Source organism: Bombina bombina, chromosome 5 (assembly GCF_027579735.1).
Source record: "Bombina bombina isolate aBomBom1 chromosome 5, aBomBom1.pri, whole genome shotgun sequence".
NCBI lineage: Eukaryota > Metazoa > Chordata > Amphibia > Anura > Bombinatoridae > Bombina > Bombina bombina.
In genome coordinates this window covers 1,122,971,314-1,123,043,402 of record NC_069503.1, presented here as the reverse complement: position 1 = coordinate 1,123,043,402, position 72,089 = coordinate 1,122,971,314, and positions in this window count along the sequence as shown.

The following is a 72,089-nucleotide window of genomic DNA, read 5'->3' as shown; positions in this document are numbered from 1 at the left end:
GATGTTTTATTTTACCACCAGTTAATACAAGTTACAAAAGTAATGGAAACCTGACCAAAGTATACTTTATGACCTAATAATGTATCCATTACTGTATCTAAAATAGAAAAATACACTGAGAGATAGATAGGTAGATAGATAAGTAGACAGGTAGATAGAAAAATAAACTAAAATGTATGTTGGAGCTGTTTAAAGTTATGGTAAATCCAAGCTTTTTTAAAAACACTAAAAATAAACAAGACTTTCAGTCATCACTTTGTAAAAAGGGTGCTAAACTAACCCTTTCTGTGCCACAGTATCCATGCTAAACTCCCCACATTTTATTTAATGAGGTGACGCTTCCACCTCTAAACCAGTAGCCATATGACTATACAGAACAGTTTCATATGACTAGCACAGCTATTGGTTTAGAGATGGAAACAACACCTCACTGAAAAAAAAAGGGTAAGTTATATGAGTGCAGTCTTTCATATCTTGTATTTTTATAAACAAGTTGTACATCTATCTTTTTCTGATATCTATTCATATATAATATAACATTTATATTAAAAATATTTGACATATTTCTCTTACTTCTTTTTTTTGTGTTACTACACAACTTAAAAATAGAAAAAGAATTGGATTTGTACCTGAAATAACTTGAGGATAGTGTTGAGCTATAGTAATGACAGTTATTTAAGCACAGTGCAAGGAAAGCAAACTGCTCCTATAATGTTCAGTGCGGTAGAGCTTGCAATTACACATTCTCATCCCTGAGCAATGGGTTGCATTAAGCCTGTAGACATTTTTAGTATTGCATCATTTATAAACTGGACAACATCACTGTTGTGGGTAATAGAGATTATCAATTTTGCCTTTGGCCTTATCTGACTTTGTCTTTTACTTAGTTTGTGCAGTTTGCTACTGCATTACAATTGCATGAATCTTTTCATCACATTGTCCCTCAAGTGGTGAACCCACTGATCTGAAAGGATATTCTCACTGATGTTGCTTTCATGAAAATGCAACAGTTTATTCTTTATGATTCAAACATAACAGATGTTGTCAACTGTAGCCTTCAGGTATTCACTATCTCTAAGAGAACTAGTATATGTGTAAAGTCAAAAAGCATAATTGTATTTTATTTAGAAATCTAAAGCTATTATTTACGACACCATTGTCTTTTTTTTAACACAATGGTTCTAAAGTCTATTTCATTGATAGGGAACTATAATTTAGTTATATTTTATAGGGCCAAAATAGTCATAAAAATAAGTTTAAGACAATCAACCCTGCACTACTTTGTCTTTAACCCCAGCAAGATGAGGTCTCCTAAGGCTGTTGATCCTTTTAAGAAGAAATTCTCAGATATTACAGAATCCACTAAAATAATTTATCTAATGAGAAGTGGTCTGCATGCAGGACAGGTTGGGGCCATCTTATATCTCAAAGTTCATATATCATGAGAAAAGGACGAGGGAGAACTTGAGCTAAAAAGTATTCCAAGGCCTAACCCATGTGACTGAAATAAATTACAAAACTTTAATCAATTGACCCCCTAAGTTTTAGACACTATAATTCAAACATTGTTTAAGTTTAAATGTAAATGAAGGACCATATTTATTAGACACGTGCAAGGGGAAACATTTTGGTTTGGCTAAATGTTTTGGACCGAATATTCAGTTAATGTATTTTTCAGAATGCTCGGATGTCGTGTTATTTAGTATTGGTTTGGTTTAAACAAAATGAATACTAAATGGAACATTTACATTTGTTTTCATTAAATACATGTAAAGGTTCCTTTGCTACAGGTGAAGAAGTTTACCTGTAGCATTATATTCTTACCTCTAGTGTGCTGGAGAGCCACGCTTATCCTAAGCCTCCTTCACAGAGCCACAGGCACGCTGATAGCTAATAGGAGGCTGAGCTCAGTAGATCCCAGGGCCTGCGCCTTGACAACCATTTGTCTTATGACTGCAGAAGTTGTGTGTAAATAATTTCAGTGAGAAACCCAAAATGTGCAGAAAAAGTTAAGGAATTTTTTGATATGATCGTATTTGGCAGCCAAATATTGGTATCAAATATACAATGATGACCCAAGACCAATACCTTGGGTTGTTCACTTTAAAAATATATAAAGTTTTCATAGGTAAATAAAAAAGTTTATATTTCTGTTTAAACTAAGTGATAGCAAAAATGCTAAAAATTCTCCGGTACTTTGGGCAAGTTTTTCTCTGAAATTCCAGGTAGTGAAGAGGTTAACCGGCATGATACAAATGTACAATATTTCAATAAAAGGATATATTATGATTCATGCAAGATTTCTTCAATCCTCAGATATGTAAAATACAAACAAAAAAAAAAACAACATATAATCATGCAATATTGCTACTACAAAGTGAGTGTATTCACATTCTCTGGAGCGCTATCTTCTTCAGAAGATAAATATCCTTATATGGGGAAATATCTTTTTTCAAAAAACAGACATTACAAAGAGCTGTGCGTTAGTTGTGCTATAAAAGCATTACGGAACTTTAATAAGTTCCGGTGATACTGAGACCTGTCAGTTTATTCTGATAACAAAAAGTCACATCTTATATATTTTAATTGACTTCTTACATTTAGTGACTTTACCCACAATTTTTTTTTTTTTTTATATATGACAATTTTGCAGACATTGGGTACAAAACTATTTTATTTAATTCTAAATCCTGTTTTTCAATTTTTTTTTATTTTCAAGATCTGAATTATTTCTTAATTGCTCCAATAACTTTAAATTATATTTGGACAATGTTGCCTTGCCCCTTCACTAGTCTGAATAGCATGTGTTTGTAAGGCTAGACATGTGCATGAAATATTAATTTTTCTGCACTCAATCCAAAATGGTGACCTTATTGAAATAGCTTTATAATATGGCATAAGTCATCAGTCATTTTTTTACTATGTACAATGGTGACTATACTGGTTCAGCTCTGTTTTTAATACCATTAATCAATGATTGAGTGGATTCATTTTTTATGAGATGTCAAAAGAGAGAACTTATTGCTATAGCTCTATTTCATTTTGTATTAAAGGATTACTTATTTTTAATAAACTTCTCAGTACCTTCTCCTGTCTATTTAATTGTTTTTGGTTTACTTAGCATGTGTGTTTCACTAGCTGTGATATCTTAACTAAATTCTATACGGCTACATTTGGAGTTTTGTCGGTAACGACCCGAAAAACTAACGCCGGCTTTTTTCTGGCCGCACCATAAAAATAACTCTGGTATTGAGAGTCCACAGAATGGCTGCGTTAGGCTCCAAAAAAGGAGCGTAGAGCATTTTTAACGCAGCTTCAACTCTCGATACCAGAGTTGCTTACGCAAGCGGCCAGCCTCAAAAACTTGCTCGTGCACGATTCCCCCATAGGAAACAATGGAGCTGTTTGAGCTGAAAAAAAACCAAACACCTGCAAAAAAGCCGCGTTCAGCTTCTAACGCAGCCCCATTGTTTGCTATGCGGTAACCTTTCCTACGTCTGCACTTAAAGTGAATGTAAAGTCAGCCTTCGGTCTAAACAGCTCTGTAACAGTTATCACAAAAAAACTAGAGTTTCATTCATCAAATTTAAAGATTTCAAATGGATACCTTTATTTTCATTATTTTCTATCAATTTGCGGCTAAATCATCCTCCTCCCGGCATTCACGCTCCGTTGCTGTCCTTTTTGATGGACGTCTTAATAGCCAATAACGGCTCTAACCACGGGGGGACCCACCCTCTTATCATGATGTAATACGTCCTTATTGCGCATGCGTTCATCCTCGGTGCAGAGCTAATCTATTGTAAGCTCGTGCACATATCGCGCATGCGCAATAGTAGTAAACACGGCGTAGCAACAGATTATTATACGGAGTCCTGTCATTTCCTCTGTATTGTCAAGCTTGGATTAGGGGATCTGAAAGGGCTCCGTATATAGGTTAGATTTTTTTATTTGTCTTATCTATGTGACAACTATGTTTAGCGCAAACAGGAGTAACGCATGCGCAATGTAAAATAGACACAGGAGCGCGCAGTGCCTATACGTAAACAGCGGGTGGGACCGCTGTTTACGTAATATGGAGGAAAATAAGGAAACAGTGAGTGGGAGGAGCGGGTAAGTGAATGAGCGATATTCATTATATAACCTAAAAAAGAAAATAAACATTTTATTAAAAAGTTCTTGTAGCGGTATGCTTAATCGGATGATTCTAGACCAAACTATATTAGACAAACATAAAAAATTTACATTCACTTTAACACTCTAACATGTACCCGGAGTCTAAACACCCCTAACCTTACACTTATTAACCCCTAATCTGCCGCCCCCGCTATCGCTGACCCCTGCATATTATTATTACCCCCTAATCTGCCGCTCCGTAAACCGCCGCTACTTACATTATCCCTATGTACCCCTAATCTGCTGCCCCTAACACCGCCGACCCCTATATTATATTTATTAACCCCTAATCTGCCCCCCACAACGTCAACTCCACTTGCCTACACTTATTAACCCCTAATCTGCCGACCGGACCTGAGCGCTACTATAATAAAGTTATTAACCCCTAATCCGCCTCACTAACCCTATAATAAATAGTATTAACCCCTAATCTGCCCTCCCTAACATCGCCGACACCTAACTTCAAACATTAACCCCTAATCTGCCGACTGGAGCTCACCGCTATTCTAATAAATGTATTAACCCCTAAAGCTAAGTCTAACCCTAACACTAACACCCCCCTAAGTTAAATATAATTTACATCTAACGAAATTAATTAACTCTTATTAAATAAATTATTCCTATTTAAAGATAAATACTTACCTGTAAAATAAATCCTAATATAGCTACAATATAAATTATAATTATATTAAAGCTATTTTAGGATTTATATTTATTTTACAGGTAACTTTGTATTTATTTTAACCAGGTACAATAGCTATTAAATAGTTAAGAACTATTTAATAGCTAAAATAGTTAAAATAATTACAAAATTACCTGTAAAATAAATCCTAACCTAAGTTACAATTAAACCTAACACTAGACTATCAATAAATTAATTAAATAAACTACCTACAATTACCTACAATTAACCTAACACTACACTATCAATAAATTAATTATATACAATTCCTACAAATAAATACAATTAAATAAACTAGCTAAAGTACAAAAAATAAAAAAGAACTAAGTTACAAAAAATAAAAAAATATTTACAAACATAAGAAAAATATTACAACAATTTTAAACTAATTACACGTACTCTAAGCCCCCTAATAAAATAACAAAGCCCCCCAAAATAAAAAATGCCCTACCCTATTCTAAATTACTAAAGTTCAAAGCTCTTTTACCTTACCAGCCCTGAACAGGGCCCTTTGCGGGGCATGCCCCAAGAAGTTCAGCTCTTTTGCCTGTAAAAAAAAACATACAATACCCAAGCCCCCCAACATTACAACCCACCACCCACATACCCCTAATCTAACCCAAACCCCCCTTAAATAAACCTAACACTAAGCCCCTGAAGATCATCCTACCTTGTCTTCACCTCACCGGGTATCACACCGATCCGTCCTGGCTCCGATATCTTCATCCAACCCAAGTGGGGGCTAGACATCCACTGAAGAAGTCCAGAAGAGGGTCCAAAGTCTTCATCCTATCCGGGAAGAAGAGTAGATCCGGACCGGCAACCATCTTCTTCCAAGCGGCATCTTCTATCTTCATCCGATGAGGACCGGCTCCATCCTGAAGACCTCCACCGCGGACCCATCTTCATCCGTCGACGTCCAACTGAAGAATGACGGTTCCTTTAAGGGACGTCATCCAAGATGGCGTCCCTCGAATTCCGATTGGCTGATAGGATTCTATCAGCCAATCGGAATTAAGGTAGGAATATTCTGATTGGCTGATGGAATCAGCCAATCAGTATCAAGTTCAATCCGATTGGCTGATCCAATCAGCCAATTAGATTGAGCTCACATTCTATTGGCTGTTCCGATCAGCCAATAGAATGCGAGCTCAATCTGATTGGCTGATTGGATCAGCCAATCGGATTGAACTTGATTCTGATTGGCTGATTCCATCAGCCAATCAGAATATTCCTACCTTAATTCCGATTGGCTGATAGAATCCTATCAGCCAATCGGAATTCGAGGGACGCCATCTTGGATGACGTCCCTTAAAGGAACCGTCATTCGGCTAGTAGGCGTCGGGAGAAGAGGATGTTCCGCGTCAGAGGTCTGCAAGATGGATCCGGAAGAAAGAAGATTGAAGATGCAGTTGATAGAAGACTTCATCCGGATCATGGACCTCTTCAGCTCCCGCTTGGATGAAGACTTCATCCGGATCATGGACCTCTTCAGCTCCCGCTTGGATGAAGACTTCAGCCGGATCATGGACCTCTTCAGCCTCCCGCTTGGGCTTGGATCAGGACATCGGAGGAGCTCTTCAGGACGGATCGGTGAACCTGGCAGGGTGAAGATAAGGTAGGAAGATCTTCAGGGGCTTAGTGTTAGGTTTATTTAAGGGGGGTTTGGGTTAGATTAGGGGTATGTGGGTGGTGGGTTGTAATGTTGGGGGGCTTGGGTATTGTATGTTTTTTTTTACAGGCAAAAGAGCTGAATTCTTTGGGGCATGCCCCACAAAGGGCCCTGTTCAGGGCTGGTAAGGTTAAAGAGCTTTGAACTTTAGTAATTTAGAATAGGGTAGGGCATTTTTTTATTTTGGGGGGCTTTGTTATTTTATTAGGGGGCTTAGAGTAGGTGTAATTAGTTTAAAATTGTTGTAATATTTTTCTTATGTTTGTAAATATTTTTTTATTTTTTGTAACTTAGTTCTTTTTTATTTTTTGTACTTTAGCAAGTTTATTTAATTGTATTTATTTGTAGGAATTGTATTTAATTAATTTATTGATAGTGTAGTGTTAGGTTAATTGTAGGTAATTGTAGGTAGTTTATTTAATTAATTTATTGATAGTGTAGTGTTAGGTTTAATTGTAACTTAGGTTAGTATTTATTTTACAGGTAATTTTGTAATTATTTTAACTATTTTAGCTATTAAATAGTTCTTAACTATTTAATAGCTATTGTACCTGGTTAAAATAAATACAAAGTTACCTGTAAAATAAATATAAATCCTAAAATAGCTATAATATAATTATAATTTATATTGTAGCTATATTAGGATTTATTTTACAGGTAAGTATTTATCTTTAAATAGGAATAATTTATTTAATAAGAGTTAATTAATTTCGTTAGATGTAAATTATATTTAACTTAGGGGGGTGTTAGTGTTAGACTTAGCTTTAGGGGTTAATACATTTATTAGAGTAGCGGTGAGCTCCAGTCGGCAGATTAGGGGTTAATAATTGAAGTTAGGTGTCGGCGATGTTAGGGAGGGCAGATTAGGGGTTAATACTATTTATTATAGGGTTAGTGAGGCGGATTAGGGGTTAATAACTTTATTATAGTAGCGCTCAGGTCCGGTCGGCAGATTAGGGGTTAATAAGTGTAGGCAGGTGGAGGCGACGTTGAGGGGGGCAGATTAGGGGTTAATAAATATAATGGAAAAAAACAGTATTATATAGCGCTAAGGTCTAAAACCTTATCCAAGCCTCTCCCTAACCACCTCTCCAAATGGCTATATAGAAAACAGGGTATCAAAATATAAAATGAGAGGGCGCTAAAAGCAAGAATAAATACCACACTTAATCTCTAAAAAATTATAGGTTTAATAAAAAATATATATATAACAAGTAAAAATTACTAACATCAAAATTTGAAGGGACGTCTCCCTATAAAAAATTAATCTTAAAAATACCACCAATATGTTCCAAAAAAAAATTAATTGTTAAAATTGCATTTAGCATCCGTTTGTATAAAGACCATAAAGTATAGTCAAATCGATGTAGGCCACTGGTTATTGCAATATAATTAATCCGCAAATGTTCAGGGACCAGCAGTTGGTAGTGATCCAAAAATGATTAACAATGTTGCATAACAATTATAGTCACTTTGTGGCAGTTCTTAAATAGATAAGTGCCTGAAGTTTAAAGACAGTGTTCCACCTTTTATATGAAATTATCGAAGATACTTGTGTATAAATTAAGAAGGGCGCTCCAGGGAGTCTTACCGTTTTCTTCTGTCGGCTAAAAGCAGGCCGCTCAGCTTTCGTGGTAAAGGTTCACCCGTGGTGATTAAGTGAAGTTCAAGCTTCCAGGTAAACTCCCACTCAGGTTTAGCCGTCTCACAGCAAGCCGCTCTGACCACACTGGTGGCGGTTTCCTCTCGATGGTTGAGCACGGTTTGTAGCCGTAGTGGTCCGTGTCACTGGCTGAATCTGTACTGACTGAGGTTAACACCTCACTTTGTAACTGTTAGTAACAGCGGCTCCAGGACCAAATTGAAATTCTGGCAGCATAAGATATCGAAGAGTGTCAGTGTGTTCCGCACTTAGCGTGTATCACGCGCGGGGTAAAAAGACTAGGTACCTAGTGTCAGTTAATTGCTCTTAGCAGGATAAGCAACTCTCCTTCTACGCGTTTCACCCAGCTGTCTTGAAAAAGATCTTGAAAAAGCCCACAGCTGGGTGAAACGCGTAGAAGGAGAGTTGCTTATCCTGCTAAGAGCAATTAACTGACACTAGGTACCTAGTCTTTTTACCCCGCGCGTGATACACGCTAAGTGCGGAACACACTGACACTCTTGCAATAACCAGTGGCCTACATCGATTTGACTATACTTTATGGTCTTTATACAAACGGATGCTAAATGCAATTTTAACAATTAATTTTTTTTTGGAACATATTGGTGGTATTTTTAAGATTAATTTTTTATAGGGAGACGTCCCTTCAAATTTTGATGTTAGTAATTTTTACTTGTTATATATATATTTTTTATTAAACCTATTATTTTTTAGAGATTAAGTGTGGTATTTATTCTTGCTTTTAGCGCCCTCTCATTTTATATTTTGATACCCTGTTAATAAATATAATACAGGGGTCGGCGGTGTTAGGTGGAGCAGATTAGGGGTACATAAGGATAACGTAGGTGGCGATCGGCAGATTAGGGGTTAAAAAAATGTATTCGAGTGTCGGCGATGTGGGGGGACCTCGGTTTAGGGGTACATAGGTAGTTTATGGGTGTTAGTGTACTTTAGAGTACAGTAGTTAAGAGTATTAGAAACGGGCGTTAGCCCAGAAAGCTCTTAACTACTGACTTTTTTCCTGCGGCTGGAGTTTTGTCGTTAGATGTCTAACGCTCACTTCAGAAACGACTCTAAATACCGGAGTTATAAAAATCCCATTGAAAAGATAGGATACGCAATTGACGTAAGGGGATCTGCGGTATGGAAAAGTTGCGGCTGAAAAGTGATCGTTAGACCCTATTTTGAGTGACTCCAAATACCGGCGGTAGCCTAAAACCAGCGTTAGGAGCCTCTAACGCTGGTTTTCACGGCTAACGCCAAACTCCAAATCTAGGTCATAGTATTTTACTGGCATGTTTTTTTTATAGATCACTTTCATTTTGCTATGGACGTTGCAAACACTGACAAATTGTTTATTTTTTTTTTGTAATGAAAATAATGTTTTAAATAAATTATTTTTCTTGCCTGCATTTTTCTTGTGCTTATGTCCTATGATTGTTGAGATATAGGGGACAATTTGTCAAAGGCTGAATGGCCCCTGATGCTCCTGTTTTAAAGCGAGCCTTCAGGCTCGCCGGAAACAGCAGATATGCTTCTTAATACCATCGCTCCTTAACTGGTCCGCTGCCTCTGAGGCTGCGGACATTAATCCGCCCAATCCTATACAATTGGGTTAATTGACACTCCCTGCTAGTGGCAGAATTGCTTGTGCAATGTTAAATGCCGACAGCGCATGCTGTCTGCCAGATATTGGTAAATCGGCCCCATACACTCTTCCTGTGCCCTGCTAAACAAATAGATATTGATTGTCTATTTCTACTAGCCCAACTCTCTGAGACATGAGAATAAATACACCTGAGAATTCTGAAGGTTGAGGAGGAGGTAAAAAGAATTCTAAATTAAACTGATTTTTTTTCTTATCCTACATTTTATACAATTATTTCACCCTTCAGATCATATATTTGTTTTATACAAGCCTATAACTCATTTCCATTTTTCTTTTACCTTTTCTTATCTCTTCCGTTTAGATTTTTTATTTGTTTATGTGAGCTTACATTGTTTTGTTATATTTTGTTTTTCACTTCAAGGAGATAAAGTGCTACTTGGTAACATAGCCATCATACATGCAAACAAAACATTTTAAAAACAATCCTTCCTGGAGGAGTAAAAGCTAAAAAGAAAAAAAAAATAGATCATATTCCCTGGTTCATTATTAAAGTAAAAAAATGTATTGTTCAAAAATATAGATAATCCCTTTATTACCCATTCTCCAGTTTTGCATAACCAACAGGGTTATATTAATACATGTTTTACCTCGGTGGTTGTCTTGTATCTAAGCCTCTGCAGACTGCCGCCTTATTTTAATTCATTTGACAGACTTGTATTTTAGCCAATCAGTAATTGACTGAAAAATAACTCCACAGGCGTAAGCACAATTTTATCTATATAGCACACATGAACAAACACCTTCTAGCTGTAAATACTATCAAATGCATTCAGATAAGAAGCGGCCTTCAAGGGCTTAGACATTAGCATATGAGCCTACATAGGTTTAGCATTCAACTAAGAATATCAAGGGCGCGATCCGATATACAGCGCAGGTTTTGGCTCAAACGTGGAAACCTGCGCCACCCGTAGTTTCACCTCACACAGCGAGCTATCACATATACGGCGCCGGCAGTTGCTAAAGTGCCATAAGTCAGACAAACTAGCGATGTCCAGAAATCAGCGTAAGTACAAATTTCTGGAGTCGCCAGTGACTTACGGCACTTTAGAAACTGCCGCCGCATAAAAAAACTGACTAAAGTATAAAATCTCCCGTTACTGTCTAACACGCCTCCCAAACATCATCCCGACACGTATACCCCTCTATCCGCAATCCCCCCTTTCACTCCTAATAATAAATATATTAACCCCTAAACCACCACTCCCAGACCCCTCCGCCAGCTACATTAAATGTATTACCCCCTAATCTGATCCCCCTACACCGCCGCCAGCTATATTAAATGTATTACCCCCTAATCTGATCCCCCTACACTGCCGCCAGCTATATTAAATATATTACCCCCTAATCTGATCCCCCTACACCGCCGCCAGCTACATTAAATATAGTAATCCCTAATATGATCTCCCTACACCGCCGCCACCTATATTAAATATAGTAACCCCTAATATGATCCCACTACACCGCCACCAGCTATATTAAATGTATTACCCCATAATCTGAACCCCCTACACCGCCGCCAGCTACATTAAATATAGCAATCCCTAATATGATGTCCCTACACCGCTGCCACTTATATTAAATATAGTAACCCCTAATATGATCCCCCTAGCCCGCCGCCACCTACATTAACTATATTAACCCCTAATCTGAGCCCCCTACCCCGCCACCACCTATTTTAACTATATTAACCCTTAATCTGAGCCCCCTAAACCGCTGCCACCTATTTTAAATATATTAACCACTAAACCTAAGTCTAACCCTAACACAGCCTAACTTAATTATTATTGAAATAAATCTAAATAATATTAATATTATTAACTAAATTATTCCTATTTAAAACTAAATACCTACCTATAAAATAAACCTTAAGATAGCTAAAATATAAATAATAATTACATTGTAGCTATTTTAGGGTTTATATTTATTTTACAGGTAACTTTGTATTTATTTTAACTAGGTACAATAGCTATTAAATAGTTAATAACTATTTAATAGCTACCTAGTTAAAATAATTACAAAATTACCTGTAAAAAAAATCCTAACCTAAATTACAAATACACCTAACACTACACTATCAATCAATTAATTAAATAAATGAACTACAACTATCTAATATAAAATTCAATTAAATAAACTAAACTAAATTACAAAAAATAAAAAAAGATTACAAGAATTTTAATCTAATTACACCTAATCTAAGCCCCCTAATAAAATAAAAAAGACCCCCAAAATAATAAAATTTCCCTACCCTAAATTAAATTACAAAGTAACCAGCTCTTTTACCAGCCCTTAAAAAGGCTTTTTGCGGGCATTGCCCCAAAGTAGTCAGCTCTTTTACCTGTAAAAAAAAAGCAATACAATACCCCCCCACAACATTACAACCCACCACCCACACACCCCTACTCTAAAACCCACCCGATCCCCCCTTAAATAAACCTAACACTACCCCATTGAAGATCACCCTACCTTGAGCCGTGCTCACCCAGCCGGGCACCACTGGTCATCCGATGCGGCAGAAGTCTTCATCCGATCGGTGCAGAAGAAGTCCTCCATCCGGCCGAAGTCTTCATCCAAGCAGGGCTGAAGAGGTCCTCTATCCGGCAGAAGTTTTCATCCATCCGCGGCTCCATCTTCAAGACCTCTGACGCGGAACATCCTCCTCGGCAAACGGACTAACGACGAATGAAGAATCCTTTAAATGACGTCATCCAAGATGGCGTCCCTCGAATTCCAATTGGCTGATAGGATTCTATCAGCCAATCGGAAATACAGTAGGAAAAATGCGATTGGTTGATTGAATCAGCCAATCAGATTGAAGTTCAATCCGAATGGCTGATTGGCTCAGCCAGTAGAATGCAACGTCAATTTTATTGGCTGATCCAATCAGCCAATCGGATTGAACTTCAATCCGATTGCTGATTCAATCAACCAATTGGATTTTTCCTACCTTAATTCCGATTGGCTGATAGAATCCTATCAGCCAATCGGAATTCAAGGAACGCCATCTTGGATGACATCATTTAAAGGAACCTTCATTCATCGTTAGTCCGTTGGCTGAGGAGGATGTTCCACGTCGGAGATCTTGAAGATGGAGCCGTGGATGGATGAAGACTTCAGCCGGATGGAGGACCTCTTCTGCCCCGCTTTGATGAAGACTTCAGCCGGATGGAGGACCTCTTCTGCCCCGCTTGGATGAAGACTTCAGCCAGATGGAGGACTTCTTCTGCCCTGATCAGATGAAGACTTCTGCCGGTCCGGATGTCCTCTTTTGCCGCATTGGATGACCAGTGGTGCCCGGCTGGGTGAACACGGCTCAAGGTAGGGTGATCTTCAATGGGGTAGTGTTAGGTTTATTTAATAGGGGATTGGGTGGGTTTTAGAGTAGGGGTGTGTGGGTGGTGGGTTGTAATGTTGGGGGGTTATTGTATTGCTTTTTTTTACAGGTAAAACAGCTGATTACTTTGGGGCAATGCCCCGCAAAAAGCCCTTTTAAGGGCTGGTAAAAGAGCTGGTTACTTTGTAATTTAGTTTAGGGTAGGGAAATTTTATTATTTTGGGGGGCTTTTTTATTTTATTAGGGGGTTTTGATTAGGTGTAATTAGATTAAAATTCTTGTAATCTTTTTTTTGTTTTTTTGTAATTTAGTTAAGTTTATTTAATTGTATTTTATATTAGATAATTGTAGTTAATTTATTTAATTAATTGATTGATAGTTTAGTGTTAGGTGTATTTGTAACTTAGGTTAGGATTTATTTTACAGGTTATTTTGTAATTATTTTAACTAGGTAGCTATTAAATAGTTATTAACTATTTAATAGCTATTGTACCTAGTTAAAATAAATACAAAGTTACCTGTAAAATAAATATAAACCCTAAAATAGCTACAATGTAATTATTAATTATATTGTAGCTATCTTAGGGTTTATTTTATAGGAAAGTATTTAGTTTTAAATAGGACTAATTTAGTTAATAATATTAATATTATTTAGATTTATTTCAATAATAATTAAGTTAGGAGGTGTTAGGGTTAGACTTAGGTTTAGTGGTTAATATATTTAATATAGGTGGCGGCGGTGTAGGGGGATTAGATTAGGTGTTAATATATTTCAAATAGGTAGTGGCGGTGTAGGGGGCTCAGATTAGGGATTAATAAATTTAATATAGCTGGCGGAGGTGTAGGGGAATCATATTAGGGGTTAATAAATTTAATATAGCTATCGGCAGTGTAGGGGGATCAGATTAGGGGGTAATAGAGTTAATGTAGGTGGCGGCGGGTAGGGGGCTCACATTAGGGGGTAATAAATTTAATATAGCTGGTGGCGGTGTAGGGGAATCATATTAGGGGTTAATAAATTTAATATAGCTGGTGGCGGTGTAGGGGTATCAGATTAGTGGGTTAATAGAGTTAATGTAGGTGGCGGCGGGGTAGGGGGCTCACATTAGGGGGTAATAAGTTTAATATAGCTGGCGGCGGTGTAGGAGGATCAGAATAGGGGGTAATAGAGTTAATGTAGGTGGCTGCGGTGTAGGGGGCTCACATTAGGGGGTAATAAATTTAATATAGCTGGAGGCGGTGTAGGGGGATCAGATTAGGGGTTAATAAATTTAATATAGCTGGCGGCGGTGTAGGCGGATCAGATTAGGGGTTAATAAATTTAATATGGCTGGCGGCGGTGTAGGGGAATCATATTAGAGGTTAATAAATTTAATATAGCTGGCGGCGGTGTAGGCGGATCAGATTAGGGGTTAATAGAGTTAATGTAGGTGGCTGCGGTGTAGGGATCTCATATTAGGGGGTAATACATTTAATATGGCTGGCGGCGGTGTAGGGGAATCATATTAGAGGTTAATAAACTTAATATAGCTGGCGGCGGTTTAGGGGGATCAGATTAGGGGGTAATAGAGTTAATGTAGGTGGCGGCGGGGTAGGGGGCTCACATTAGGGGGTAATAAATTTAATATAGCTGGCGGCGGTGTAGGAGGATCAGATTAGGGGGTAATAGAGTTAATGTAGGTGGCTGCGGTGTAGGGGGCTCACATTAGGGGGTAATAAATTTAATATAGCTGGAGGCGGTGTAGGGGGATCAGATTAGGGGTTAATAAATTTAATATAGGTGGCTGCGGTGTAGGTGGATTAGATTAGGGGGTAATACATATAATGTAGGTGGTGGCGGGGTCCAGGAGCGGCGGTTTAGGGGTAAACACTTTATTAGGGATTGCGGCAGGGGATTGCGGTTGACAGGTAGATAGACATTGCACATGCGTTAGGTGTTAGGTTCTATTTTGCAGACAGTTTAGGGAGTTACGGGGCTCCAATACTCAGCGTAAGGCTTATTACGCCTGCAATTTGTGGCGAGGTGAAAATGGAGTAAGATTTCTCCATTTTCGCCACGTAAGTCCTTACACTGTATATTGGATATCAAACTGCGTGGGTTTGGTATATCACTCTATGGGCCAAAAAACTACAGCCGAAGGGTGAAATATACGAGCGTAACTTCTATGTTACTCTGTATATGTGATACTAAACCAGTGCAAAATTTGGCGTTGCCGGCTTTTGTGGGCGACGCTGCATATCGGATCAGGCCCCAAGAGTACAAAGCAAATTTGATGATAAATATAAATTGGAAAGTTGTTAAAAATTACATGCCCTAACGGAATCATGAAAGTTTAATTTTGACTAGACTGTCCCTTTAATAATAGACATTTTTATGCAAATTGCTTACTCCTGATTAGTTCATATAATGACCAAAAATGTAAAGATGCAGACCTTTTAATCACCCAGTGATTTTAAAAACACAATACACAGATATATAGCTGCAACAAAAAGTCCTACACAATTTCATTTTAAGTTTCATTTTTTTTTTGCATATCTTTCATAATAATATTGCATGAATTACTTTTAGCTTCTCACAAACTTCCCAATAACTGTCCAACAAAAAAATTATTTTATTGCAGTATTCTTTTTTTTTTAAAATAATTAATTAATTAATTAATTAATTTAATTATTTATTTTTCTACCCCAGTTCTGTTTTTATTTCTCTCTTACAATAATGTATTTAAAATTCTTTTTTTCTTATTATACTGAAGTGTTCAAATGTTGAGTTTTATTAACATGTTGTTTCCTTCTTCCCTTTGTCCAAGTCTGTTTTTCAGGTTTTATTTTGTAATTATTACCTTAACTTTACATAAGATTACTATAATTTACTACTAAAGCTTGTTAATACATTTATTCTTCTGCTATATTACTGTCCTTTCTGGTATTCAATTAGTTAATATTATCTTTTGGGTTTCGTAATATAATTATATGAATTATGGAAATCACACCTTATTTACTATACTTTGCTTCGCTTATAATCCTTTATTCTTCCTTCCTTTTTATGTATTGTAATAAAACATTAAGGGCTAGATTACGGTGGAGCGCTAAAATGCTAATTGTGCTAGTGGTAAACCTTTTGCGTGAGTAGGGTTGGGCTGTTATTAGAAGTTGAAAGTTAAAAATTATTGCCCTAGTGCTAACCTAACTCGCTAAAAAGGTTTGGAGCAAAAAACAAACAAACAAAAAAAACTAACAACCTAGTTGCGCGCTAACCCGAATCCCCACAAGCCTGTATCTAATAACACCCAAACCGCCACATAGCCCACCGCAAAATCACTACTAGCTTATTGACCGCCACACCCCCTCATCGCAACCTACCTAAACTATACTATTAACCCCTAAGCCACCATCCCCCCACATTGCTAAACTATACTATTAACCCCTAAAATGTCATCCCTCATTCCCTCCCACCTAACACCTCCTAACTTAACCCAAATTAAAATACCCCAAAATGTACAAATAAAATCCTAACTACCTTAAAAAATAAACTTACCTGTAAAATTAAATAAAAACCTAACCTTACCTTTAAAAAAAAAAAATACCATTACTAAAAAAAAACCCACAAAAAACCATTGCAAAAAAAATATATATAACATTACAGAAAATAAAAAAAGTCTAACATTACAGAAAATAAAAAGTAATTACCAAAATAATAATAATTACTACTATTCTAATACCCTCCCAAAAAAACCCCACCAAAAATAAAAAATCCCCTTTTTTTTAAGGTAGTTAGGATTTTTTTCTTTGTAAATTTTGTGTTATTTTAATTTGGGTTGAGTTAGGGGGTGTTAGGTTAGGGGGTTTAGATGTTTATTACTTTGCGATGTGGGGGGATGCTGGTTTAGGGGTTAATAGTTTATTTAGGTAGTTTGCAATGTGGGGGAATGGTGGTTAGGGGTGATTAGTGTAGTTTAGCATACCTGTTTCATCTGGACATACTCTTTATGCGATCTTTAAAGTCACATAAAAATTTTGAGCGGTAAATTTGATTGCGCGTGCACAATCGCATTTACTTTCCAGTCGTAATAGAATTTCGTTCTTTACACTCCCCATAGAAAATATTGGGAGAGTAAATTACCACAAATTTGCACAAATTAAAATTTGCGGTAATTTTGATAGCGCTCCATTTGTAAAATGGATTTGTATGTAAAGAATACCGCAATCACGGTTACGCTCCTATCACAAACAATAGCACTCCACTTGCAATCTAGCCCTAATTTATTGTGAAAGTGTTTAAAAATCTAAAGTTATATAATTAATATTATATAATATATAAATTGTAAATTAATACATTTATATATGAAACCGTGCAACTCCTGGCAGAACCCTCTAACCCTTGTCTCCTATAATTGTTACTTTGTTTATTAGACACGTTTATAGGGCTGTGGAATCTGTTGGCGCTTTACAAATATTTGATAATAATAATAAGAAACATAATTTATGTAAGAACTTACCTGATAAATTAATTTCTTTCATATTGGCAAGAGTCCATGAGCTAGTGACATATGGGATATACAATCCTACCAGGAGGGGCAAAGTTTCCCAAACCTCAAAATGCCTATAAATACACCCCTCACCACACCCACAATTCAGTTTAATGAATAGCCAAGCAGTGGGGTGATAAAGAAAGGAGTAGAAAGCATCAACAAAGGAAATTTGGAAATAATTGTGCTTTATACAAAAAATCATAACCACCATAAAAAGGGTGGGCCTCATGGACTCTTGCCAATATGAAAGAAATGAATTTATCAGGTAAGTTCTTATATAAATTATGTTTTCTTTCATGTAATTGGCAAGAGTCCATGAGCTAGTGACATATGGGATATCAATACCCAAGATGTGGAGTCTTCCACTCAAGAGTCACTAGAGAGGGAGGGAATAAAATGAAAACATTTAATGGGTGTGAATGAGTAGAGCGCTGGAATTTTAAAACAACTGGGAATATCCCAGAAGAACTCAAAGATGGGATAGCCATAGACAGGAAGATATTTGGGTTACACCAACATATAATAGATTTGAACAACTAAGAGAACCGATACACAATCGACCCGAAACACCTAGAGAACACATCTCAATTAAAGAAAAACTAACTAAAGATGAGGTGGCTTTTTTAGGGAAAAGCCCTCCGATGGAGGGCACCTCCCGAGATTTGACCAGACAAGAAAAAGATATAAATCCAAAAAAGAGAAGAAACCAAGAGGAAAGAGAGGAAGAGGATTGTCTAAACGATCCAAAAAGATGGAGGTAAAAGACACATATGATGGAATTTTTAATTTAAGCAGTACTAGGTTAAGTGAAGACGAAAAAAAGGTTTTAAGTTTAGGATTATCATTTGCTCCAACTGTAAGGCTAAACAAGTTCAATACACACATCCATATAAAAAAATTCGTAAGAAATTTAACAATCAAGAGATTCTTTCTAAAAAATCCTGTAGAGCGACAGATAAATTCAAAACCTCTAATAAAAGACAGTATTAAACATACAGATTTAAAAATAAAATCAAAATTTAACCCTATACAAGCTAAAGGAAATTTCCTAAAGACATTTGAAGAATTAGTATGTAAAGAAGTCAGAAAATATAATTTACCAAAAATTAAAAATCATAATATGAGTCTAAAAGAAAAGACAGTAATGGAAAATCTTCAAAATAATGAATCTATAACAATCAAAGCGGCAGACAAGGGGGGAGGGATAGTCCTTATGGACACCCAGAATTATCTAAAAGAGGCCCATAGATTACTAGGGGATATCAAAACATATAAAAAATTAGAACTGGATCCAACAGAAAAATTTAAGAAAAGTTTGAATATGCTATTGGCAGAAGGTGAAAAATCGGGAATACTTAACAAAAAGGAATTTGAATTTTTAACACCTAGGTTTCCGAAAATTCCGATTTTTTACTTTCTGCCAAAGATACATAAGAATTCTACCAATCCCCCGGGCAGACCCATTATCTCGGGGATTGATTCCCCATCTGCCAACCTTTCCAAATATGTAGACAATTTTCTACAAGTACATGTAAAAAAAATGAACTCTTATTTGAGAGATTCTACCCAGGTTTTAAACAAGCTAGAATCCATAAAATGGAACAAAAATATGATCCTAGCTACAGCAGATGTTACATCATTATATACATCGATTAACCACAATAAGGGGTTATCAGCAACAGAATCTTTTCTCAAAACAGACCCACTTATGACAGACCAACAGAGGAGCTTCATTTTGAAAAGTATGAAATACATATTGGATAACAATTACTTCTGTTTTGAAAAACAGTTCTATTTACAAATAGAAGGCACGGCAATGGGCACAAGGTTTGCGCCAAGTTATGCTAATCTTTTTATGGGGTCTTGGGAAAAGGAGTTTTTTGACACCCATAACTATGGCGCAAACCTTGTGCTCTACAAAAGATTCATTGATGACCTGCTTATTGTATGGGAGGGTGCAGAAGAAGAACTCATAAAAATGCTTAATAACATGAATAATAATACATGGGGTATAAATTTCACATCGAATTGGAGTAAGGACACAATAACTTCCCTAGATCTTGAAATAATGGTCATAGAAAATCAATTAGAAACAAAAACCCATTTCAAAAAAACAGACGCCAACAATTATATACATTCTAAAAGCTGCCATCTGGAACTATGGAAAGAAAATGTTCCATTAGGGCAATTCTTACGTATCAAGAAAAACTGCTCAAGACCTTTTGATTTTGAGGAACAAGCAGAAAAGCTAGAAAAAAGGTTCCTAGCTAGAGGTTATAAAACAGAGATTACAAAAAAAGCATTAGACAAAGCGAAAAATGTAAATAGAAACAGTCTACTTACATATAAGGAGAGAAAAATTAAAAATACAGAAAAAATCACAATACCTTTCATTACAGACTATAATGCAGACTACAGCATTATTAAAAAAATTATAAAGAAGTATTGGTATATAGTAAAAGAGGATGACATTTTGGGGGAAAAGATCTCAGAAAATCCGAAATTCATTTTCAAAAAAGCCAACAATTTAAAAACAATTTTGGCCCCAAGTGACCTAAAACAAAATAAAAATAAAAACAGTCAAAAAACACAAAAAGATCTAATGGGAAGGAGTATCAAGGGCTTTTTCCCTTGCTACTCCTGCAAAGCGTGTAGTTTCAGCAAGAAAATAACAAACCTTAAAATCAATGGTTCAGACAAACTATTTTCAATAAAAGATACCATAAGATGTTCCACAAAAAATGTTATCTACATATTAAGATGCTCCTGTAATTTATTTTACATTGGAGAGACCAAAAGAATGGTCAAAGATCGCATTAGAGAACATCTGAATAACATAAAAAACGGTATAGACAATACTCATCTTTACAAACACTTTAAAACAGTGCATAAAAGCAATACAAAGGATTTGACATACTGGGGAATCAAAAAGGTACATAAACATTGGCGGGGAGGAAACATAGAGAAAAAACTACAAATAAAAGAAGCAGAGCTGATATATGAATATAACACTCTATTTCCATATGGACTTAATTCAGAATTAGATCTCTCCCCCTTCCTCTTTGAATGAACAATACCTATATAATAAGATCACTATAATTTCCAATATGACAAATTTTATTTCCCATTTTTTAACAATTCTCTTTATGTAACAGTATAACAATATAATACTTAATTCTTAATTAGATCTCTCCCCTTTTCTCTTTGAATGAATAATACCTATAGAATAAGATCACTAATATTTTTAATATATAAAATCCTATCTACCATTTCTTCTATAACTCTTTTTATGTAACAGTTTAATAATAAACTTTGTAATCAGTTCAAATAATATCTAGCCTCTATAGAGAATATTAATTTTCAATATGGGATTAATGACTTTTCCATATAAAAAATCACATTTTCAGAGGAATTCCAGTTATAGAAAGAAACTAATGTGAACCTATGACTCCTGTAATTAGTTAACATCGTTAAATAAGAACTAAAACTCCCTATAGAAATTCATGAAACCTAGGTTTATGTTTAATTAACATGCAATATGTATCCACTAGCTCTCTCTCTTTGTTTAGTGGTTAACTTAATGGTATAAAAGTATAGGTAGAAAAGTAAGATAAGTACCTGATATAGAAATTTATAAAACCTAGTTTTTTGGTTAAATAATGATGTAGCATGTAGCTATTAGCTCATTTTTAAGGTGAATACACTGTGTAATGGTATAAGCAATCACTATGTTAAAATCGAAGTCTGGAAGAACACATGGAAACATAAGAAAATCAACATGTAAACAAAATATTGGATATTTAGACACACTATTGGGGAAATAATAAAGTGACTATTACTATGAATGAAGATGAATAAAAAAGATCCACCTTAACAAAAAAGAAAAAAAGGAAATTTAGACATACTATGGGGATTACTAAGAAATAGAAAATTTCCACCTTTATGGGCAATTAAGGAAGGACCAATAGAAAACAAGTAAGACATTTAAATAGAGGCAAATATTAGTCACCAGCATCTTGATAAAGCTCTGAACAGAGCGAAACGCATCGAGCTGAGTGACTTATACACAGACTGAGGAACACTAACATTGTGAAGATTTATATACATAACCCGGGTTGTGCACTTTTCTATTGGCATTGCCATTTCTGAACTACCAATTTTAAAATCCACCTTAAAGAACTGCGTGCAAAGCACTAAGTGCAGTTCCATTTCTAACATCTTCCAGCTGAGCCACTAACGGAGATACGGAGTCTCGGGGAAATTATCCTCCTTTAGGGGAGTGTGACGTCAGACGCCGAACAGAGGCGGCAAAGTGAGAAGGACTGCAGTCAGAATCTACAAGCTGATCTGACAAACACAGCGGCCCATTTCAAAAGGATCTGTGAGTACCGTTACAAGAAAAGCAAATAAGCCCCAAAAAAGTGTGTACTAAAAGTTCCATTTCTTTACATGACCATATACTGATAAAGTAAAGACTCTGACTGCGTGCAAGGCACTAAGAGCAGTCTCACACGGAGATACGGACTGTAACTAAGCAGAACCGCTTATATTATAAGGATACGATTTGCAAAATACTTGTTTAAACCTGTAAAGTAGAGATAAGGTATGAGCTTTTTCTAATATCATATACCAAAATTGAAAGGTTGATGAGTGTTAAAATTGTATTGAGCATAGATCAAAGGTCAGCTCAGACAGAGTAACTATTTAACAGGATTTTGAGCTAGCTCCTTTGTTATTTAGTATCAAATGTTTAAACTCAGCAATTGTCTCAAGGTTCAATAATTATTGTTTTAAATAAATTTGGGAGACGTCCCATAGTTTAAACTCTCATTTTAGAGTAGCTTGTAAACAGTCTTATATAAAGGTTTTCTATTTTAAATAATTATTTTATTCTATTATTTTTATTTTTTCAATTTTTAATTTTTAATAAATCGGCATCTATTTTGGATGATGTATTTTCATTTTTGATATTGTCTTTCTTTTCATTCACACCCATAATAGAGGGGTAAAATGCACTCTGGTATAATAGGAATATGAACGGTTTTTAAGTTTAAAATCACTAGACACTAAGTACACATTGTGGAGAGAGACTTTAGGAGTAATCTACTCACATCATTTTCTTAAATATCCTTTTAAAATCTGAATTAACAAAATATTGTCACTTTATATTTCACCATTTTAATACTATATCATATTATATTATACACATCCTATCACTATATTAGGAATATAAAAGGTCACTTAGCAACGTATGATCCCTTAAGCTGGAAACAACGCCCCTATAACCTTTTCTATCTAAATAAAATGAAAACAGCCATATTCCGCTGAAAAAATAATCCACAACCCAAAAAATAAGTTATTTTCACTTTTGAAAGAAAAAAAACTTAAATCAAAAAGCAGAAGAATCAAACTGAAACAGCTGCCTGAAGAATTTTTCTACCAAAAACTGCTTCCGAAGAAGCAAATACACCAAATGGTAGAATTTAGTAAATGTATGCAAAGAGGACCAAGTTGCTGCTTTGCAAATCTGATCAACTGAAGCTTCATTCTTAAAAGCCCACGAAGTGGAGACTGATCTAGTAGAATGAGCTGTAATTCTCTGAGGCGGGGTTTGATCCGACTCCAAATAAGCTTGATGAATCAAAAGTTTCAACCAAGAAGCCAAGGAAATAGCAGAAGCTTTCTGACCTTTCCTAGGACCAGAAAGTAAAACAAATAAACTGGAAGTCTTCCTGAAATGTTTAGTAGCTTCCACATAATATTTCAAAGCTCTTACCACATCCAAAGAATGTACAGATCTCTCCAAAGAATTCTTAGGATTAGGACACAAGGAAGGAACAACAATTTCTCTATTAATGTTGTTAGAATTCACAACCTTAGGTAAAAATTGAAAAGAAGTCCGCAAAACAGATAGCTCAGAAACTCTTCTAGCAGAAGAAATAGCCAAAAGGAACAACACTTTCCAGGAAAGTAGTTTAATATCCAAAGAATGCATAGGCTCAAATGGAGGAGCCTGTAAAGCCTTCAGAACCAAATTAAGACTCCAAGGAGGAGAAATGGATTTAATGACAGGCTTAATACGAACTAAAGCCTGTACAAAACAGTGAATATCAGGAAGAATAGCAATCTTTCTGTGAAATAAAACAGAAAGAGCGGAGATTTGTCCTTTCAAGGAACTTGCAGACAAACCCTTATCCAAACCATCCTGAAGAAACTGTAACATTCTAGGAATTCTAAAAGAATGCCAGGAGAATTTATGAGAAGAACACCATGAAATGTAAGTCTTCCAAACTCTATAATAAATCTTTCTAGAAACAGATTTACGAGCTTGTAACGTAGTATTAATCACTGAGTCAGAGAAACCTCTATGACTTAGAACTAAGCGTTCAATTTCCATACCTTCAAATTTAATGATTTGAGATCCTGATGGAAAAACGGACCTTGAGATAGTAGGTCCGGCCGTAACAGAAGTGGCCAAGGCGGGCAACTGGACATCTGAACCAGATCCTCATACCAAAACCTTTGTGGCCATGCTGGAGCCACCAGCAACACAAAAGACTGTTCCATGATGATTTTGGAGATCACTCTTGGAAGGAGAACTAGAGGCGGAAAGATGTAAGCAGGTTGATAACACCAAGGAAGTGTCAGCGCATCCACTGCTTCCGCCTGAACATCCCTGGACCTGGACAGGTATCTGGGAAGTTTCTTGTTTAGATGAGAGGCCATGAGATCTATCTCTGGAAGCCCCCACATCTGAACAATCTGAGAAAACACATCTGGATGGAGAGACCACTCCCCTGGATGTAAAGTCTGGCGGCTGAGATAATCCGCCTCCCAATTGTCTACGCCTGGGATATGCACCGCAGAGATTAGACAGGAGCTGGATTCCGCCCAGGCAAGTATCCGAGATACTTCTTTCATAGCTTGGGGACTGTGAGTCCCACCCTGATGATTGACATAAGCCACAGTTGTGATATTGTCTGTCTGAAAACAAATGAACGGTTCTCTCTTTAGTAGAGGCCAGAACTGAAGAGACCTGAGAATTGCATGGAGTTCTAAAATATTTATTGGTAATCTCGCCTCTTGAGATTTCCAAACCCTTGTGCTGTCAGAGATCCCCAAACAGCTCCCCAACCTGAAAGACTCGCATCTGTTGTGATCACAGTCCAGGTTGGGCGAACAAAAGAAGCCCCTTGAACAAAATGATGGTGATCTATCCACCATGTCAGAGAGTGTCGTACATTGGGATTCAAGGATATTAATTGTGATATCTTTGTATAATCCCTGCACCATTGATTCAGCATACAAAGCTGTAAACGAGCAAAGGGGATCGGGTCCGATGCTGCAGTCATGAGACCTAAAACTTCCATGCACATAGCCACTGAAGGGAATGACTGAGACTGAAGGTGCCGGCAAGCTGCAACCAATTTTAAACGTTTCTTGTCTGTTAGAGACAGAGTCATGGACACTGAATCTACCTTGAAGCCTAAAAAGGTGACCCTTGTCTGAGGAATCAAGAAACTTTTTGGTAAATTGATCCTCCAACCATGTTTCCGAAGAAACAACACTAATTGATTCGTGTGAGATTCTGCAGTATGTAAAGACTGAGCTAGTACCAAGATATCGTCCAAATAAGGAAACACAGCAATACCATGTTCTCTGATTACAGATAGTAGGGCACCCAGAACCTTTGAAAATATTCTTGGAGCTGTTGCTAGGCCAAATGGAAGAGCAAAAAATTGGTAGTGCTTGTCTAGAAAAGAGAATCGGAATATGAAGGTATGCATCCTGCAAGTCTATTGTGGACATATAATGTCCTTGCTGAACAAAAGGCAGAATAGTCCTTATAGTCACCATCTTGAAAGTTGGTACTCTTACATTACGATTCAAAATTTTTAGATCCAGAACTGGTCTGAATAAATTTTCTTTCTTTGGTACAATGAATAGGTTTGAATAAAACCCCAAACCTTGTTCCTGAGGAGGAACTGGCATGATTACCCCTGAAGACTCCAGGTCTGAAACACACTTCAGAAAAGCCTGAGCTTTTACTGGATTTACAGGGATGCGTGAGAGAAAAAATCTTCTCACAGGAGGTCTTACTTTGAATCCTATTCAATACCCTTGAGAGACAATGCTCTGAATCCAATGATTTTGGACAGATTTTATCCAACAATCCTTGAAAAACCTTAATCTGCCCCCTACCAGCTGAGCTGGAATGAGGACCGCACCTTCATGTGGACTTAGGGGCAGACTTTGGTTTCCTAAATGGCTTGGATTTATTCCAATTTGAGGAAGGCTTCCAACTGGAAGCAGATTCCTTGGGAGTAGGATTGAGTTTTTGTTCCTTATTCTGACGAAAGGAACGAAAACGGTGAGAAGCCTTAGATTTACCCTTAGGTTTTTTATCCTGAGGCAAAAAAACTCCTTTTCCTCCAGTGATAGTTGAAATAATAGAATCCAACTGAGAACCAAATAAATTATTACCTTGGAAAGAAAGAGATAGTAATCTAGATTTAGATGTCATATCAGCATTCCAAGATTTAAGCCACAAAGCTATTCTAGCTAATACAGCTAAAGACATGGATCTAACATCAATTTTGATAATATCAAAAATTGCACCACAAATAAAATGATTAGCATGTTGCAGTAAGTGAACAATGCTAGATATGTCAGAATCCAATTCATGTTGCTCTAAATTTTCCAACCAGAAAGTTGATGCAGCCGCAACATCACCCAAAGAAATAGCAGGTCTGAGAAGATGACCTGAATATAAATAGGCCTTCCTTAGATAAGATTCAAGTTTCCTATCTAAAGGATCCCTAAAGGAAGTGCTATCTTCCATAGGAATAGTGGTACGTTTAGCAAGAGTAGAAATAGCCCCATCAACTTTGGGGACCTTTTCCCAAAACTCTATAGATTTAGCTGGTAAAGGATACAATCTCTTAAACCTTGAAGAAGGAATAAAGGAAGTACCTGGCTTATTCCATTCCCTAGAAATCATATCAGAAATAGCCTCAGGAATGGGGAAAACACCTGGGGAAACCACAGGAGGTTTAGAAACAGCATTTAAACGTTTATTAGACTGAACGTCAATAGGACTGGTTACTTCAATATCAAAAGTAATTAACACTTCTTTTAATAAAGAACGCATATACTCTATTTTAAATAAATAAGTAGATTTGTCAGTGTCAATATCTGAGGAAGGATCTTCTGTTTCAGATAGATCCTCATCAGAAGAGGATGAATTATTATGTTGTTGGTCATTTAAAATTTCTTCAGCTAAATGAGAAGTTTTAAAAGACCTTTTACGTTTATTAGAAGGTGGAAATGCAGACAAAGCCTTCATAATAGAATCAGAAACAAATTCTTTAAAATTTACAGGTATATCATGCACATTAGAAGTTGAAGGAACTGCAACTGGCAATGTACTATTACTGATAGAAACACTATCTGCATGTAAAAGTTTATCATGACAACTATTACAAATGACAATCGGTGGAATAATTTCTACAATTTTACAACAAATGCACTTAGCTTTGGTAGAGCTGTTGTCAGGCAGCAATGTTCCAGCAGAAACTTCAGAGGCACGATCAGATTGGGACATCTTGCTCAATGTAAGAGAAAAAACAATATATAAAGCAAAATTATCTATTTCCTTAAATGACAGTTTCAGGAATGGGAAAAAATGCAAAAGCATAGGCCTCTTGATAGAAAAGAAAGCAGGAGGCAAACCACAATGGGGTATTGAAATAATGAAGAAAAATTGGCGCCAAGTATGACGCACAACGTAACGTAAACTTTTTTTGGTGCCAAAAATGACCGGAAATGACACACTTGCATCACTAATGATGCCGCCGTGTGAAAGGTCTCGGCGTCACGTATGACGCCGGAAATGATGAAATTGCGTCAAAAACGTATTTTTCTGCGCCAAAAAAGTTCGCGCCAAAAATGACGCAATAAAGTCTAACATTTGACGCACCTGCGGGCCTAATACCCGCAAATGCAAAAAGTAGTCAAATTGAAAAAAGACTAAACCCCAGGTAAGAAATAAATTTCCTAAAGTGTTTATATTCCCAACTATGAAACTGACAGTCTGCAGAAGGAAATACATGAACCTGACTCATGGCAAATATAAGTACAATACATATATTTAGAACTTTATATAATTGCATAAAGTGCTAAACCATAGCTGAGAGTGTCTTAAGTAAATGAAAACATACTTACCAAAAGACACCCATCCACATACAGCAGATAGCCAAACCAGTACTAAAACAGATCTTAGTAGAGGTAATGGTAAATTTGAGAGTATATCATCGATCTGAAAAGGGAGGTAGGAGATGAATCTCTGCGACCGATAACAGAGAACCCATGAAAAAGACCCCCGTTAGAGAAATCATTGTATTCAATAGGTGATACTCCCTTCACGTCCCTCTGACATTTGCTGTACTCTGAGAGATATCGGGCTTCAAAAATGCTGAGAAGCGCATATCAACGTAGAAATCTTAGCACAAACTTACTTCACCACCTCCAAAGGAGGCAAAGTTTGTAAAACTGAATTGTGGGTGTGGTGAGGGGTGTATTTATAGGCATTTTGAGGTTTGGGAAACTTTGCCCCTCCTGGTAGGATTGTATATCCCATATGTCACTAGCTCATGGACTCTTGCCAATTACATGAAAGAAATAATATTTCTATACTATACAAGATTTTTTATATACTGAATATTAATTGTTGTTATTACTTTTTAAGGTAAAAATATATGGCTAGATTACGAGTTTTGACGGTAAAGCTGTGCAGGGCTAATGTGCAGTTTATGCTCACCGCTCACTTACAGACAACGCTGGAATTACAGGTTATTTTTAAACCCGGCGTCAGCCGCAGAAAAGTGAGCAGAGAGCAAAATTTTGCTCCACATCTCACCGTAATACCAGCGCTGTTTACGGTAGCGGTGAGCTGGCTAAACGTGCTTGTGCACGATTTCCCCATAGGAATCAATGGGGGAGAGCCAGCTGAAAAAAAAACTAACACCTGCAAAAAAGCAGCGTTCAGCTCCTAACGCAGCCCCATTGATTCCTATGGGGAAATAAAAGTTACGTTTACACCTAACACCCTAACATGAACCCCGAGTCTAAACACCCCTAATCTGCTGACCCCGACATGGCCGACACCTGCATTATATTATTAACCCCTAATCTGCTGCCCCAAACATCGCTGACACCTACATTATATTTATTAACCCCTAATCTGCCGCCCCCAATGTTGCGGCAACCTACCTACAATTATTAACCCCTAATCTACCGCCCCCAATGTCGCCGCAACCTTAATACATTTATTAACCCCTAATCTGCCGCCCCCAATGTCGCCTCCACTATAATAAATATATTAACCCCTAAATCTAAGTCTAACCCTAACACCCCCTAACTTAAATATAATTTAAATAAATCTAAATAAAATGACAACAATTAAATAAATTATTCCTATTTAAAACTAAATACTTACCTATGAAATAAACCCTAAGCTAGCTACAATATAACTAATAGTTATATTGTAGCTAGCTTAGGGTTTATTTTTATTTTACAGGCAAGTATGTATTTATTTTAACTAGGTACAATAGTTATTAAATAGATATTAACTATTTAATAACTACCTAGCTAAAATAAGTACAAATTTACCTGTAAAATAAAACCTAACCTAAGTTACAATTACACCTAACACTACACTATAATTAAATTATTACCTAAATTAAATTAAATTAATTACAATAAAATAAAATAAATAAAATAAACTAAAGTACAAACCCCCCCCACTAAATTACAGAAAATAATAAAATAATTACAAGTTTTTTAAACTAATTACACCTAATCTAATCCCCTAATAAAATAAAAAAAGCCCCCGAAAATAAAAAATCCCTACCCTATACTAAATTACAAATAGCCCTTAAAAGGGCTTTTGCGGGGCATTGCCCCAAAGTAATCAGCTCTTTTACCTGTAAAAAAAAATACAATACCCCCAACATTAAAACCCACCACCCACACACCCAACCCTCCTCTAAAACCCACCCAATCCCCCCTTAATAAAACCTAACACTAACCCCTTGAAGATCACCGTACCTTGAGAAGTCTTCACCCAACCGGGCCGAAGTCCTCAACGAAGCCTGGCGAAGTGGTCCTCCAGATGGGCAGAAGTCTTCATCCAAGCCGGGAAGAGTAGGTCCTCCAGAAGGGCAGAAGACTTCATCCAGACGGCATCTCTTATCTTCATCCATCCGGAGCAGAGCGGGTCCATCTTCAAGACATCCGTCGCGGAGCATCCTCTTCTTTCTTCATCTGACGATGAAATGACGGTACCTTTAAGTGACGTTATCCCTTCAATTCCGATTGGCTGATAGAATTCTATCAGCAAATCGGAATTTAGGTAGAAAACATCCTATTGGCTGATGCAATCAGCCAATAGTATTGAAGTAAAATCCTAATGGCTGATCCAATCAGCCAATAGGATTGAACTCGCATTCTATTGGCTGATTGGAACAGCCAATAGAATGCGAGCTCAATCCTATTGGCTGATTGGATCAGCCAAAAGGATTTTTTTCTACCATAATTCCGATTGGTTGATAGAATTCTATCAGCCAATCGGAATTGAAGGGATGCCATCTTGGATGGCGTCACTTAAACGTACCGTCATTTAGTTGTCGGATGGTGAAAGAAGAGGATGCTCCGCGTCAGATGTCTTGAAGATGGACCCGCTCCGGATGGATGAAGATAGAAGATGCCGTCTGGATGAAGACTTCTGCCCGTCTGGAGGACCTCTTCTTCCCGGCTTGGATGAAGACTTCTGCCCATCTGGAGGACCACTTCGCCCGGCTTTGTTGAGGACTTCGGCCTGGTTGGGTGAAGACTTCTCAAGGTAGGGTGATCTTCAAGGGGTTAGTGTTAGGTTTTATTAAGGGGGGATTGGGGGGTTTTAGAGTAGGGTTGGGTGTGTGGGTGGTGGGTTTTAATGTTGGGGGTATTGTATTTTTTTTTTACAGGTTAAAGAGCTGATTACTTTGGGGAAATGCCCCGCAAAAGGTCCTTTTAAGGGCTATTTGTAATTAAGTATAGGGTAGGGCATTTTTTATTTTGGGGGTCTTTTTATTTATTAGGGGGATTAGATTAGGTGTAATTAGTTTAAAAAACTTGTAATTATTTTCTGTAATTTAGTGGTGGGGGGGTTTATACTTTAGTTTAGTTTATTTTATTGTAATTAATTTAATTAAATTAGGTAATTAATTTAATTATAGTGTAGTGTTAGGTGTAATTGTAACTTAGGTTACATTTTATTTTACAGGTAAATTTGTACTTATTTAAGCTAGGTAGTTATTAAATAGTTAATATCTATTTAACTATTGTACCTAGTTAAAATAAATACAAAGTTGCCTGTAAAATAAAAATAAACCCTGATATAGCTACAATGTAACTATTAGTTATATTGTAGCTAGCTTAGGGTTTGTTTTATAGGTAAGTATTTAGTTTTAAATAGGAATAATTTAGTAAATGATAGTAATTTTATTTAGATTTATTTAAATTATATTTAAGTTAGGGGGGGTGTTAGGGTTAGGGATAGACTTAGGTTTAGGGGTTAATAACTTTATTATAGTGGCGGCGACGTTGGTGGCGGCAGATTAGTGGTTAATAAATTTAATATAGTTGCGGCGACGTTGGGGGCGACAGATTAGGGGTTCATAGGTATAATGTAGGTGGCGGCGGTGTCCGGAGCAGCAGATTAGGCGTTATTAAGGTTATGCAGGTGGCAGCGATGTCGTGGTCAGCAGATTAGGGGTTAATAAGTTTTAGATTAGGGGTGTTTAGACTCGGGGTTCATGTTAGGGTGTTAGGTGCAGACATAAAATGTAATTTCCCATAGGAGCAATGGGGCTGCGTTAAGAGCTGAACGCTGCCCCATTGTTTCCTATGGGGAAATCGTGCACGAGCACGTTCAGCCAGCTTACCGCTACCGTAAGCAACGCTGGTATTGAGGTGAGATGTGGAGCTAAATTTTGCTCAACGCTAACTTTTTAGAGGCTAACGCCGGGTTGGAAAATACCTGTAATACCAGCGTTGTTTGTAGATGAGCAATGCACAGCTTTACCGACAAAACTCGTAATCTTGCTGAGTGAGTTTAGCAGCGTTTTTTAAGTGAAAAGTGAAACTACAGTTTATTTTAGTGATGTTAAATCCTATCGTTTTTTTAAATGCCCGAAATTACCATTAATTTAAAGGGACAGTGAACTCAAAAATGTTTATTGTTTAAAAAGTTAGATAATCCCTTTATTACCCATCCCCCAGTTTAGCATAGCCAACATGGATATATTAATACGCTTTCGCCTATATTTAGAGTTTTGTCGGTAAAGACCTGCGACTTGCTAACACTCCTTTTTTTTTCAGCACACCCTTAAGACAATGCTGGTATTTATAAATGTATTAACCCCTAAACCTAACTCTAACCCTAACCCTAACACCCCCCTAAGTTAAATATAATTTAAATAAAACAAAATAAACTTACTATAATTAAATAAATTAATCCTATTTAAAACTAATACTATGCAAATACTCTTCACTATTCCTTCTCTTTTCGCTTCTAATATCTGTTTAAATCACAGTCTTCAAAAAAAAAAGCCTACAACTAAACCTTAAAGATGGTACTCATCAAACTTGAATCTGGCTCCTTTGTGATCACCAGCTGAGTGCTCCTCTTCTATCCCGGCATTGGTGGTCTTCTATCTTCATCCTGGTGGTTGTCTTTTACCTTCATCCCAGCAGCGGTGGTGTTAAATCTTCATCCATCTTCTTTTCTTCTGATCTTCTGATCTTCTGTCTGATGTCCTCTTGATGTGGTCACCCACCGCACACTGAATTGTGAAGGTGAGGTACCCCCTTTATATAGGGGTGCCCTTGCATTGCTATTGGCTGATTTTAAAATTTAAATTCAAATCAGCCAATAGAAAGAAAGCTTTTTCTGTTGGCTGATTTGAATTTGGATTTAAAAGCTCGCCAATAGGAATCCAAGTTTTTTTTATGGGGGACAGCAAAAGAGCTTTAGGGCAATGCCATAGAAAAAGCCATTCTAAGGGCTATTGCTATAGTTTATTTTAGCGTTTGTATAGGTTTTTTTTTATTTTTATTAATAAGGACTTCAGTTTTAGAATACGCATAACTGTAGGCTTTTTGTTTTTTTTCTGTAATGGTAGATTTTTTATTTTCTGTATTTAGCTTTTTATGTTATGTTAGTTTTTTCTGTAATGTTAGGGGTTTAGTTTCTGTAATGTTAGTTTTTTTATTTCTGTAATGTTATGTTGTTTTACTTTTCCCTGTAATGTTCGGGTTTTTTTGTTTTTTTGTTTTCTTTAATGTTATTTTATTTTTGTAGCTTAGGGGGTGTTAGAATAGATCTGGTAGGGGTTAGCTGGCTAAGAGGTTTGGAGATTAGTGGCTACTTTGCAATAGAAGTTGTGGTGGTTTGGGTGTTAATAGTGTAAAGGGGTATTTTGCAATGTGGGGGTGGGGCGGTTAAGGGGTGCATAGCGTAGGGGGTAGTTTACGATGTGGGGGTATGACTGTTTAGGGGTTAATAGTGTAGTTTGGTGCAACTATTTTCTCTGACCAAAGTCTTTACGTGAACTTTCAGGTTACTTATAAAAAGTTTGAGCATTTAATGGGATTGCGTTCTACCAATCACATTTACTTTCAGCTTAAAATGAGAGCATATTGCAACTCAACGCCACCCATAGAGAAAAATTGGGGAGCGTAAATTATAACAAATTTGTGGTAATTTAAACAGCACACCACTTGTAATATGGATTAGAGCTTTAAAAACACTGGGATCTCGCAATAGCGTTTACGCTCCTTGCGCTAACTACAGTGCGCCATCCATTTTTAACAAAAAAGCGCTATGGTTATTTTTTACAAAAGCAGCACAAAACTTGGCCTAGAAATATCTGTTATCCTTAACGGCATTTCATTTAGAAATATTTGATAGCCATACTAAAGGGACACTGAATCCAAATTTACTCCTATTATCAATTTTTTTTGTTCTCTTGCTATCTTTATTTGAAAAAGAAGGCATCTAAGCTTTTTTTTTTTTTTGGTTTAGAACTCTGCACAGCACTTTTTTATTGGTGGATGAATTTATCCACCAATCAGCAAGGACAACCCATCTAAACTTACATTCTTGCATTTCAAATAAAGATACCACGAGAATAAAGAAAAATTGATAATAGGAGTAAATTAGAAAGTTGCTTAAAATTTCATGCTCTATCTGAATCATGAAAGAAAAAAATTGGGTTCAGTGTCCCTTTATGTTGCTGGGCTCATACATGATTGATAAAAATAATATTTGTTCTGCATTAATTTAACCCTTTCGTGACAGGGTTAAAGTGCCTACATCGGAACAACTGTTCCGATGTAGACAAATTGAAACTACGTGATCGTGCATACGATCGCGAGATTTCAATTATTGGATCGCATCTGGGGGGCGTCCCTACAATCCTAGGAACGCCCTCCAGACCGCGATTAAATCCCTGAAGCACAGAAGGCTTCAGGACAGCCGTTAGTTATGACGTTCCATTCCGTCATAACGGCTTTAAAGCCCAGTCTAATTATGACGGAATGGAACGGCATAACGGCTTTAAAAGGTTAAACAGCATATATGATAACTTGAAATGTTTATTGAGGCTTAAAGTATGATGTCTTTTTCTGGGATAGAGTTTACCATGACAAATTAACAAATGCAATCAGTCTTAGATCTTATGGAATTCGTGCTTTGTTATAATTATTTTCTGATTAATACAGATTTCTATCTGTAGATTCAGGGCATTGCTGTTAGCATAAGGTTTGGCTATTGGGATGCAAATTTATTCATTGCATTTTGAAAACCATACTTGTTTTACTGAATGCTTAGTGAGTTACTAATTGCAGGTGTTACATTTTTCCTAATTTCTTCCAATTTATCCACTTCAGTTCAATATAGAAATAATAGTATGCATGCTGGAGCAAGGAATCGCAAGCCAGATGTTTGATATGGTTGATCAAACACAGGAAAATAAAAACATCCTCAAGGTCATAGAGAGGTAACTACAGACCATGACAATAAAATTAGAAAATATATGAAAAAAAAAAGTTTACCAACTGATGCTGCATTAAAGGGACGTTAAACCAAAAGCATCTCTATCATACATTTTAAAGAGCCGTTTTAAACATGTATAAACAATATTTTTGTGGAATAAAAATTTAAAGGGATATGAAATCCATTTTTTCTTTCTTTCAAGATTTAGATGGAGCTTATGATTTTAAACAACTTTCCAATTTACTGCTGTTATCTAATTTACGTGATTCTTTTGGTATACTTTGTTGAAAAGGATACCTAGGTAGGCTCAGGAGCTTCTGATTGGTGGCTGCACATATATGTCTCCTGTTATTGGCTCACCCAATGTGTTAACTAGCTCCCAGTAATACATTGCTGCTTCTTCAACAAAGCATACCCTATTTGTCTATTATGACATGATATCTTATTGCAAGTGCTGTCATAAAAATAATACCACTTCCACCAATATTAGGATCATTAATCCAGCACTATAATAAAGAGATATATATAAGGGTATGTGATATAAAAGCTGCAATGCAAACTCAAATACTGAAGAACAAAGTTCAAAATAAAGAATCTTTTTTACTTGATACAATGAGATAAACATGGGATTGCTGCTCCTTCTGTGCCCAACGATGTCTGTTCCCAGGCTTCTGTTAAATGTAAAGTCAAAAGGTTTCTCTAGAAAGAGAGAAAAAAACAGAGCGCATCCACGATCTAAGTGCAGTTTAAAAAGTCACACTTTATTATAAATACAAAAGCAACAATTGCACACTCACAAAGCTGCCCTCAAACATATGAGGTGTGTCTGTTCCTTTAAACGTTTATACAATCCCACTCCAGCCGTGCTGTAGTCTCTCTGAGTGTCCCTCTATGTCTGCAGTATCCGTATATAGGACTCATATACAGGGAACTAGACTGTCAGAGGTGCTGTGGGGTGTAAATAAATATAAAGCATACAAAAAAGGAGATTGTGTGAATACGATATTAAAATTGAGCTATTTTAGCCGGCTTTAGCTCAATCCAGGCGTTATTCACATTCACTTCTCCCAAGCGTCAGATTATGGGCGTGGCCTTACACATTTCGCAGGCTCCTCCTGCTTCGTCAGAGGCTATGGCCCCTAGTTATCAAGCCGTCAACCTCAAATACGCTGGAATTCCGCAGCGTATTTGTGGCAAGGCTGATTCGCCTTAGTTATCAAGTCCTAGACACCGGCAAAAGTAGAATATAGTGACGTAAGCTTTGATCCGCCGGACTCAGTCCGACACAGATCTATTCTTACGCCACTACAGCTGAGTATAACTTTTTACACAGAACTTACTCCGCTGAGCTGAGGAGATTGTGAGGTCCGCTGTGCCGAGTTTACACCAACCCCATTGGCTCCTCTGCTGGGTCGACTTTGACGCTGTCTGCCGAGTGACGTTTGCCTTAGCGTACTGAGCTTACGCTTGTCTGACGGGCGACTTCTGGTTCCGTCCTGCTTGTCTGGGTACATGTTTGTACCGCCTCTCTTGTGAGTAACACTCTGTGGGGGGTCCGCTGTTTTTGTTCTCCTCTGTTGCTCAAGACGATACTTGTCCCATGAGGCTTACAATTATATACTCTGTATGGATCATGAAAAAAAAATTGGGTTTCACTTCCCTTTAAGTTAAAGGGATAGTAAACACCAAAAATATTATTGTTTAAAAAGATAGATAATCCCTTTATTACCCATTCCCCAGTTTTGCATAACCAACACAGTTATATTAATACACTTTTTACCTCTGTGATTACCTTGTATCTATGCCTCTGCAGACTGCCTCCTTATCTCAGATCTTTTAACAGACTTGCATTTCAGGCAATTAGTGCTGACTCTTAAATAACTCCATGTGTGTGAGCACAATCAGGTAGATTACGAGTTGTGCATTCGTCTTTTAACGCTGAAAAGAATTGTCATTTCAGCATTAAAACAGCAACACAGCCATTACAAGTCTTGTTGTTATAGCTGTACCGCAAACCATTTAGCCTGTAACGCAACATCAGTCCCGCACTCGTAAATACCAAATCCCTAAAATCAAACAGCGCCACACATAAATAAATAAATGCCTAAACAAATATGAATACCCTATTTGTCTATTATGACATGATATCTTAATGCAAGTGCTGTCATAAAAATAATACCACTTCCACCAATATTAGGATCATTAATCCAGCACTATAATAAAGAGATATATATAAGGGTATGTGATATAAAAGCTGCAATGCAAACTCAAATACTGAAGAACAGAGTTCAAAGTTCAAAATAAAGAATCTTTTTTACTTGATCCAATGAGATAAACATGGGATTGCTGCTCCTTCTGTGCCCAACGGTGTTTGTTCCCAGGCTTCTGTTAAATGTAAAGTCAAAAGGTTTCTCTAGAAAGAGAGAAAAAAACAGAGCGCATCCACGATCTAAGTGCAGTTTAAAAAGTCACACTTTATTATAAATACAAAAGCAACAATTGCACACTCACAAAGCTGCCCTCAAACATATGAGGTGTGTCTGTTCCTTTAAACGTTTATACAATCCCACTCCAGCCGTGCTGTAGTCTCTCTGAGTGTCCCTCTATGTCTGCAGTATTCGTATATAGGACTCATATACAGGGAACTAGACTGTCAGAGGTGCTGTGGGGTGTAAATAAATATAAAGCATACAAAAAAGGAGATTGTGTGAATACGATATTTAAATTGAGCTATTTTAGCCGGCTTTAGCTCAATCCAGGCGTTATGCACATTCACTTCTCCCAAGCGTCAGATTATGGGCGTGGCCTTACACGTTTCGCGGGCTCCTCCCGCTTCTTCAGAGGCTATGCCCTTTTCTGTCCATAATCCGCCGTTTTCTTTCATTTGTCTATCTACGCCCCTCTCTGTTGATTGGTTAAAACTGGGGGGGGGTGGCCAATGAGTGTTCCTCACTCACTCGATGCATTGATAGCTAATTTGCCGTAATGTTCATTTATGTTATGCTTTCTTTTAACAATATAGAGATATACTATACATGATATTAGGTCTACTAGCACATGCACAGAAAAGCAAATTCATAACAGTTCACAGTGTTATTTCATAGCAATAATTAACATAATCGCAATAATTTTAAAAACGAGCATTATACTAATCTCAGCATTCACTTACAACATCAAATGTTCACCTTTAAAATTCATAAATATGCTAAAATACATTTTGTTTGAAAATGACAATTTCTTGATAGTCTACAGTGTCATTTCATAACGATAAATAACATAATAACAATACTTTAAAAAATGCATTTATACTAGTGTCCGCATTAGTTTACAACATTAAACAAACTCTTTTAAAATTCATAAGTGTATCAATAAATAAATATGCTAAAATACACTTAATAAAAGATGCCATATGTAAAAAAGGAGAATATATATATACACATCCCAACTCTATATGTCTCTTAGTAAAGAGACATATAGAGGAAACACATATTTCACATTAGTATTTAAAATGTAGAAGTAGAGTTTAAAACTATATAGTGACATAGCCTAATAAATTATGGTACTATTAACAGTGATTCTATATACCTCTGTTGTCTCACTACAATGCCTCTGTATACTAAAAACACCCTGGAGAGATGATACGAGTGGAAAGCCAGAGAGTCCAGTTAAGGAAAAGGGACAAAAACAAAAGAGACATATAAATGGTCAACCTAAATTTAATGTAAATAAAAAGAATGGAAAACGAGGATACCATACAATACCAGAATAACAAAAACACACCCAAAATGACTAATAATTACCACACTAGCAATATGTATAGAGAAAGATTAAACTACAGCAATACGGGATATCCCAGAGAGAATAGGGTCCAGTCTTGGAATAAACCTGATCCACAATATGGAGAGGTTTTAGGTGCAAGACCAAAAACAGATTACCGGAGGTGGAGTAATACTACCACTGGTAATAATAAGACTAATCAAAAAGGAAAGAATAACTATACTAGCAACTCTAATAATAAAGGACAACAAAATGAGTTGGGGGGGCTATTTCCCCTATAGGAGGGAACAAGTCGAGAATCGTTTTTTAAGGGAACAAGTCGAGAATCGTTTTTTAGGTCAGCGCACAAAGGAAAATGGCCAAGAGTGGACCAGGAATCCAAAAAGAAGTATAGAACCAGATGAAGAGGATGTAGAGGAGGTGTGGCATGTAGAGCCAAAAAACAAAAAAGGGAAATACATACATTATTAGAAACATATGGTCAGAAAATCTGTAATATATCAACCAAAATACCAACTCCTAGATTTAGAGTTCTGCGTTAGCCGTCAAAACCAGAGTTAGGGGGTCCTAACGCTGGTTTTGTCCTACTGCTGGTATTTAGAGTCTTGTAGGTAAGGGTCTAACGCTCACTTTCCAGCCGCGACTTTTCCATACCGCAGATCCCCTTACGTCAATTGCGTATCCTATCTTTTCAATGGGATCTTTCTAACGCCGGTATTTAGAGTCTTGGCTGAAGTGAGCGTTAGAAATCTAACGACAAGACTCCAGCCGCAGAAAAAAGTCAGAAGTTAAGAGCTTTCTGGGCTAACACCGGTTCATAAAGCTCTTAACTACTGTGCTCTAAAGTACACTAACACCCATAAACTACCTATACACCCCTAAACCGAGGCCCCCCACATCACCGCAACTCTATTAAATTTTTTAACCCTTAATCTGCCTACTGCACACCGCTGCAACCTACATTATCCCTATGTACCAATAATCTGCTGCCCCTAACATCGCCGACCCCTATATTATATTTATTAACCCCTAATCTGCCCCCCCAACGTCGCCGCTACCTACCTACAATTATTAACCCCTAATCTGCCGTCCGGACCTCACCGCTACTATAATAAATGTATTAACCTCTAATCCGCCTCACTCCCGCCTCGCAAACCCTATAATAAATAGTATTAACCCCTAATCTGCCCTCCCTAACATCACCGACACCTAACTTCAAGTATTAACCCCTAATCTGCCGACCGGACCTCGCCGCTACTCTAATAAATGTATTAACCCCTAAAGCTATGTCTAACCCTAACCCTAACACCCCCCTAAGTTAAATATAATTTAAATCTAATGAAATAAAATAAATCTTATTAAATAAATTATTCCTATTTAAAACTAAATACTTACCTGTAAATTAAACCCTAATATAGCTACAATATAAATAATAATTATATTGTAGCTATTTTAGGATTAATATTTATTTTACAGGCAACTTTGTATTTATTTTAACCAGGTACAATAGCTATTAAATAGTTAATAACTATTTAATAGTTACCTAGTTAAAATAATTACAAAATTACCTGTAAAATAAATCCTAACCTAAGTTAGGATAGAATCCTATTAGCCAATTGGAATTCGAGGGACGCCATCTTGGATGACGTCATTTAAAGGAACCGTCATTTGGACTTAGGAAGTCGTTAGAAGAGGATGGATCCGCGTCGGCTGCTTCAAGATGGTCCCGCTCTGCGCCAGATGAAAGAAGATAGAAGATGCCTCTTGGATGAAGATGTTTGCCAGTCCAGATCTCCTCTTCTTGCCGTATAGGATGAAGACTTTGGAGCCTCTTCTGGACCTCTTCTTGCCGGATAGGATGAAAACTTCGGACCCTCTTCTGGACGGATCGGTGATACCCGGCGTGGTGAAGACAAGGTAGGAAGATCTTCAGGGGCTTAGTGTTAGGTTTTTAAGGGGGGTTTGGGTTAGATTAGGGGTATGTGGTTGGTGGGTTGTAATGTTGGGGGGGGGGTATTGTATGTTTAATTAAATGCAAAAGAGCTGTTTTCTTTGGGGCATGCCCCGCAAAAGGCCCTTTTAAGGGCTGGTAAGGTAAAAGAGCTGTAAAATTTTAATTTTAGAATAGGGTAGGGCATTTTTGGGGGGGGGGCTTTGTTATTTTTTTAGGGGGCTTAGAGTAGGTGTAATTAGTTTAAAATTCTTGTAATCTTTTTTTATTTTTTGTAATTTAGTGGGGGTTTGTTTTGTAATTTAGTGGGGTTTTTTTTTGTAATTTAGTTTAGTTGATTTAATTGTAGGTAATTGTAGATAGTTTAGTTAATACATTTAATGAAAGTGGAGTGTTAGGTTTAATTGTAACTTAGGTTAGGATTTATTTTACAGGTAATTTTGTAATTATTTTAACTAGGTAGCTATTAAATAGTTATTAACTATTTAATAGCTATTGTACATAGTTAAAATAAATACAAAGTTGCCTGTAAAATAAATATTAATCCTAAACTAGCTACAATATAATTATTATTTATATTGTAGCTATATTAGTGTTTATTTTACAGGTAAGTATTTAGCTTTAAATAGGATTAATTTATTTAATAAGAATTATTTTATTTCGTTAGAATAAAATTATATTTAATTTAGGGGGGTGTTAGGATTAGGATTAGATTTAGCTTTAGGGGTTAATAACTTTATTAGAATAGCGGTGAAATCTGGTCGGCAGATTAGGGGTTAATAATTGTAGGTAGGTGGCGGCGACGTTGGGGGCGGCAGATTAGGGGTTAATAAATATAATATAGGGGTCGGCGGTGTAAGGGGCAGCAGATTAGGGGTACATAGGGATAACGTAGGTTGCGGCGGTGTACGGAGCGGCAGATTAGGGGTTAAAAATAATATGCAGGGGTCAGCGATAGCGGGGGCGGCAGATTAGGGGTTAAAAAGTGTAAGGCTAGGGGTGTTTAGACTCGGGGTACATGTTAGGGTGTTAGGTGCAGACTTAGGAAGTGTTTCCCCATAGGTAACAATGGGGCTGCGTTAGGAGCTGAACTCTGCTTTTTTGCAGGTGTTAGGGTTTTTTTCAGCTCAAACTGCCCCATTGTTTACTATGGGGGAATCGTGCACAAGCACGTTTTTTAAGCTGGCCATGACCGTAAGCAATGCTGGTATTGAGAGTTGCTGTGGCGGTAAATATGCCTGTACACTCACTTTTTGGAGCCTAACGCAGCCCTTCAGAGAACTCTAAATACCAGCGTTGTTTAAAAGGTGCGGGGGGGGGGGGGGAAACACGCGTAGCTAACTCACCCCTTTGGCCGCAAAACTCTAAATCTAGGCGTAACTAAAGATGAAGAGTCACTATTAAAAAAGGGATTATCCTTTGCTCCAGATATAGCTCCTAATGATTTTGAGCTATATATACAGGGAGTGCAGAATTATTAGGCAAGTTGTATTTTTGAGGATTAATTTTATTATTGAACAACAACCATGTTCTCAATGAACCCAAAAAACTCATTAATATCAAAGCTGAATAGTTTTGGAAGTAGTTTTTAGTTTGTTTTTAGTTATAGCTATTTTAGGGGGATATCTGTGTGTGCAGGTGACTATTACTGTGCATAATTATTAGGCAACTTAACAAAAAACAAATATATACCCATTTCAATTATTTATTTTTACCAGTGAAACCAATATAACATCTCAACATTCACAAATATACATTTCTGACATTCAAAAACAAAACAAAAAAAAATCAGTGACCACTATAGCCACCTTTCTTTGCAAGGACACTCAAAAGCCTGCCATCCATGGATTCTGTCAGTGTTTTGATCTGTTAACCATCAACATTGCGTGCAGCAGCAACCACAGCCTCCCAGACACTGTTCAGAGAGGTGTACTGTTTTCCCTCCTTGTAAATCTCACATTTGATGATGGACCACAGGTTCTCAATGGGGTTCAGATCAGGTGAATAAGGAGGCCATGTCATTAGATTTTCTTCTTTTATACCCTTTCTTGCCAGCCACGCTGTGGAGTACTTGGACACCTGTGATGGAGCATTGTCCTGCATGAAAATCATGTGTTTCTTGAAGGATGCAGACTTCTTCCTGTACCACTGCTTGAAGAAGGTGTCTTCCAGAAACTGGCAGTAGGACTGGGAGTTGAGCTTGACTCCATCCTCAACCCGAAAAGGCCCCACAAGCTCATCTTTGATGATACCAGCCCAAACCAGTACTCCACCTCCACCTTGCTGGCGTCTGAGTCGGACTGGAACTCTCTGCCCTTTACCAATCCAGCCACGGGCCCATCCATCTGGCCCATCAAGACTCACTCTCATTTCATCAGTCCATAAAACCTTAGAAAAATCAGTCTTGAGATATTTCTTGGCCCAGTCTTGACGTTTCAGCTTGTGTGTCTTGTTCAGTGGTGGTCGTCTTTCAGCCTTTCTTACCTTGGCCATGTCTCTGAGTATTGCACACCTTGTGCTTTTGGGCACTCCAGTGATGTTGCAGCTCTGAAATATGGCCAAACTGGTGGCAAGTGGCATCTTGGCAGCTGCACGCTTGACTTTTCTCAGTTCATGGGCAGTTATTTTGCGCCTTGGTTTTTCCACACGCTTCTTGCGACCCTGTTGACTATTTTGAATGAAACGCTTGATTGTTCGATGATCACGCTTCAGAAGCTTTGCAATTTTAAGAGTGCTGCATCCCTCTGCAATATATCTCACTATTTTTTACTTTTCTGAGCCTGTCAAGTCCTTCTTTTGACCCATTTTGCCAAAGTAAAGGAAGTTGCCTAATAATTATGCACACCTGATATAGGGTGTTGATGTCATTAGACCACACCCCTTCTCATTACAGAGATGCACATCACCTAATATGCTTAATTGGTAGTAGGCTTTCGAGCCTATACAGCTTGGAGTAAGACAACATGCATAAAGAGGATGATGTGGTCAAAATACTCATTTGCCTAATAATTCTGCACTCTCTGTAGACGTTAAGAAACTGATCAGAAAGCTTACCCTCATTAGACATTTCAAATTAAAGGAGAAAGGTATGGGTAATAATGTTGAAGTGATAACAAGTAATTTGGATGATTCCATTGTGACAAACACACATGCAGGTTTGGAAGCTAGCGGGGGAACTGATGATGAGAGTCTCATAGATATACTCAGAGGCCTAGAAGAAGAAGCCAAAGAGATCCCGATAACACACAGTTTATTAAAAAAGAAATCATCCTTCTATCCCTATCATTCAGAAGGAAATTTTATTTCAGTCTTTGAAAGCCTATTAGAGAAGGAGTTTTCAGAAATTTGTATCAAAGATAATTTAAGAAAAAAAACAAAAGAAAGGAAAGAAAACCTCTCAAGAGCAGACAAATCTGCACTAAAAGACCTCAGTGAGAATAGGGATCTAGTAATTCGTAGCGCCGATAAAGGCGGAGGAATTGTGGTGCAAGACAGGAAGGAATACATAATGGAGGCAGATAGTGTCAGGCTATGTATGGTTTCTTAGTGTGAAACAGCCTAGATATAAAGGTGTGGTTCGCAACTGGTAATTTGCACTTCAAGTAATTTATATGTTACACTTCCACTCTATCAAATACTATGAGAGGAGAATTTGATTATTGCTGGAAGTGTGGAGTTGATATAGTTTAATTTTCTACACTCCAACAGGTGTGGAAGGAGGAATAAAATCTATATGAGAATTGAAATGAGTGGCGATCTGTCTGAAAGAGACTTTGTACTGTTGCTTAGAAATGCCCAAAGGTGGTAAATAGCATTATCAGTTTGTAATATATCATAAACTGTATAAGCAGTTGTAGAGATTATTATCAACTGTACATGTGATAGTTAACAATATAAAGTCCTTTGAAGATCAATCACATGTTATGAATAGGCGGAATGTGATAATTCTTAACTAACTGTTCATAAATATTATACCTTACTTGAGTAGTAAGCCTCTGGAAGTCGTACAGCTTATCCGGAACCTACTTGGTCTTTTGGAGAGTAGCGTGTCTTTTAGGTAAGTATCTTATTTATTTTTTCAGATACAGGATCAAGAAAGAGCTTGCAGCGATACCGATCCCAATCGGCAAGTGAGAAAGGAGGTGTGAGTCACGCTAGGCGGAGAGTCCGTGTAGACGTCAGATGATTGACAGGTTACACTCTGACGTAGCGGATCTCCGTGCAGCAAACAGTTTTGGTTCTAAGAAAAACAGTAAGTTTATATGGCAGTGCCAAACAATGCAACAAAGTATCCAATAGTTGTACCTTACTTGTGGCCACAGAGGTAGAATTTGCAGTAGTCGGCAGACAGCCGTGAATGTGAAGGTTGAAATGCTTTTCTCCTCAGAGCGTTGCTGAAGCTGAAACAAAGTCTATGAGATTAGAGTAAGAGATTAATTCGTAAAGTAACAATCCAGATAGGTATACAAAGTTCATTCACTTAAACAGGAATTCCTTAAGTAAATGTGACGATTCCAGAAAGATGTGGAGCTTAGGGAAAAGCTTGCTGCTTGAAGGCAGGAAACAAAATACTAAGCACTGAGTTTAGCAGGCGGGAAGTATTTAAAGGAAGAGTATGTAAGTGATTGGTGATTCACTTAAAGCAACAGACACCATTATTGTGAAAGCCTGACAGGACCCCCCCCTCAAGCAAGCTGATCCTCAGCTTGAGGCCGTGGACGATCAGGATTCTGTCGATGGAATCTAGCTACGAGTTTGGGAGCGCTGAGATTAGAGCCTGGTTCCCAACTATCCTCCTCAATAGAGAAGTTCTTCCAACGAACTAGGTATTGAAGTTCGTTTTTGTAAAATCTAGAGTCCAGTATTGAATGTACCTCATAAACTCCCGGATCCAACTCCGTAACTGTAGGTGGTAAAACAGTGATGTCCGATCTTGTTGGTATGTATGGTTTAAGAAGAGATACGTGAAATGTAGGGTGGACCTTCATGGTTGTGGGAAGAGTAAGAGTAACTGCGTTATCGTTAATGATTTTAGTAATAGGAAATGGACCAATGAAGCGTTGTGAGAGCTTTTTGCTAGGTACATGTAATTTTAGATTCCTAGTTGACAACCAGACCTTATCTCCAACTAAGTAAGTAGGTGGTTTCCTTCTCCTCAAATCAAAAAACCGTTTCTGGTTGGCTTGAGCTTTTGTGATGTTTTCTTTTAAGAATTTAAATGTTTCTAACATTGAATTATTGAGTTCATCTACGAGAGGAGAACTTGAAGCTTTTGAGGTTTGTGAGTCAAAACTGGGATGAAACCCATAATTAGCATAGAAAGGTGAAACTTTAGTAGTTGAACTAGTTAGGTTGTTATAAGCAAACTCAGCTAATGGTAGATAATTGAGCCAATCGTTCTGTTGGAAAGAGCAGAAACATCTTAAATATTCATCTATCCACTGGTTGAGTCTCTCCGTCTGGCCGTTGGTCTGTGGATGAAATGCTGTGCTAAAACGATGATCAAATTTCAGGGATTCACTAAGGCTTTTCCAAAAGTGAGAAGTGAATTGTGATCCACGATCAGAAATGACCACTGATGGTACTCAGTGATATTTAACCACATTATTTATGAATAAGGAAGCAGTTTCACTTGAAGACGGTACCTTGTGGTAAGGTATGAAATGTGCCATTTTCGTAAAAGTATCAATGACTACGAAAATGGTAGTTTGGTTTTTTGATGGGGGTAAATCAACTATGAAGTCCATCCCCAGTTGTTGCCAAGGCCTGTCTGGGACGGGTAAAGGCATTAGCAGTCCATAAAGAGATTTTTTTTCATTCTTCGAGGTTTGACATACAACACAGGTTTTTATGTATTCATTAACAGTTGATATCATATTGGGCCAATGGTATTTCCTTTTTATCAGGTCTACAGTTCTTTTAGTTCCTGGATGTCCGGCCATAGGTGAATCATGGTACCGTTCTAATATTTTTTCTCTTTGATTCTCAGGAAGGTAAGTCCTATTAGAAGTTAATGGAGAAGTTGTCAGTGTTGAAAGGACATTAATGTTGTCTGGTTCTTGGATAAACCTTTCAGCTGGAATTACAGAAGGTGGAGAAGTCTTTTCTGTAGAAGGCCTGATGTATCTAGATAGCGCATCTGCCTTTCCATTCCTTACAGCTGGTCTATAAACGATATGGAAATCGAATCTTGAAAAGTAGAGGGACCATCGAACCTGTCTTGCAGACAGGGTTTTATTATTTTGCAGAAATTGTAGGTTTTTATGGTCTGTAAAAATGGTAACTGGATGTTTGGCTCCCTCTAGGATGTGTCTCCAGAATTCAAGTGCTCTACGTATAGCTAGCAATTCTTTGTCCCCAATCGTATAGTTTAGTTCTGCTGAGGACATTGCTTTGGAATAATAGGATATCGGATAGAGAGGTTCATTTAGAGCCTTTTGTTGGGAAAGAACCGCCCCTATGGCAAAATCCGAAGAATCGACTTCAAGTACGTAATGCTGGTTGATATCCGGGTATTGCAGAATGGGGGCAGTAGTAAAACATTCTTTAAGGGTGTTAAAGGCGTTAATGGCTTTGGAATCTCAAGAGAAGGTTTTGGAAATACTGGTAAGTTGAGTAAGTGGTTTTACTATAGAGGAGAAATTTCGGATGAATTTACGGTAATAGTTTGAAAAACCTAAAAATCTTTGGACTTCCTTTCTGTTTTTTGGGGTAGGCCAGTTTTTTACAGCATCAACCTTTTCTGATTGCATTTGTATTCCTTCAGGTGTTATGGTATATCCAAGAAAGGATATTGAGGTTTGGTGAAAGGAACACTTTTCAGGTTTAGCGTATAATTTGTGAATCCTTAAACGAGACAAAATCCACCTCACATGTTTGATGTGGTCTTCCACTGTGTCAGAATAAATGAGAATGTCGTCGAGGTAAATAACCACGCACACATCCAGTAGATCTCTAAAGATATCGTTTATAAAGTGCTGGAATGTGGCGGGCGCATTAGTCAACCCAAACGGCATAACCAGGTATTCGAATAACCCGTACCTTGTCCTGAAAGCTGTGAGCCATTCATGTCCTTCTTTGATGCGGATGAGATTATAAGCTCCCCTTAAGTCCAATTTAGTGAAAATTGTAGCAGTGGATAATCTTTCGATCATCTCAGGAATCAATGGAAGGGGGTACCTGTTTTTTATGGTTTGTTTGTTTAGTTCTCTGTAATCTATTATCGGTCGAAGTGTGGAATCCTTATTTGTAACAAAGAACATTCCTGCTCCAGCGGGTGATGTTGAAGGCCTAATGAAACCTTTTTTAAGATTCTCCTGTAAATAGGTTTTTAAATGGTTGAGTTCGGGTTGACTCATGGGGTATAGATGTCCAACCGGTATAGATGCCCCAGGTACAAGTTCTATAGGACAATCGTATATTCGATGAGGTGGTAAATTGTCAGCCTCAATTTTACTGAACACGTCTTCGAAATCCTTGTAGTGTGAGGGAATATAATTCTGTGGAGAGGAATGCAGAATGAAACGATTAGGGAAACAAGTAGAGGTGCAGTAACTAGAATTAAATTGTACTTTTAGAGAGCTCCAATTTATGGTAGGATTGTGTAACTGTAACCAGTTTACCCCCAGGATCACGGGGAAGTGAGGAGAAGGTAACACATCAAAAGATATGTGTTCTGTGTGCCCGTTACCTGCAACTACTAGCAAAGGGATAGTGTGATGTGTAATGGGACCATATGTAATAGTGGACCCATCAATAACTTGAACAGAGACAGGATTAGGTTTTGAAATTAAGGGAATTTTATTCAGTTGAACAATACTGATGTCTATGAAGTTTCCCACGGCACCAGAATCCAGAATAGCACTGGTCTTCAATCTTTTAAGGTCCCACTGTAAGACAAGAGATAGTTTGCAGTAAGGTTGGGAGTCATCAATAATACGTGATGTGTTTAAACAAATAAACTTACTCTTTTTGTTTCTTTGGAGGGTAGGACATTCTTGAACAATATGCTTGGAACTGGCACAGTACAAACAGAGATGGTTGTTTTTTCTTCTGATCCTTTCCTCTGGTGATAACGGACCACGAATCATACCTATCTCCATAGGTGTAGTAGTTGAACTGGTGGTTACAGTTTGAGGGTTGGAAGCTTCTGCTTTAAATCTTGATAGAAGATCCGGATTAGCCTTTTCAGCTTTCCTTTCGCGGAGACGTCTATCAATCCGCGTGGATAAACGCATTAAAGCTTCTAAAGTGTTGGGGAGTTCCACTCTTGATAATTCATCTTTAATATTTTCGGCTAAGCCGAGGCGTAACTGGTTTCTTAATGAAATAGCACTCCATGAGGAATCTGAGGAGTATAACTTAAATTCAGTTATATAATCTTCTACGGGTTTTTTCCCTTGTTTCAGATTCCTCATTTTATACTCGGCAGTAAGTTGTATGTCAGTATCCTGATATAGTTCATCCATAGCTGCAAAGAAATTGGTTAATGATCCTAAGAGGGGATCCTCAGTCTCACACAGATGATCAGCCCAAATCCTAGGTTCTGATCTCAGGAAGGATATTGTAGTTAAGACCTTCACCCTTTCTGTGGGATAAGTTAGGGGTTTTAAGGAGTAAAGTAGATGACAAGAGTTCTTGAAATGTCTGTATAATTTTCTATCTCCAGAAAATGGTTCTGGCATAGACACCTGGGGTTCAGGGGTGTGATCAGATTTATTTTTTATAGAGTCTTTTATTACATCTTTTAAAGCTCTATTTTCAATTTGAAGGTCACGTATTGCTTGACTCATTAAATCAACCTTTTGTGATAGGTTATAAACTATCTGAGGCAAATCACCTGGCTCCATTTTAGAGGCTTAGTATTATGTCAGGCTATGTATGGTTTCTTAGTGTGAAACAGCCTAGATATAAAGGTGTGGTTCGCAACTGGTAATTTGCACTTCAAATAATTTATATGTTACACTTCCACTCTATCAAATACTATGAGAGGAGAATTTGATTATTGGTGGAAGTGTGGAGTTGATATAGTTTAATTTTCTACACTCCAACAGGTGTGGAAGGAGGAAGAAAATCTATATGAGAATTGAAATGAGTGGCGATCTGTCTGAAAGAGACTTTGTACTGTTGCTTAGAAATGCCCAAAGGTGGTAAATAGCATTATCAGTTTGTAATATATCATAAACTGTATAAGCAGTTGTAGAGATTATTATCAACTGTACATGTGATAGTTAACAATATAAAGTCCTTTGAAGATCAATCACATGTTATGAATAGGCGGAATGTGATAATTCTTAACTAAGCTGGAAGTCGTACAGCTTATCCGGAACCTACTTGGTCTTTTGGAGAGTAGCGTGTCTTTTAGGTAAGTATCTTATTTATTTTTTCAGATACAGGATCAGGAAAGAGCTTGCAGTGATACCGATCCCAATCGGCAAGTGAGAAAGGAGGTGTGAGTCATGCTAGGCGGAGAGTCCGTGTAGACGTCAGATGATTGACAGGTTACACTCTGACGTAGCGGATCTCCGTGCAGCAAACAGTTTTCGTTCTAAGAAAAACAGTAAGTTTATATGGCAGTGCCAAACAATGCAACAAAGTATCCAATAGTTGTACCTTACTTGTGGCCACAGAGGTAGAATTTGCAGTAGTCGGCAGACAGCCGTGAATGTGAAGGTTGAAATGCTTTTCTCCTCAGAGCGTTGCTGAAGCTGAAACAAAGTCTATGAGATTAGAGTAAGAGATTAATTCGTAAAGTAACAATCCAGATAGGTATACAAAGTTCATTCACTTAAACAGGAATTCCTTAAGTAAATGTGACGATTCCAGAAAGATGTGGAGCTTAGGGAAAAGCTTGCTGCTTGAAGGCAGGAAACAAAATACTAAGCACTGAGTTTAGCAGGCGGGAAGTATTTAAAGGAAGAGTATGTAAGTGATTGGTGATTCACTTAAAGCAACAGACACCATTATTGTGAAAGCCTGACAGATAGGCTATTGAGTGACAAGGATACCTATTGTAGACTAGACCATAATCCCACAAAGAAATATCTAGAGGAATATAATGTGTTACTCTCTAAAGGTAGGGTAGATCAGGTGCTGAGTAATCAGGAATACAGATATTTGGTTGTTGAGGATCCAGTCCTCCCAATATTTTACCACCTACCCAAAATACACAAGGGGCTTGAGAATCCCCCGGGTAGACTAATAGTGTCTGGGATTGGAGGCCTCACAACCAAATTGTCTGAGTACATTGACCATATATTGAAACTTTTGGTTCCTTGTTTGAGATCCTATGTGCATGATACACTTCATGTATTAAAACTATTAGAGGATTTCGTATGGCAGGAGGACTGTGTCTGGGTGACAATGGATGTATGCTCATTAAATACCTCAATTCCACATGCACTAGGTATTACAGCGGTGAAATATTTCTGCGGTAAATGTGGATATATTAATGAGACCCAGGTAGAGTTTTTAGAGCAGGCAATAGATTTTGTATTAAAGAAAAACTATTTCCTATTTGAAGGTAAGTATTTCCTCCAAAAAAGGGGGACGGCAATGGTGACGAAGTTTGACCCCAACTTTGCCAACCTCTACATGGGCTGGTGGGAGGATCTATTTGTAGTGATGTCGCGAATTGTTCGCCGGCGAATAGTTCCCGGCGAACATAGCTTCTTCGCGTTCTCCGCGGCGGGTGAACATATGCGATGTTCGATCCGCCCCCTATTCGTCATCATTGAGTAAACTTTGACCCTGTACCTCACAGTCAGCAGACACATTCCAGCCAATCAGCAGCAGACCCTCCCTCCCAGACCCTCCCACCTCCTGGACAGCATCCATTTTAGATTAATTTGGAAGCTGCATTCTTAGTGAGAGGATGGACAGTGTAGCTGCTGCTGATTTAATAGGGAAATTGATAGCTAGGCTAGTGTATTCAGTGTCCACTAGAGTCCTGAAGGACTCATCTGATCTCTGCTGTAAGGACAGCACCCCAAAAAGCCCTTTTTAGGGCTAGAACATCAGTCTTCTTTTTTTTTCCTGTGTAATCTAATTGCAGTTGCCTGCCTGCCAACGTGTGTGTCAGACTCACAGCGTATACTGTGCCCACTTGCCCAGTGCCACCACTCATATCTGTTGTAACAGTAGTGTACATTTAAAAAACAAACAAACACTTTTTTGACTGTGAAATAATAGCAGTCAGTTTCCTTCACACGTGTGCGTTTCAGTGCCTGCCTGCCAGGGCACAGTGTCACACCAGTGCCACCACTCATATCTGTTGTAACAGTAGTGTACATTTAAAAAAAACAACACTTTTTGACTGTGAAATAATAGCAGTCAGTTTCCTTCACACGTGTGCGTTTCAGTGCCTGCCTGCCAGGGCACAGTGTCACACCAGTGCCACCACTCATATCTGTTGTAACAGTAGTGTACATTTAAAAAAAACAACACTTTTTTGATTGTGAAATAATAGCAGTCAGTTTCCTTCACACGTGTGCGTTTCAGTGCCTGCCTGCCAGGGCACGGTGTCACACCTGTGCAACTCATATATGGTGTAACAGTAGTGTACATTTAAAAAAAAAAACCAACACTTTTTTGACTGTGAAATAATAGCAGTCAGTTTCCTTCACACGTGTGCGTTTCAGTGCCTGCCTGCCAGGGCACAGTGTCACACCAGTGCCACCACTCATATCTGTTGTAACAGTAGTGTACATTTAAAAAAAACAACACTTTTTTGACTGTGAAATAATAGCAGTCAGTTTCCTTCACACGTGTGCGTTTCAGTGCCTGTCTACCAGGGCACTTTTTTGACTGTGAAATAATAGCAGTCTCCCGGTTCCTAAAATCGATGCCATATACACGTCCCCTGATAGGGGACGTAACAGGGATTAAACTGATAATAATAGAACTACTAAACACACCACTCTTATCTGGTGGCACATTCGATTGCACGCGCAGTGCCCCACATTTGAAGTAGGAGGACCGACCAAGCATCTTTTTCCATCTCCCGGTTCCTAAAATCGATGCCATATACACGTCCCCTGATAGGGGACGTAACAGGGATTAAACTGATAAGAATAGTACTACTTAACACACCACTCCTATCTGGTGGCACATTAGATTGCATGCGCAGTGCCCCAAATTTGAAGTAGGAGGACCGACCAAGCATCTTTTTCCATCTCCCGGTTCCTAAAATCGATGCCATATACACGTCCCCTGATAGGGGACGTAACAGGGATTAAACTGATAAGAATATAACTACTTAACACACCACTCCTATCTGATGGCACATTAGATTGCACGCGCAGTGCCCCAAATTTGAAGTAGGAGGACCGACCAAGCATCTTTTTCCATCTCCCGGTTCCTAAAATCGATGCTATATACACGTCCCCTGATAGGGGATGGAACAGGGATTAAACTGATAGGAATAGTACTACTTAACACACCGTATAATAATGCAGAGAGAGGCAACACAGAGAGAGGAGTCTGAAGAAGAGGAGTCAGAGGAGAAAAGTGGCTTTGAGGAGGTGGAAGACCAAACACAGCAGGCGTCCCAGGGGGCTTGTTGTCACCTTTCAGGGACCCTTGGTGTTGTACGTGGCTGGGTGGAGGAAGAGACCTTCAATGACATCAGTGAGGACAAGGAACGGGACATGGCTAGCTTGGTATCCAACCTTGTGCAAATGGGGAGTTTGCGGTTGTGCAAATGGACTGTTTGCGATTGTTTGCGGTGCGTTAAACGGGGAGTTTGGTCTGTCACTGTGAAGCGGGTGTAACCCTTACACTACCTGATTGATACAACATCATACCTGATGTTTTAAAGCACGTTATTCCAAACAATTTATGGATTAAAACCAGACTCTGCATCAACTATGTAATTTTCCATGGGAGTTTTGCCATGGATCCCCCTCCAGCATGCCACAGTCCAGGTGTTAGTCCCCTTGAAACAACTTTTCCATCACTATTGTGGCCAGAAAGAGAATTTTATGTTTGCAACATCACTATCTATTTGTCTTCAATTTAGAGAATCCATATAAGGAACATATTAAGCATTGGAATCACTATATAGACGATATACTAATTGTCTGGCAAGGGACCACTGAAAAATTAGCAAATTTTGTTGAATACATGAATAGGAATACATTGAAACATAGCTTCATTATGGAGTCTAATCCAACAAAGGTAACTTTCTTGGATTTAGAAATAATACAAGATAATGGTGAGGTATACACTAATCTATATAGGAAACCTACAGACACCAATGGATACTTGCATGCCAAGAGTGGCCATCATAACAAATGGAAGAAGAACATTCCACTTGACCAATACCAGAGAGCACTAAACAAAGCGATTTCCTGGAAGAAACCAAAGTTATCACAAACAGGTTTCTAGCAAAAGGTTATCCACAAAAACTCCTTAATGATATGAAAGACAAAGTAGAGAAAATGTATAGACAGGCACTGATTAATAAACAAAAGACAAGTAATCCAGTAAATGAAAAAGTAAGGAAACAAAAAGTACAACTGATTACCAGATATAAAAGAGCAGCGAAGGATATTGAGGGTGCCATAAAAAAGCATTGGCCAGTCCTAATGCAAGATCCAATTTTAAAAGAAACATTAAGTGAAAAGGGACATGTAATCTTTAAAAGGAATATGAGTGTAAAAAATAAAATAAGTCCCAGTATGCTAAAACCCTGCAAAAAGGATAAGAACTGGCTAGAGAGACAAACCCAAGGTTTCTTTGGTGTGGAAGAAAAGGATGCACTTGCTGCAGTCACATAGATCCAAATAATTACCATTTTGGTATGGCAAATGGGGATAGAAAATATGAAATCAAGGATCTAATGACATGTAAAACTAATTATGTAGTGTACCTATTAAGGTGTTCGTGTGATAAGATTTATATAGGGCGTACTAAACACTCTATAAAAACAAAGTTCAGTGAGCACCTTAGAAATATAGAGGCAGGCTTAGATACCCATGGCGTGTCAGCTCACTTTCTGGAGACACACAATAAGGACAGTACTGGTCTTACGGTCATTGGAATCGAACATATCAAAACAAATGTGAGAGGAGGTAATCGCCTCCTAGAACTCAGGCAGCGTGAATCCTTCTGGATCCATAAGCTACACATTAAGGGTCCAGGGGGGGCTAAATAGAGACATTAACCTGGCAGCTTTTTTGGACATCTAGGGATTTGAAAGAGGGTGTTTTTAGTATACAGAGGCATTGTAGTGAGACAATAGAAGTAATAGTACCATAATTTATTAGGCTATGTCTCTATATAGTTTTAAACTCTACTTCTACATTTTAAATACTAATGTGAAATATGTGTTTCCTCTATATGTCTCTTTACTAAGAGACATATAGAGTTGGGATGTGTATATATATATTCTCCTTTTTTACATATGGCATCTTTTATTAAGTGTATTTTAGCATATTTATTTATTGATACACTTATGAATTTTAAAAGAGTTTGTTTAATGTTGTAAACTAATGCGGACACTAGTATAAATGCATTTTTTAAAGTATTGTTATTATGTTATTTCTCGTTATGAAATGACACTGTAAACTATCAAGAAATTGTCATTTTCAAACAAAATGTATTTTAGCATATTTATGAATTTTAAAGGTGAACATTTGATGTTGTAAGTGAATGCTGAGATAGATGAGTATAATGCTCGTTTTTAAAATTATTGCGATTATATTAATTATTGCTAATAAATAACACTGTGAACTGTTATGAATTTGCTTTTCTGTGCATGTGCTAGTAGACTTAATATCATGTATAGTATATCTCTATATTGTAATAAGAAAGCATAACATAAATGAACATTACGGCAAATTAGCTATCAATGCATTGAGTGAGTGAGGAACACTCCTTGGCCACACACTCTCAGTTTTAACCAATCAACAGAGAGGGGCGTAGATAGACAAATGAAAGAAAAGGGCGGATTATGGACAGAAAAGGGCATAGCCTCTGACGAAGCGGGAGGAGCCTGCGAAACGCATAAGGCCACGCCCATAATCTGACGCTTGGGAGAGGTGAATGTGAATAACGCCTGGATTGAGCTAAAGCCGGCTAAAATAGATCAATTTAAATAGCGTATTCACACGATGTCCTTTTTTGTATGCTTTATATTTATTTACACCCCACAGCACCTCTGACAGTCTAGTTCCCTGTATATGAGTCCTATATACGGATACTGCAGACATAGAGGGACACTCAGAGAGACTACAGCACGGCTGGAGTTGGATTGTATTAAACATTTAAAGGAACAGACACACCTCATTTGTTTGAGGGCAGCTTTGTGAGTGTGCAATTGTTGCTTTTGTATTTATAATAAAGTGTGACTTTTTAAACTGCACTTAGATCGTGGATGCGCTCTGTTTTTTTCTCTCTTTCTAGAGAAACCTTTTGCCCGCACTCGTAAAGATGACGTTTTTTCATGGGACTTCCATAGCGCTGTCATTACAAGTTTTGCGGTTAGGCTAAAAAACTTGCGTTACACCCTATAACGACAAGATCAGTACCGCCATCTGAGAGCAGTAGTTATGAGTTTTACGCAACAAAACTGTTGCATAAAACTCATAACTAAAGTGTTACACAGTACACTAAACACCCATAAACTACCTATTAACCCCTAAACCGAGGCCCTCCCGCACCGCAAATACTATAGCCAATAGAATTTCAGTAGCTCTCATCCTTTTGGCTGATTTGAATAGCCATTAGGATTTCAGTAGCTTTCCTCCTATTGGCTGATATGAATTTCAAAAATCAAATCAGCCAATAGGAATGAAAGAGACGCCATTTTGAAAAGGCTCCCTTGCATTGAAGATTCGACCGTATGAAGAGGATGCTCCGTGTTGGATGTCTTCAGGATGGACCCGCTCCACACTGCCGGGATGAAGATAGAATATGCCGCCTGGATGAAGATAGAAGTCGCCGCCTGGATGGATAAAGGCCTCGCCGCCTGGATAAAGACCTCTCGCCTCCTGGATGTCCGGACTTTAGGAACTGTAAGTGGATCGTCGCGGGTTAGTGTTTTTTAAACTTTTTTGGGTGGTTTTATTTTTTAGATTAGGGTTTGGGCATTCTTAAAAGAGCTAAATGCCCTTTTAAAGGCAATGAAAAAGAGCTGAATGCCCTTTTATGGGCAATGCCCATACAAATGCCCTTTTCAGGGCAATGGGTAGCTGAGGTTTTTTTTAGAGTTAGGTTTATTATTTTGGGGGGTTGGTTGTGTGGTGGATTTTACTGTTGGGGGGTCTTTGTGTTTTTTTATAGGTAAAAGAGCTGTTTAACTTTAAGGGCTATTGGTAGTTTATTGTTGGCTAGGGGCTTTTTTTATTCTGGGTGGGCTTTTTATTTTTATAGGGCTATTAGATTAGGTGTAATTCATTTTTATTTTTAAAAATTTTGTTTGTTATTTATCGTAATTTAGTGTTTGTTATTTTTTGTAATTAAGTATTTTTTATTTTTTGTAATTAGATTCTTTGTAATTCTTATAGTAGTGTTAGGATTTTTTTAATATGTATTTTAGTTTTCTTTAATTGGTAGTTAGTTTAATTTTAGTTTAATAGCTATATTAGTTTAGTTGTTAGTTTAAACTTATTTTTTTAATGTGACAGGTAAGTTTTAATTTAACCCCTTAATGACCACAGCACTTTTCCATTTTCTGTCCGTTTGGGACCAAGGCTATTTTTACATTTTTGCGGTGTTTGTGTTTAGCTGTAATTTTCCTCTTACTCATTTACTGTACCCACACATATTATATACCGGTTTTCTCGCCATTAAATGGACTTTCTAAAGATACCATTATTTTCATCATATCTTATAATTTACTATAACATTTTTTATAAAATATGAGGAAAAATTGAAAAAAATACACTTTTTCTAACTTTGACCCCCAAAATCTGTTACACATCTACAATCACCAAAAAACACCTATGCTAAATAGTTTCTAAATTTTGTCCTGAGTTTAGAAATACCCAATGTTTACATGTTCTTTGCTTTTTTTGCAAGTTATAGGGCCATAAATACAAATAGCACTTTGCTATTTCCAAACCATTTTTTTTTTTCAAAATTAGCGCTAGTTACATTAGAACACTGATATCTTTCAGGAATCTCTGAATATCCATTGACATGTATATATTTTTTTTTAGTAGACAACCCAAAGTATTGATCTAGGCCCATTTTGGTATATTTCATGCCACCATTTCACCGCCAAATGCGATCAAATAAAAAAAAATGTTCACTTTTTCACAATTTTTTTCACAAACTTTAGGATTCTCACTGAAATTATTTACAAACAGCTTGTGCAATTATGGCTTAAATTATTGTAAATTCTTCTCTGGGGTCCCCCTTTGTTCAGAAATAGCAGACTTATATGGCTTTGGTGTTGCTTTTTGGTAATTAGAATGCCACTAAATGCCACTGCGCACCACACGTGTATTATGCCCAGCAGTGAAGGGGTTAATTAGGGAGCATGTAGGGAGCTTTTTGGGGTAATTTTAGCTTTAGTGTAGTGTAGTAGACAACCCCAAGTATTGATCTAGGCCCATTTTGGTATATTTCATGCCACCATTTCACCGCCAAATGCGATCAAATAAAAAAAAAACGTTAAATTTTTCACAATTTTAGGTTTCTCACTGAAATCATTTACAAACAGCTTGTGCAATTTTGGCACAAATGGTTGTAAATGCTTCTCTGGGATCCCCTTTGTTCAGAAATAGCAGACATATATGGCTTTGGCGTTGCTTTTTGGTATTTAGAAGGCCGCTAAATGCTGCTGCGCATCACACGTGTATTATGGCTAGCAGTGAAGGGGTTAATTAGGTAGCTTGTAGGGAGCTTGCAGGGTTAATATCACATTTAGTGTAGAGCTCAGCCTCCCACCTGAAACATCAGACCCCCTGATCCCTCCCAAACAGCTCTCTTCCCTCCCCCACCCCACAATTGTCCCCACCATCTTAAGTACTGGCAGAAAGTCTGCCAGTACTAAAATAAAAGCTATATTTGTTGTTTTTTTGTGTTTTTAAAAAGCATATTTACATATGCTGCTGTTTACTATCCCCCCCTTAGCCCCCAACCTCACTGATCCCCCCCAAACAGCTCTATAACCCTCCCACTCTAACTTAATCTGCGCCATCTTGGGTACTGGCAGCTGTCTGCCAGTACCCAGTTTAGAAGAAAACATGTTTTTTTTTTTTTTTTTTTATTAACATTTTCTGTAGTGTAGCTTCCCCCCACACAAAACCAACCCCCCACCCCTCCACGATCTATTTTTGTGCTTTTGCACAAACAAGATTAGGGCATTTTTTCTTAACAATATTTACCGTAGTGTAGCGGTTCCCACCCGCTCCCACCCCGTGCACGCGCCCGCCAACCTCCGTGCCCCCTAACGGTCCCGCCTCCGATCCCGCCCCCCTTGATGACACGGGATACACCGATGGCCGCCCACCCGCCTCCCAAGTCGGCTCCCACCCACCAACGATACCGGCCATCGATGTCCGGTGCAGAGAGGGCCACAGAGTGGCTCTCTCTGCATCGGATGGCCATGTAAGGTTATTGCAGGATGCCTCCATATCGAGGCATCACTGCAATAACCGGAAAGCAGCTGGAAGCGAGCAGGATCGCTTCCAGCTGCTTTCCACACCGAGGACGTGCAGGGTACGTCCTCAGGCGTTAACTGCCTTTTTTTTGAGGACGTACCCTGCACATCCTCGGTCATTAAGGGGTTAATTTAAGATAGGGAAATTGTAATTTTAATATAAAGTTAGGGGGACGTTAGGTTTAGGAGTAACTAGTTTAAATTAGTTTATTGCGATGTGGGGGGCTTTCGGTTTAGGGGTTAATAGTTTATTGAATTATATTTCGTTTTGGGGGGCTTGCGATTTAGGGGTTAATAGGTTTATTATAGTGGTGGTGGTGTCGGGGAGCGGCATTACAGAGTTTTTTATTCCGCGATCGCAGGAGTTTTTTTCTAACACTCTCTCCCGATTGATGTCTATGGGGAAAGCGTGCAAAAGCACGTCAAAAAAGTGCTTGTATTTTGTGCGGTATGGAGCTCAACACAACCATATTGCATGCATAAGCAGGCTGTTTGAAAACGTGTAATGGCCGCGCTATGGAGGGTGAAATAACGCAACTTGTGTTGCATTTATTAAATACCCTCTAATGCGCTTAACTCGTAATCTACCTGAATGTTATTTATATGAAACATGTGAACTAACACCCTCTAGCTGTGAAAAACTATATCTATTCTTTGGTAGAATGCAAAAGTGCATAGGGATTATCTGCTGGAGCATGCATAGAAGCTGTGAACTCAGTTGAAATACAAGGCCTGTGTCTAAACACTGATAAGAGGGGTGGAGTAAACTGCACCAGACAGCTTTGTAACAAACGGCTAGAATACAAGTCTTGCGTTATGAGTAAAAAAGCAGCGTTAAGGCTCATAATGCTGCTTTTTACTACCGCTGCTATTACGAGTCTTGCAGCTTTAGGAGCACCGCACACTTTTTTGGCCTTACCGCAAATCAATTTACGCAAATTGCGTATAGTCTTTTTTCTATGGACTTCCTTATCGCCGGTATTACAAGCTTGTCCAAGGAGGCCAAAAAGTGAGCAGTACACCCTATCCCGTTAAGATTCGTAACGCAGTCAATTAGCCAATAGGATTGAGCTCGCATTCTATTGGCTGTTCCAATCAGCCAATAGAATGCAAGTTCAATCATATTGGCTGATTGCATCAGCCAATTGGATTTTTTCAACCTTAATTCCGATTGGCTGATAGTATTCTATCAGCCAATCGGAATCTAAGGGACACCATCTTGGATGACGTCATTTAAAGGAACCTTCATTCGGGAAGAAGACTTTGTTCGAAGAGGATGCTCCGCGCCGGATGTCTTGAAGATGGAGATGCTCCGCGTCGGAAGGATGAAGATAGAAGATGCCGTCTGGATGAAGACTTCTGCCCGTCTGGAGGACCACTTCTGCCGGCTTGGATGAATACTTCTCCCGGGTTCGTTGAGGACTTCTTGCCGCTTGGATGAAGACTTCTCCCTGTAAGTGGATCTTCAGGGGTTTTTTAAAGGTGTATTGGGTGGGGGTTTTTTTTAGGTTAGGGCTTTGGGCCGCAATAGAACTAAATGCACTTTTAAGGGCAATGTCCACCCAAATGCCCTTTTCAGGGCAATGGGGAGCTTAGGTTTTTTTATTTAGGGTTTTATTTGGGGGGTTGGTTGTGTGGGTGGTGGGTTTTACTGTTTCGGGGGTTGTTTGTATTTTTTTTTTACAGGTAAAAGTGCTGATTTCTTTGGGGCAATGCCCCACAAAAGGCCCTTTTAAGGGCTATTGGTCGTTTAGTTTAGGCTAGGGTTTTTTTTTTTATTTGGGGTGGACTTTTTTTTATTTTGATAGGGCTATTAGATTAGGTGTAATTAGTTTAAAGATCTTGCAATTTGTTTTTTATTTTCTATAATTTAGTGGGGTTTTTTTTTTTGTAATTTAGCTAATTGTATTTAATTTAGGGAATGTATTTAATTGTAGGGTTAGGTTAGGTGTTAGTGTAAGACAGGTTCTACCTGGTTAAAATAAATACAAACTTGCCTGTAAAATAAAAATAAAACCTAAGCTAGCTACAATATAACTATTAGTTATATTGTAGCTAGCTTAGGGTTTATTTTACAGGTAAGTATTACATTTTAAATAGGAATTATTTAGTTATTAATTGTAGGTTTTCTTTAGATTTATTTGAATTATATTTAAGTTAGGGGGGTTAGGGTTAGACTTAGGGTTAGGGGTTAATAACTTTAGTATATTTGCGGCAATGTTGGGGCAGCAGATTAGGGGTTAATAATATTTAACTAGTGTTTGCGATGCGGGAGTGCGGCAGTTTAGGGGTTAATATGTTTATTATAGTGGCGGCGATATCCGGAGCAGCAGATTAGGGGTTAATAGGTATAATGTAGGTGTCAGCGATGTCGGGGCGGCATATTAAGGGTTAATAAATATAATGTAGGTGTCAGCGATGTTGGGGGCAGCATATTAGGGGTTAATAAGTATAATGTAGGTGTCGGCGATGTCCGGGGTGGCAGATTAGGGTTAATAAGTATAATGTAGGTGGCGGCGATGTTGGGGCGGCAGATTAGGGGTTAATAAGTATAATGTAGGTGGCGGCGGTGTCCGGAGCGGCAGATTAGGGGTTAATAATATAATGTAGGTGTCAGCGATAGTGGGGGCGGCAGATTAGGGGTTAATAAGTGTAAGATTAGGGGTGTTTAGACTCAGGGTTCATGTTAGGGTGTTAGGTGTAAACATAAATTTAGTTTCCCCATAGGAATCAATGGGGCTGCGTTACGGAGCTTTACGCTGCTTTTTTGCAGGTGTTAGACTTTTTCTAATCCGGCTCTCCCCATTGATGTCTATGGGGAAATCGTGCACGAGCTAATCGCTGACTTAAGCAGCGCTGGTATTGGAGTGCGGTATGGAGCTCAATTTTGCTCTACGCTCACTTCTTGCCTTTTAACGCCGGGTTTGTAAAAACCTGTAATACCAGCGCTGTGGGAAAGTGAGCTGTGACAATAACGTGCAAGTTAGTACCGCAACCCTCATAACGCAAAACTCGTAATCTAGCCAAAATTTTGCTTATTTTTGAAAAATATTTTAGAATACTTGCCAGCAATTTTTAAACAGTTTGTTTATGCAAACTATTTTTACTTAAAGGGACAGTCTACACCAGTATTTTTATTGTTTAAAAAGATAGATAATCCCTTTATTACCCATTCCCCAGTTTTGCATAACCAACACAGTTAAAACTAATAATAGCTGTGGTTGAAAACCATAGACTTTGCTTTAAGAGTTAATGATAACGTGCTTGTTGTTTTATAGCCCCTCAAGAGTTTATGATAATGCGTTTGTTATTTCATAGCCTCCATAGGAGATGTAGATCTTATCTCTATAGCAAGGTGAGATATACACCCATAATCATACTAAGCATTTATGTTAAGGGTACCTGGAGCTTAATGCCTTGGATACTTATGTAATACTAAATGATCTTGGGGTAATGCTTTTTCAGCCCTCCTAGAAGAGGAGGGGTATTCCATTGTCCCCTTAGCCAAATAAGACCCATATTCATCGTCTTTTCATACATCTCTATTCCAGACACGTTTTAGGTTCCACTTTTTAGCACATACATGTATATATATGTTTGCCATAATTGAATTCAAATAAACCTAAGTGAAGCTATTATTCTTTTTTTTATAGGGTAAACCATTTATGTGTTCTTAGCTTAAGTGTATGATTGATTTGTAAAATATAACCAACTAAATTAGTATGGTTGTTGGATTAAGTTCGTCCGTTCAAAACATATATATATATATATATACAGGGAGTGCAGAATTATCAGGCAAATGAGTATTTTGACATCATCCTCTTTATGTATGTTGTCTTACGCCAAGCTGTATAGGCTCGAAAGCCTACTACCAATTAAGCATATTAGGTGATGTGCATCTCTGTAATGAGAAGGGGTGTGGTCTAATGACATTAACACCCTATATCAGGTGTGCATAATTATTAGACAGTAGCGTGAATTGCTTCGTGGTCCTGGATGTCCGACCGCTAACGGCTTCTATATAGCATATGAGGGATATATTGCACTCTCACCTGCTCTTCTTCTGACCGATATAGACACTTCGTTCTGGTCACACCGTCTCGTAACCTCCGGGATCACTGATATTCCACTCTCTCGTGGTTTAGAGATTTCCCTTTGGCGTCTGACGTCACGATACACGTGCTTAGTTGCGGCCAATCAGTGAATGAGTCATCCGAGCTGGCAGCGTTGCTCCTCTTCTATATGTTAAGCCGGTCTTGGTGTATATTCTGTGCTGTCTTACCCGGAGCCCCCTCGGGTGGGCTGGATTGCCCTTTTACAGTACACACCGGCCCTCTTCCAGGTCGGGTATATATGAATTCCAAAACAATGGTACTGTTTAAGATAAAAGTTCTCTTTATTAGGACAAGTTAAAACAAAGTTGCTCACGTGCAGTAATATTAAAAATCAAAAACACTACTTAAAGGCCAGTCTGACATGTTTCGGCTGTCCGCCTTATTCATAGACTCCAGGAGTCTATGAATAAGGCGGACAGCCGAAACATGTCAGACTGGCCTTTAAGTAGTGTTTTTGATTTTTAATATTACTGCACGTGAGCAACTTTGTTTTAACTTGTCCTAATAAAGAGAACTTTTATCTTAAACAGTACCATTGTTTTGGAATGTGCATAATTATTAGGCAACTTCCTTTCCTTTGGCAAAATGGGTCAAAAGAAGGACTTGACAGGCTCAGAAAAGTCAAAAATAGTGAGATATCTTGCAGAGGGATGCAGCACTCTCAAAATTGCAAAGCTTCTGAAGCGTGATCATCGAACAATCAAGCGTTTCATTCAAAATAGTCAACAGGGTCGCAAGAAGCGTGTGGAAAAACCAAGGCGCAAAATAACTGCCCATGAACTGAGAAAAGTCAAGCGTGCAGCTGCCAAGATGCCACTTGCCACCAGTTTGGCCATATTTCAGAGCTGCAACATCACTGGAGTGCCCAAAAGCACAAGGTGTGCAATACTCAGAGACATGGCCAAGGTAAGAAAGGCTGAAAGACGACCACCACTGAACAAGACACACAAGCTGAAACGTCAAGACTGGGCCAAGAAATATCTCAACACTGATTTTTCTAAGGTTTTATGGACTGAGAGTGAGTCTTGATGGGCCAGATGGATGGGCCCATGGCTGGATTGGTAGAGGGCAGAGAGCTCCAGTCCGACTCAGACGCCAGCAAGGTGGAGGTGGAGTACTGGTTTGGGCTGGTATCATCAAAGATGAGCTTGTGGGGCCTTTTCGGGTTGAGGATGGAGTCAAGCTCAACTCCCAGTCCTACTGCCAGTTTCTGGAAGACACCTTCTTCAAGCAGTGGTACAGGAAGAAGTCTGCATCCTTCAAGAAAAACATGATTTTCATGCAGGACAATGCTCCATCACACGCGTCCAAGTACTCCACAGTGTGGCTGGCAAGAAAGGGTATAAAAGAAGAAAATCTAATGACATGGCCTCCTTGTTCACCTGATCTGAACCCCATTGAGAACCTGTGGTCCATCATCAAATGTGAGATTTACAAGGAGGGAAAACAGTACACCTCTCTGAACAGAGTCTGGGAGGCTGTGATTGCTGCTGCACGCAATGTTGATGGTGAACAGATCAAAACACTGACAGAATCCATGGATGGCAGGCTTTTGAGTGTCCTTGCAAAGAAAGGTGGCTATATTGGTCACTGGTTTGTTTTTGTTTTGTTTTTGAATGTCAGAAATGTATATTTGTGAATGTTGAGATGTTATATTGGTTTCACTGGTAAAATAAATAATTGAAATGGGTATATATTTGTTTTTTGTTAAGTTGCCTAATAATTATGCACAGTTATAGTCACCTGCACACACAGATATCCCCCTAAAATAGCTATAACTAAAAACAAACTAAAAACTACTTCCAAAACTATTCAGCTTTGATATTAATGAGTTTTTTGGGTTCATTGAGAACATGGTTGTTGTTCAATAATAAAATTAATCCTCAAAAATACAACTTGCCTAATAATTCTGCACTCCCTGTATATATATATATATATATATATATATATATATCTTTAAGTAACACAAAAATAATAGAATCCTATATGTAATTATATATGTTTTGACCAGGTTTATAAATGTACTACTTGCATTTCTGTATGATTACAGGGAGTCAACATTTAATTTATTTATCGTGAATATCTAAGGGTTAAACATGGTGAGTAATATTAAGAAACTTCAAATTGGAGAAGAGATGTGACTTTAAATAGTACACACCTGCCACTTGTTATTTTATGTCTATGCCTACGGTCAGATTGACCGAAACCGGTCAGACTTTGCATTTTTGTTGCTCATTTCTGTTAAATGGAGTCTGCCTATTTTAAATGGATTTTTAATAAAATTATATTTTTTTAGCTTTTCTATACCATTGCCTGGACTTTCTTGGATTGTTTTTTATTTATATTAATATTTGTTTTACCTCTGTGATAACCTTTTATCTAAGCCTCTGCATACTGCACCTTATCTCAGTGCTTTTGATAGAAATGCAGTTTAGCCAATCAGTGCAGACTCTTAAATAACTCAACGGGAGTGAGCATGATGTTATCTATATTACACACATGAACTAATACTATCTAACTGTGAAACACTTTCAAAATACTCTGAGCTAAGAGGCGGTTTTCAACGATTTAGAAATCAGTTTGAGCCTACCTAGGTTTAGATTTTAAAAAATACCCCCAAGGGAACAAAGCAAATTTAATGATAAAAGTCAATTGGAAAGTTGTTTAAAATTGCATGCCCTATCTGTATCATGAAAGTTTATTTTTGACTACACTGTCCCTTTAATTAGCCCTTATATGATATGCACAGATCTCAACATGTTTTATGGTACTTTAAAGCTGTTTTTATCATCTATTCTGAAGCAAACAGGAAGTGCATTTCTATGTGTAACTGGTACATGAAAAATTGTAACTGTTTTATTAGAGGATAGTGAGACATCTCAAAAGCATAAGACTATATTTGTGTGCAGACCAATAGAATCCTATCAGATGTATTGCTCATTACGAAAACAAACAATACAAATCTGTTTTTCCCATATATAACCATGGGATAGTTCAGAATTAGTTTGTTAATAAAAGTCCATTTGTCCACTATTTTTTATGGGTAAAATCTTTAAGGCAGCAGAGCACCATCTTAAATAAAGTGAAATAAGTAGCTAGTGCTACAAGCCAGGAACATTTTATCTATCTATATTTTCCCTTGAAATTATTATTATGTATTGTTTTTAAAGGATTTGTGATTGTCAGGAACAAAAGTGAGGCTGATATACTTGTTGGCTGACAAAGTAATACTTCAGCTGTCAAGGTCATTGCTGGATCACTATTGACAAATGTAAAAGTTTAAATTTAAAACCTCTCTCACCTGCAAGAAAGCCTTTATTACTATATATATATATTACATTCTTGTATTTGCAACAAACAATACCTTTTTTTAGAGAATGCATAGGTAGTGAATTTCGTAATGATACTATTGCTATTGAGCACCTAGGGATCACAAATTTTATGCAGGCTACTGATTATGTTTAATCTAAAATCAATCTTGGAAGTGTACAATAGCTCATCAAGCAACCTGTAAGATAGAAAGGGAAAACTAACTCAGATTATTCTATTGCACTCAGATTAATCTAAAGAAATATATAGTATTTACAGACAGTAGTGTATTTGAATATAACAAAGTTCATAAAGACAGCAGCACTCACCACTTCCAGCACAATTTAGGATAATGCAGAATTTATTAAGAAACAAACGGCTAGATTTAGAGTTTTGTCGGTAACGACCCGTGTAGCTAACGCTGGCTTTTTTCTGGCCGCATCTTTAAAATAACTCTGGCCTAGATTTGGAGTTTGGTGGTAGCCGTGAAAACCAGTGTTAGAGGCTCCTAACGCTGGTTTTAGGCTACCGCCAGTATTTGGAGTCAGTCAAAAAAGGGTCTAACGCTCACTTTTCAGCCGCGACTTTTCCATACCGCAGATCCCCTTACGTCATTTGCGTATCCTATCTTTTCAATGGGATCTTTCTAACTCCAGTATTTAGAGTCTTGGCTGAAGTGAGCGTTAGAAATCTAACGACAAAACTCCAGCCGCAGAAAAAAGTCAGTAGTTAAGAGCTTTCTGGGCTAACGCCGGTTCATAAAACTCTTAACTACTGTGCTCTAAAGTACACTAACACCCATAAACTACCTATGCACCCCTAAACCGAGGCCCCCCCCACATCGCCGGCACTCGATTAATTTTTTTTAACCCCTAATCTGCCGACCGCCACCTACGTTATACTTATGTACCCCTAATCTGCTTCCCCTAACACCGCCGACCCCTATATTATATTTATTAACCCCTAACCTGCCCCCCACAACGTCGCCGCCAGCTACCTACAATAATTAACCCCTAAACTGCCGACCGCAAAGAGCCGCCACCTACATTATAGCTATATACCCCTAATCTGCTGCCCCTAACACCGCCGACCCCTATATTATATTTATTAACCCCTAATCTGCCCACCCTAACATCGCCGACACCTAACTTCAATTATTAACCCCTAATCTGCCGACCGAATCTCGACGCTATTCTAATAAATGTATTAACCCCTAAAGCTAAGTCTAACCCTAACACTAACCTAAGTTAAATATAATTTAAATTTAACGAAATAAATTAACTCTTATTAAATAAATTATTCCTATTTAAAGCTAAATACTTACCTGTAAAATAAATCCTAATATAGCTACAATATAAATTATAATTATATTATAGCTATTTTAGGATTTATATTTATTTTACAGGTAACTTTGTATTTATTTTAACCAGGTACAATAGCTATTAAATAGTTAAGAACTATTTAATAGCTAAAATAGTTAAAATAATTACAAAATTACCTGTAAAATAAATCCTAACCTAAGTTACAATTAAACCTAACACTACACTATCAATACATTAATTAAATACAATACCTACAAATAACTACAATTAAACCTAACACTACACTATCAATAAATGAATTAAATACAATACCTACAAATAACTACAATGAAATAAACTAACTAAAGTACAAAAAATAAAAAAGAACTAAGTTACAAAAAATAAAAAAATATTTACAAACATAAGAAAAATATTACAACAATTTTAAACTAATTACACCTACTCTAAGCCCCCTAATAAAATAACAAAGCCCCCCAAAATAAAAAAATGCCCTACCCTATTCTAAATTACTAAAGTTCAAAGCTCTTTTACCTTACCAGCCCTGAACAGGGCCTTTGCGGGGCATGCCCCAAGAAATTCAGCTCTTTTGCCTGTAAAAAAACACATACAATACCCCCCCCCCAACATTACAACCCACCACCCACATACCCCTAATCTAACCCAAACCCCCCTTAAATAAACCTAACACTAAGCCCCTGAAGATCTTCCTACCTTATCTTCACCATACCAGGTATCACCGATCCGTCCTGGCTCCGATTTCTTCATCTAAGCCCAAGCGGGTCTAGACATCCATCATCCGACGGCCGAAGAAGTCCAGAAGAGGCTCCAAAGTCTTCATCCTATCCGGGAAGAAGAGTAGATCCGGACCAGCAACCATCTTCTTCCAAGCGGCATCTTCTATCTTCATCCGATGAGGACCGGCTCCATCTTGAAGACCTCCACCGCGGACCCATCTTCTTCCGACGACGACTTCCCGACGAATGACGGTTCCTTTAAGGGACGTCATCTAAGATGGCGTCCCTCGAATTCTGATTGGCTGATAGGATTCTATCAGCCAATCGGAATTAAGGTAGGAATATTCTGATTGGCTGATGGAATTAGCCAATCAGAATCAAGTTCAATCCGATTGGCTGATTCAATCAGCCAATCAGATTGAGCTTGCATTCTATTGGCTGTTCCGATCAGCCAATATTGAACTTGATTCCGATCAGCCGATTGAACTTGATTCTGATTGGCTGATTCCATCAGCCAATCAGAATTTTCCTACCTTTATTCCGATTGGCTGATAGAATCCTATCAGCCAATCGGAATTCGAGGGACGCCATCTTGGATGACGTCCCTTAAAGGAACCGTCATTCGTCGGGAAGTCGTCGTCGGAAGAAGATGGGTCCGCGGTGGAGGTCTTCAAGATGGAGCCGGTCCTCATCGGATGAAAATAGAAGATGCCGCTTGGAAGAAGATGGTTGCTGGTCCGGATCTACTCTTCTTCTCGGATAGGATGAAGACTTTGGAGCCTCTTCTGGACTTCTTCAGCCATCGGATGATGGATGTCTAGCCCCCGCTTGGGCTTAAATGAAGATATCGGAGCCAGGACAGATCGGTGATACCTGGTATGGTGAAGATAAGGTAGGAAGATCTTCAGGGGCTTAGTGTTAGGTTTATTTAAGGGGGGTTTGGGTTAGATTAGGGGTATGTGGGTGGTGGGTTGTAATGTTGGGGGGGGTATTGTATGTGTTTTTTTACAGGCATGCCCCGCAAAGGGCCCTGTTCAGGGCTGGTAAGGTAAAAGAGCTTTGAACTTTAGTAATTTAGAATAGGGTAGTGCATTTTTTTATTTTGGGGGGCTTTGTTATTTTATTAGGGGGCTTAGAGTAAGTGTAATTAGTTTAAAATTGTTGTAATATTTTTCTTATGTTTGTAAATATTTTTTTATTTTTTGTAACTTAGTTCTTTTTTATTTTTTGTACTTTAGTTAGTTTATTTCATTGTAGTTATTTGTAGGTATTGTATTTAATTAATGTATTGATAGTGTAGTGTTAGGTTTAATTGTAACTTAGGTTAGGATTTATTTTACAGGTAATTTTGTAATTATTTTAACTATTTTAGCTATTAAATAGTTCTTAACTATTTAATAGCTATTGTACCTGGTTAAAATAAATACAAAGTTACCTGTTAAATAAATATAAATCCTAAAATAGCTATAATATAATTCAAATTTATATTGTAGCTATATTAGGATTTATTTTACAGGTAAGTATTTAGCTTTAAATAGGAATAATTTATTTAATAAGAGTTAATTAATTTCGTTAGATTTAAATTATATTTAACTTAGGGGGGTGTTAGTGTTAGGGTTAGACTTAGCTTTAGGGGTTAATACATTTATTAGAATAGCGGCGAGATTCGGTCGGCAGTTTAGGGGTTAATAATTGAAGTTAGGTGTCGGCGATGTTAGGGAGGGCAGATTGGGGTTATTAAATATAATATAAGGGTCGGCGGTGTTAGGGGCAGCAGATTAGGGGTACATAGCTATAATGTAGGCGGCGGCTCTTTGCGGTCGGCAGATTAGGGGTTAATTATTGTAGTTAGCTGGCGGCGACGTTGTGGGGGGCAGGTTAGGGGTTAATAAATATAATATAGGGGTCGGCGGTGTTAGGGGCAGCAGATTAGGGGTACATAGCTATAATGTAGCTGGCGGCGGCGTGCGGACGGCAGATTAGGGGTTAATAAGTGTAGGTAGCTGGCTGCGACGTTGTGGGGGGCAGGTTAGGGGTTAATAAATATAATATAGGGGTCGGCGGTGTTAGGGGCAGCAGATTAGGGGTACATAGCTATAATGTAGCTGGCGGCGGCGTGCGGACGGCAGATTAGGAGTTAATAAGTGTAGGTAGCTGGCTGCGATGTTGTGGGGGGCAGGTTAGGGGTTAATAAATATAATATAGGGGTCGGCGGTGTTAGGGGCAGCAGATTAGGGGTACATAAGTATAACGTAGGTGGCGGTCGGCAGATTAGGGGTTAAAAAAATGTAATCGAGTGGCTGCGGTGTGGGGGGACCTCGGTTTAGGGGTACATAGGTAGTTTATGGGTGTTAGTGTACTTTAGGGCACCGTAGTTAAGAGCTTTATGAACCGGCATTAGCCCAGAAAGCTTTTAACTACTGACTTTTTTCTGCGGCTGGAGTTTTGTCGTTAGAATTCTAACGCTCACTTCAGACACGACTCTAAATACCGGAGTTAGAAAGATCCCATTGAAAAGATAGGATACGCAAATGACGTAAGGGGATCTGCGGTATGGAAAAGTCGCGGCTGAAAAGTGAGCGTTAGACCCTTTTTTGACTGACTCCAAATACCGGTGGTAGCCTAAAACCAGCGTTAGGAGCCTCTAACGCTGGTTTTCACGGCTACCGCCAAGCTCCAAATCTAGGCCTAAATTTTGGAAGTGGTGAGTGCTGCTGTGTTTATGGACTTTGTATCAGTAACTGCACCTTTCTGTCTGTTGTGCTGTTCCTATGTCTGACTGTGATTGTCTTTGAATATTACCTGCTAGGGCATGGAAATAACTCTTTTTTTCCCTAAAAATACTTTTTATTTTATCAATGTCTGAACTTGTTAATTTAGGGCTAGATTGCGAGTGACACTCCAACTGTAACGTGCAAGCGATAAGTGTTTTCAGGTTTTTGCACGTAACGGATATAGCGAATGTGCTACTAGTTGAAGAGTGCAATCAAAATTAACGTGCTTAGCGCAACTTAAAGCTTGCATAAAGGGTGGGAGAAGAAAAACGTAAATACAAAGTATAGTTACAATAATATAAACACTGTCTGATAAAATTATTAAAAAAAAAAAAAAGTTATAAGGGCTCAAAGATAGATGGTATAATGGGGCCTATCTATCAAGCTAAAGACCGCTGCTCCATAACCCTGTCAGCCTGGTCTGATGAGGCCGACAGGAATCGTCACAATCCAACCCGATCGAGTACGATAGGATTGATTGACAAACCCCTGCTGGCGGCCGATCGGCCGCGAGTCTGCAGGACATAAAGGAAAGAACAGCACCTAACAACCGCTTGGGTTTATTTAGTCTTGAGAAGACCTTTACTCTTTAAGTTTTGTGTGGACTATTAAATTGGATTTATAATAATGACATATAGGGCTAGATAGAGTGGGGCACACAATTGCGCAAGGGT